Below are 72,089 nucleotides of genomic sequence, written 5' to 3'. Positions count from 1 at the left end.
TATGATTTTAAAGGGTCAAATGGTCTCCATTGTGTGTCCAGGTTTAAGGCTACTTTGCTGGGCATGTGATTTGGACCCATCGGGTACGGAAGCCTTTCCGTCACGTGCTCGTTTTCCACGCCTTCAGCGCAGGTAGCCTGCGAATTTAAAACCGACGTGCATTTTATTCTTTTCCCCTTTTATCCCTTCATATCTCTCCGCTACCTTGGAGAAGAGAGACGCACGCGGGTAAATAAAACATAAATATCTCTAAATATCTGTATAATATGTAAATAAAAGGAAGAAGTGGTTGTGTAGTGTAGTCGTTTCATTATAAATAATCTCATAATAATTTTATCCACAAATTCTTATACATTTATACATGTTTATCTCTGTGTGTGTGTGTGTGTGTGTGTGTGTGTGTGTGTGTGTGTGTGTGTGTGTGTGTGTGTGTGTGGTTCTGTGTCACTAGTGGGGCCTGTGGCCCGATTGGAGTGTTTGCGGTGTGAGAAGGAGGAGTTGGAGAACAGTTTGTTGGAGCAGCTGAAGGAGTTGAGGTTGCAGAAGCAGAAGGAGCTGCAGGTTCTTCAGGAGATGCTGAAACACAAGCAGCATGAGGAGACAGAGCTCCTGCAGAAACAGCAGGAGGAGGAGGAGCATAACAGGTCCATCAAGAGTAAGTACTATGGAAATGCAATAATACTAACATAACTAATAATGAATGCTAGCCTTTAGGCTCCAATAAAAGTGATACTAATATATGTATATTACTATATATATTATATTTTATATATTCAGTAGTAATTATGTAGTATATACAATCTATGTTATATCCAGCAGTAATGATACTTGCTCTGGCAGATATGAAAATGGCCTGTGAACAGGAGAAGAAATCTCTGGAGGAAGAACTTGAGAAGCTCAGACTGTCACTGCAGGTAGAGATCCCTTATAGTGTCAGTACACATCCACCAGTACCTCCACCTTTCACTTATAACGTCAGTACACATTCAGTACACATTCCCACCTTTCCATTGTACTGGCTGTAGTGATGATTCGTATGTGTGGGTTATACCAGCCCATAGAGGAGGACATTATGAGTCTGAAAGTGGCGCTGGAGATGAAAAACCAGGAGATCAAAGATCAGCACGATCTTTTGGTCAAACTATATACTCTGTATGTATACTATATACTCTGTATGTAGTACCTGGTTTAACACTATATCCTCTTTATATATACTATATACTGTTTATGTAGCTCCTGGTTTAACACTATACCCTCAGCTTACTCTAGTCTGCAGATGTGAAGAAATTAAACAGAATGTGTATCTGTGTATATGTGCGCACCTGTATGTGTCTGGTTGTAGTATTATTTAAAGGGTCAAACTCCGTAAAGTGTGCCCAGGCCCAGAGCTACTTTGATGGGCATGATTCTGTGACCTCTTGGGCCTTGAAATGTGGTGCTTTGAATGATTTAAAGAGTGAAACGGTCTGAAGTGTGCCCACGTTTAAAGCAACCTTGCTGGGCATGACTATGTGACCTCTTGGGCCAGGAAGTCTGTTTCTAGTTTTATTTAAACGGTCAAACTGCGTGAAGTGTGCCCAGGCCCAGAGCTACTTTGCTGGGCATGACTGTGTGACCTCTTGGGCCTGGAAGTCTGGTTGTAGTATGATTTTAAAGGGTCAAATGCTCTCCATTGTGTGTCCAGGTTTAAGGCTACTTTGCTGGGCATGTGATTTGGACCCATCGGGTACGGAAGCCTTTCCGTCACGTGCTCGTTTTCCACGCCTTCAGCGCAGGTAGCCTGCGAATTTAAAACCGACGTGCATTTTATTCTTTTCCCCTTTTATCCTTTCATATCTCTCCGCTACCTTGGAGAAGAGAGACGCACGCGGGTAAATAAAATGTAAATATCTCTAAATATCTGTATAATATGTAAATAAAAGGAAGATGTGGTTGTGTAGTGTAGTCGTTTGATTATAAATAACCTCATAATAATTTTATCCACAAATTCTTATACATTTATACATGTTTATCTCTCTCTGTGTGTGTGTGTGTGTGTGTGTGTCTGTGTGTGTGTGTGTGTGGTTCTGTGTCACTAGTGGGGCCTGTGGCCCGATTGGAGTGTTTGCGGTGTGAGAATGAGGAGTTGGAGAACAGTTTGTTTGAGCAGCTGAAGGAGTTGAGGTTGCAGAAGCAGAAGGAGCTGCAGGTTCTTCAGGAGATGCTGAAACACAAGCAGCAGGAGGAGACAGAGCTCCTGCAGAAATAGCAGGAGTAGGAGGAGCATAACAGGTCCATCAAGAGTAAGTACTATGGAAATGCAATAATACTAACATAACTAATAATGAATGTTAGCCTTTAGGCTCCAATAAAAGTGACACTAATATATGTATAGTACTATATATATTATATTTTATATATTCAGCAGTAATTATGTAGTATATACAATCTGTGTTATGTCCAGCAGTAATGATACTTGCTCTGGCAGATATGAAAATGGCCTGTGAACAGGAGAAGAAATCTCTGGAGGAAGAACTTGAGAAGCTCAAACTGTCACTGCAGGTAGAGATCCCTTATAGTGTCAGTACACATCCACCAGTACCACCACCTCTCACTTATAACGTCAGTACACATTCAGTACACATTCCCACCTTTCCATTGTACTGGCTGTAGTGATGATTCGTGTCTGTGTTATACCAGCCCATAGAGGAGGACATTATGAGTCTGAAAGTGGCGCTGGAGATGAAGAACCAGGAGATCAAAGATCAGCACGATCTTTTGGTCAAACTATATACTCTGTATGTATACTATATCGAACCCACGGTTTTCACGCTACGATTTTTTTAAATGTGGTGAGCTGCGGAGAAAAGACGCGGTCCGGACGTATTTGTGGCTTAATATCTCTTGTCTCCTTGGGAGTAGGAAGTCTGTTCATGGCTCTTTGGAAAGGGCTGCATCTCCCCTCTAATCGCCTTCGAGCTTCAAGCGGATTGGACCCACGGTTATCACGCTACGATTTTTTAAAGCCGCCAGGGACGGGCCGAAAGCGTGGCAGGTGGCGTTCGTTAGGGACAGTCATGGAGGTGATGCGCACCGAGTTGCACGCCATTTGGACTTGGCCAGACCTAGATGTGAGCGTTCAAAGTCAGCGCGTTTGTTTAAACTTTCTCCTCCAATTCGTTGCAACTGCTCAAGCGTTTCTCGCTCATCCGACTGGAGCGTAACGCTTTATATGTTAATATCTCTTGTCTCCTTGGGAGTAGGAAGTCTGTTCATGGATCTTTGGAAAGGGCTGCATCTCCCCTGTAATCGCCTTCGAGCGGCACGCGGATCGAACCCACGGTTTTCACGCTATGATTTTTTTTAAATGTGGTGCGCGGCGGAGAAAATGCGCGCGTCGGACGTCATTTCGGCTTAATATCTCTTGTCTCCTTGGGAGTAGAAAGTCTTTTCATGGCTCTTTGGAAAGGGCTGCATCTCCCCTGTAATCGCCTTTAAGCGGCACGCGGATCGGACCCACCGTTCTCACGCTAAGATTTTTTAAATGTGGTGCGCGGCGGAGAAAATGCGCGTGTCGGACATCATTGCTGCTTAATATCTCTTGTCTCCTTGGGAGTAGGAAGTCTGTTCATGGCTCTTTGGAAAGGGCTGCATCTCCCCTGTAATCGCCTTCGAGCGGCACGCGGATCGAACCCACGGTTTTCACGCTATGATTTTTTTAAATGTGGTGCGCGGCGGAGAAAATGCGCGCGTCGGACGTCATTGCGGCTTAATATCTCTTGTCTCCTTGGGAATAGAAAGTCTTTTCATGGCTCTTTGGAAAGGGTTGCATCTCCCCTGTAATCGCCTTTAAGCGGCATGCGGATCGGACCCACCGTTCTCACGCTACGATTTTTTAAATGTGGTGTGCGGCGGAGAAAATGCGCGCGTCGGATATCATTGCGGCTTAATATCTCTTGTCTCCTTGTGAGTAGAAAGTCTGTTCATGGCTCTTTGGAAAGGGCTGCATCTCCCCTGTAATCGCCTTCGCGCGGCACGCGCATCGGAACCATCGTTATCACGCTACGATTTTTTAATGCCGCCAGGGACGGGCCGAAAGCGTGGCAGGTGGCGTTCGTTAGGGACCGTCATGGAGGTGATGCGCACCGAGTTGCAGGCCATTTGGACCTGGCCCGGCCTAGATGTGAGCGTTCAAAGTCAGCGCGTTTGTTTAAACTTTCTCCTCCAATTCGTTGCAATTGTACAAGCGTTTCTCGCTCATCCGACTGGAGCGTAACGCTTTATCTGTTAATATCTCTGGTCTCCTTGGGAGTAGAAAGTCTGTTCATGGCTCTTTGGAAAGGGATGCATCTCCCCTGTAATCGCCTTCGAGCGGCACGCGGATCGAACCCACTTTTTTCACGCTACGATTTTTTTTAAATGTGTTGCGCGGCGGAGAAAAGACGCGCCGGACGTATTTGCGGCTTAATATCTTTGGGCTCCTTGGGAGTAGGAAGTCTGTTCATGCCTCTTTGGAAAGGGCTGCATCTCCCCTGTAATCGCCTTCGAGCGGCACGCGGATCGAACCCACTTTTTTCACGCTACGATTTTTTTTAAATGTGTTGCGCGGCGGAGAAAAGACGCGCGCCGGACGTATTTGCGGCTTAATATCTCTTGTCTCATTGGGTGTAGAAAGTCTGTTCATGGCTCTTTGGAAAGGGCTGCATCTCCCCTGTAATCGCCTTCGAGCGGCACGCGGATCGAACCCACGGTTTTCACGCTATGATTTTTTTAAATGTGGTGCGCGGCGGAGGAAATGCGCGCGTCGGACGTCATTTCGGCTTAATATCTCTTGTCTCCTTGGGAGTAGAAAGTCTTTTCATGGCTCTTTGGAAAGGGCTGCATCTCCGCTGTAATCGCCTTCGAGCGGCACGCGGATCGAACCCACGGTTTTCACGCTATGATTTTTTTAAATGTGGTGCGCGGCGGAGAAAATGCGCGCGTCGGACGTCATTTCGGCTTAATATCTATTGTCTCCTTGGGAGTAGAAAGTCTTTTCATGGCTCTTTGGAAAGGTTTGCATCTCCCTTGTAATCGCCTTTAAGCGGCACGCGGATTGGACCCACCATTCTTCCGATACGATTTTTTAAATGTGGTGCGCGGCGTAGAAAAGACGCGCGTAGGATGTATTTGCGGCTTAATATCTTTGGGCTCCTTGGGAGTAGGAAGTCTGTTCATGCCTCTTTGGAAAGGGCTGCATCTCCCCTGTAATCGCCTTCGAGCGGCACGCGGATCGAACCCACGGTTTTCACGCTATGATTTTTTTAAATGTGGTGCGCGGCGGAGGAAATGCGCGCGTCGGACGTCATTTCGGCTTAATATCTCTTGTCTCCTTGGGAGTAGAAAGTCTGTTCATGGCTCTTTGGAAAGGGCTGCATCTCCCCTGTAATCGCCTTCGAGCGGCACGCGGATCGAACCCACGGTTTTCACGCTATGATTTTTTAAAATGTGGTGCGCGGCGGAGAAAATGCGCGCGTCGGACGTCATTTCGGCTTAATATCTCTTGTCTCCTTGGGAGTAGAAAGTCTTTTCATGGCTCTTTGGAAAGGGCTGCATCTCCCCTGTAATCGCCTTTAAGCGGCACGCGGATCGGACCCACCGTTCTTACGATACGATTTTTTTAAATTTGGTGCGCGGCGTAGAAAAGACGCGCGTAGGACGTATTTGCGGCTTAATATCTTTGGGCTCCTTGGGAGTAGGAAGTCTGTTCATGCCTTTTTGGAAAGGGCTCCATCTCCCCAGTAATCGCCTTCGAGCGGCACGCGGATCGAACCCACGGTTTTCACGCTATGATTTTTTTAAATGTGCTGCGGCAGAGAAAATGCGCGCGTCGGACGTCATTGCGGCTTAATATCTCTTGTCTCCTTGGGAGTAGAAAGTGTTTTCATGGTTCTTTGGAAAGGGTTGCATCTCCCCTGTAATCGCCTTTAAGCGGCACGCGGATCGGACCCACCGTTCTTACGCTACGATTTTTTAAATGTGGTGCGAGGCGTAGAAAAGACGCGCGTAGGACTTATTTGCGGCTTAATATCTTTGGGCTCCTTGGGAGTAGAAAGTCTGTTCATGGCTCTTTGGAAAGCGCTGCATCTCCCCTGTAATTGCCTTTAAGCGGCACGCGGATCGGACCCACCGTTCTCACGATACGATTTTTTAAATGTGGTGCGCGGCGGAGAAAATGCGCGCGTCGGACGTCATTGCGGCTTAATATCTCTTGTCTCCTTGGGAGTAGAAAGTCTGTTCATGGCTCTTTGGAAAGCGCTGCATCTCCCCTGTAATCTCCTTCGAGCGGCACGCGGATCGGACCCACCGTTCTCACGCTACGATTTTTTAAACGTGGTGCGCGTCGGAGAAAATGCGCGTAATATCTCTTGTCTCCTTGGGAGTAGAAAGTCTGTTCATGGCTCTTTGGAAAGGGCTGTATCTCCCCTGTAATCGCCTTCGAGCGGCACGCGCATCGGAACCATCGTTATCACGCTACGATTTTTTAATGCCGCCAGGGACTGGCCGAAAGCGTGGCAGGTGGCGTTCGTTAGCGACAGTCATGGAGGTGATGCGCACCGAGTTGCACGCCATTTGGAGTTGGCCCGGCCTAGATGTGAGCGTTCAAAGTCAGCGCGTTTGTTTAAACTTTCTCCTCTAATTCGTTGCAATTGTACAAGCGTTTCTCGTTCATCCGACTGGAGCGTAACGCTTTATATGTTAATATTTCTGGTCTCCTTGGGAGTAGAAAGTCTGTTCATGGCTCTTTTGAAAGGGATGCATCTCCCCTGTAATCGCCTTCGAGCGGCACGCGGATCGAACCCACGTTTTTCACGCTACGATTTTTTTTAAATGTGTTGCGCGGCGGAGAAAAGACGCGCGCCGGACGTATTTGCTGCTTAATATCTCTTGTCTCATTGGGTGTAGAAAGTCTGTTCATGGCTCTTTGGAAAGGGCTGCATCTCCCCTGTAATCGCCTTCGAGCGGCACGCGAATCGAACCCACGGTTTTCACGCTATGATTTTTTAAAATGTGGTGCGCGGCGGAGAAAATGCGCGCGTCGGACGTCATTTCGGCTTAATATCTCTTGTCTCCTTGGGAGTAGAAAGTCTTTTCATGGCTCTTTGGAAAGGTTTGCATCTCCCTTGTAATCGCCTTTAAGCGGCACGCGGATTGGACCCACCGTTCTTCCGATACGATTTTTTAAATGTGGTGCGCGGCGTAGAAAAGACGCGCGTAGGACGTATTTGCGGCTTAATATCTTTGGGCTACTTGGGAGTAGGAAGTCTGTTCATGCCTCTTTGGAAAGGGCTGCATCTCCCCTGTAATCGCCTTCGAGCGGCACGCGGATCGAACCCACGGTTTTCACGCTATGATTTTTTAAATGTGGTGCGCGGCGGAGGAAATGCGCGCGTCGGACGTCATTTCGGCTTAATATCTCTTGTCTCCTTGGGAGTAGAAAGTCTTTTCATGGCTCTTTGGAAAGGGCTGCATCTCCCCTGTAATCGCCTTTAAGCGGCACGCGGATCGAACCCACGGTTTTCACGCTACGATTTTTTTTAAATGTGTTGCGCGGCGGAGAATAGACGCGCGCCGGACGTATTTGCGGCTTGATATCTCTTGTCTCATTGGGAGTAGAAAGTCTGTTCATGGCTCTTTGGAAAGGGCTGCATCTCCCCTGTTATCGCCTTCTCGCGGCACGCGGATCGAACCCACGGTTTTCACGCTATGATTTTTTTAAATGTGGTGCGCGGCGTAGAAAAGACGCGCGTAGGACGTATTTGCGGCTTAATATCTTTGGGCTCCTTGGGAGTAGGAAGTCTGTTCATGCCTTTTTGGAAAGGGCTCCATCTCCCCTGTAATCGCCTTCGAGCGGCACGCGGATCGAACCCACGGTTTTCACGCTATGATTTTTTTAAATGTGCTGCGGCGGAGAAAATGCGCGCGTCGGACGTCATTGCGGCTTAATATCTCTTGTCTCCTTGGGAGTAGAAAGTGTTTTCATGGTTCTTTGGAAAGGGTTGCATCTCCCCTGTAATCGCCTTTAAGCGGCACGCGGATCGGACCCACCGTTCTTACGCTACGATTTTTTAAATGTGGTGCGAGGCGTAGAAAAGACGCGCGTAGGACTTATTTGCGGCTTAATATCTTTGGGCTCCTGGGGAGTAGAAAGTCTGTTCATGGCTCTTTGGAAAGGGCTGCATCTCCCCTGTAATCGCCTTCGCGCGGCACGCGGATCGGAACCATCGTTATCACGCTACGATTTTTTAATGCCGACAGGGACGGGCCGAAAGCTTGGCAGGTGGCGTTCGTTAGGAAAAGTCATGGACGTGATGCGGACTGAGTTGTAGGCCATTTGGACCTGGCCCGGCCTAGATGTGAGCCTTCAAAGTCAGCGCGTTTGTTTAAACTTTCTCCTCCAATTCGTTGCAATTGTACAAGCGTTTCTCGCTCATCCGACTGGAGCGTAACGCTTTATCTGTTAATATCTCTGGTCTCCTTGGGAGTAGAAAGTCTGTTCATGGCTCTTTGGAAAGGGATGCATCTCCCCTGTAATCGCCTTTAAGCGGCACGCGGATCGGACCCACCGTTCTCACGCTACGATTTTTTAAACGTGGTGCGCGTCGGAGAAAATGCGCGTAATATCTCTTGTCTCCTTGGGAGTAGAAAGTCTGTTCATGGCTCTTTGGAAAGGGCTGTATCTCCCCTGTAATCGCCTTCGAGCGGCACGCGGATCGAACCCACGGTTTTCACGCTATGATTTTTTTAAATGTGGTGCGCGGCGGAGGAAATGCGCGCGTCGGACGTCATTTCGGCTTAATATCTCTTGTCTCCTTGGGAGTAGAAAGTCTTTTCATGGCTCTTTGGAAAGGGCTGCATCTCCCCTGTAATCGCCTTTAAGCGGCACGCGGATCGGACCCACCGTTCTTACGCTACGATTTTTTAAATGTGGTGCGCGGCGTAGAAAAGACGCGCGTAGGACGTATTTGCGACTTAATATCTTTGGGCTCCTTGGGAGTAGAAAGTCTGTTCATGGCTCTTTGGAAAGCGCTGCATCTCCCCTGTAATTGCCTTTAAGCGGTACGCGGATCGGACCCACCGTTCTCACGATACGATTTTTTAAATGTGGTGCGCGGCGGAGAAAATGCGCGCGTCGGACGTCATTGCGGCGTAATATCTCTTGTCTCCTTGGGAGTAGAAAGTCTGTTCATGGCTCTTTGGAAAGGGCTGCATCTCCCCTGTAATCGGCTTCGAGCGGCACGCGGATCGGACCCACCGTTCTCACGCTACGATTTTTTAAACGTGGTGCGCGTCGGAGAAAATGCGCGTAATATCTCTTGTCTCCTTGGGAGTAGAAAGTCTGTTCATGGCTCTTTGGAAAGGGCTGTATCTCCCCTGTAATCGCCTTCGAGCGGCACGCGCATCGGAACCATCGTTATCACGCTACGATTTTTTAATGCCGCCAGGGACGGGCCGAAAGCGTGGCAGGTGGCGTTCGTTAGCGACAGTCATGGAGGTGATGCGCACCGAGTTGCACGCCATTTGGAGTTGGCCCGGCCTAGATGTGAGCGTTCAAAGTCAGCGCGTTTGTTTAAACTTTCTCCTCCAATTCGTTGCAATTGTACAAGCGTTTCTCGTTCATCCGACTGGAGCGTAACGCTTTATATGTTAATATTTCTGGTCTCCTTGGGAGTAGAAAGTCTGTTCATGGCTCTTTTGAAAGGGATGCATCTCCCCTGTAATCGCCTTCGAGCGGCACGCGGATCGAACCCACGTTTTTCACGCTACGATTTTTTTTAAATGTGTTGCGCGGCGGAGAAAAGACGCGCGCCGGACGTATTTGCTGCTTAATATCTCTTGTCTCATTGGGTGTAGAAAGTCTGTTCATGGCTCTTTGGAAAGGGCTGCATCTCCCCTGTAATCGCCTTCGAGCGGCACGCGGATCGAACCCACGGTTTTCACGCTATGATTTTTTTAAATGTGCTGCGGCGGAGAAAATGCGCGCGTCGCACGTCATTGCGGCTTAATATCTCTTGTCTCCTTGGGAGTAGAAAGTGTTTTCATGGTTCTTTGGAAAGGGTTGCATCTCCCCTGTAATCGCCTTTAAGCGGCACGCGGATCGGACCCACGGTTTTCACGCTACGATTTTTTTTAAATGTGTTGCGCGGCGGAGAATAGACGCGCGCCGGACGTATTTGCGGCTTGATATCTCTTGTCTCATTGGGAGTAGAAAGTCTGTTCATGGCTCTTTGGAAAGGGCTGCATCTCCCCTGTTATCGCCTTCTCGCGGCACGCGGATCGAACCCACGGTTTTCACGCTATGATTTTTTTAAATGTGTTGCGCGTCGGAGAAAATGCGCGCGTCGGACGTCATTGCGGCTTAATATCTCTTGTCTCCTTGGGAGTAGAAAGTCTTTTCATGGCTCTTTGGAAAGGTTTGCATCTCCCCTGTAATCGCCTTTAAGCGGCACGCGGATCGGACCCACCGTTCTTACGCTACGATTTTTTAAATGTGGTGCGCGGCGTAGAAAAGACGCGCGTAGGACGTATTTGCGGCTTAATATCTTTGGGCTCCTTGGGAGTAGGAAGTCTGTTCATGCCTCTTTGGAAAGGGCTCCATCTCCCCTGTAATCGCCTTTGAGCGGCACGCGGATCGAACCCACGGTTTTCACGCTATGATTTTTTTAAATGTGGTGCGCGGCGGAGAAAATGCGCGCGTCGGACGTCATTGCGGCTTAATATCACTTGTCTCCTTGGGATTAGAAAGTCTTTTCATGGTTCTTTGGAAAGGGTTGCATCTCCCCTGTAATCGCCTTTAAGCGGCACGCGGATCGGACCCACCGTTCTCACGCTACGATTTTTTAAACGTGGTGCGCGTCGGAGGAAATGCGCGTAATATCTCTTGTCTCCTTGAGAGTAGAAAGTCTGTTCATGGCTCTTTGGAAAGGGCTGTATCTCCCCTGTAATCGCCTTCGAGCGGCACGCGCATCGGAACCATCGTTATCACGCTACGATTTTTTAATGCCGCCAGGGATAGGCCGAAAGCGTGGCAGGTGGCGTTCGTTAGGGACAGTCATGGAGGTGATGCGCACCGAGTTGCACGGCATTTGGACTTGGCCAGACCTAGATGTGAGCGTTCAAAGTCAGCGCGTTTGTTTAAACTTTCTCCTCCAATTCGTTGCAACTGCTCAAGCGTTTCTCGCTCATCCGACTGGAGCGTAACGCTTTATATGTTAATATCTCTTGTCTCCTTGGGAGTAGGAAGTCTGTTCATGGATCTTTGGAAAGGGCTGCATCTCCCCTGTAATCGCCTTCGAGCGGCACGCGGATCGAACCCACGGTTTTCACGCTATGATTTTTTTAAATGTGGTGCGCGGCGGAGAAAATGCGCGCGTCGGACGTCATTTCGGCTTAATATCTATTGTCTCCTTGGGAGTAGAAAGTCTTTTCATGGCTCTTTGGAAAGGTTTGCATCTCCCTTGTAATCGCCTTTAAGCGGCACGCGGATTGGACCCACCATTCTTCCGATACGATTTTTTAAATGTGGTGCGCGGCGTAGAAAAGACGCGCGTAGGATGTATTTGCGGCTTAATATCTTTGGGCTCCTTGGGAGTAGGAAGTCTGTTCATGCCTCTTTGGAAAGGGCTGCATCTCCCCTGTAATCGCCTTCGAGCGGCACGCGGATCGAACCCACGGTTTTCACGCTATGATTTTTTTAAATGTGGTGCGCGGCGGAGGAAATGCGCGCGTCGGACGTCATTTCGGCTTAATATCTCTTGTCTCCTTGGGAGTAGAAAGTCTTTTCATGGCTCTTTGGAAAGGGCTGCATCTCCCCTGTAATCGCCTTTAAGCGGCACGCGGATCGAACCCACGGTTTTCACGCTACGATTTTTTTTAAATGTGTTGCGCGGCGGAGAATAGACGCGCGCCGGACGTATTTGCGGCTTGATATCTCTTGTCTCATTGGGAGTAGAAAGTCTGTTCATGGCTCTTTGGAAAGGGCTGCATCTCCCCTGTTATCGCCTTCTCGCGGCACGCGGATCGAACCCACGGTTTTCACGCTATGATTTTTTTAAATGTGGTGCGCGGCGTAGAAAAGACGCGCGTAGGACGTATTTGCGGCTTAATATCTTTGGGCTCCTTGGGAGTAGGAAGTCTGTTCATGCCTTTTTGGAAAGGGCTCCATCTCCCCTGTAATCGCCTTCGAGCGGCACGCGGATCGAACCCACGGTTTTCACGCTATGATTTTTTTAAATGTGCTGCGGCGGAGAAAATGCGCGCGTCGGACGTCATTGCGGCTTAATATCTCTTGTCTCCTTGGGAGTAGAAAGTGTTTTCATGGTTCTTTGGAAAGGGTTGCATCTCCCCTGTAATCGCCTTTAAGCGGCACGCGGATCGGACCCACCGTTCTTATGCTACGATTTTTTAAATGTGGTGCGAGGCGTAGAAAAGACGCGCGTAGGACTTATTTGCGGCTTAATATCTTTGGGCTCCTGGGGAGTAGAAAGTCTGTTCATGGCTCTTTGGAAAGGGCTGCATCTCCCCTGTAATCGCCTTCGCGCGGCACGCGGATCGGAACCATCGTTATCACGCTACGATTTTTTAATGCCGACAGGGACGGGCCGAAAGCTTGGCAGGTGGCGTTCGTTAGGAAAAGTCATGGACGTGATGCGGACTGAGTTGTAGGCCATTTGGACCTGGCCCGGCCTAGATGTGAGCCTTCAAAGTCAGCGCGTTTGTTTAAACTTTCTCCTCCAATTCGTTGCAATTGTACAAGCGTTTCTCGCTCATCCGACTGGAGCGTAACGCTTTATCTGTTAATATCTCTGGTCTCCTTGGGAGTAGAAAGTCTGTTCATGGCTCTTTGGAAAGGGATGCATCTCCCCTGTAATCGCCTTTAAGCGGCACGCGGATCGGACCCACCGTTCTCACGCTACGATTTTTTAAACGTGGTGCGCGTCGGAGAAAATGCGCGTAATATCTCTTGTCTCCTTGGGAGTAGAAAGTCTGTTCATGGCTCTTTGGAAAGGGCTGTATCTCCCCTGTAATCGCCTTCGAGCGGCACGCGGATCGAACCCACGGTTTTCACGCTATGATTTTTTTAAATGTGGTGCGCGGCGGAGGAAATGCGCGCGTCGGACGTCATTTCGGCTTAATATCTCTTGTCTCCTTGGGAGTAGAAAGTCTTTTCATGGCTCTTTGGAAAGGGCTGCATCTCCCCTGTAATCGCCTTTAAGCGGCACGCGGATCGGACCCACCGTTCTTACGCTACGATTTTTTAAATGTGGTGCGCGGCGTAGAAAAGACGCGCGTAGGACGTATTTGCGGCTTAATATCTTTGGGCTCCTTGGGAGTAGAAAGTCTGTTCATGGCTCTTTGGAAAGCGCTGCATCTCCCCTGTAATTGCCTTTAAGCGGCACGCGGATCGGACCCACCGTTCTCACGATACGATTTTTTAAATGTGGTGCGCGGCGGAGAAAATGCGCGCGTCGGACGTCATTGCGGCGTAATATCTCTTGTCTCCTTGGGAGTAGAAAGTCTGTTCATGGCTCTTTGGAAAGGGCTGTATCTCCCCTGTAATCGCCTTCGAGCGGCACGCGCATCGGAACCATCGTTATCACGCTACGATTTTTTAATGCCGCCAGGGACGGGCCGAAAGCGTGGCAGGTGGCGTTCGTTAGCGACAGTCATGGAGGTGATGCGCACCGAGTTGCACGCCATTTGGAGTTGGCCCGGCCTAGATGTGAGCGTTCAAAGTCAGCGCGTTTGTTTAAACTTTCTCCTCCAATTCGTTGCAATTGTACAAGCGTTTCTCGTTCATTCGACTGGAGCGTAACGCTTTATATGTTAATATTTCTGGTCTCCTTGGGAGTAGAAAGTCTGTTCATGGCTCTTTTGAAAGGGATGCATCTCCCCTGTAATCGCCTTCGAGCGGCACGCGGATCGAACCCACGTTTTTCACGCTACGATTTTTTTTAAATGTGTTGCGCGGCGGAGAAAAGACGCGCGCCGGACGTATTTGCTGCTTAATATCTCTTGTCTCATTGGGTGTAGAAAGTCTGTTCATGGCTCTTTGGAAAGGGCTGCATCTCCCCTGTAATCGCCTTCGAGCGGCACGCGGATCGAACCCACGGTTTTCACGCTATGATTTTTTAAAATGTGGTGCGCGGCGGAGAAAATGCGCGCGTCGGACGTCATTTCGGCTTAATATCTCTTGTCTCCTTGGGAGTAGAAAGTCTTTTCATGGCTCTTTGGAAAGGTTTGCATCTCCCTTGTAATCGCCTTTAAGCGGCACGCGGATTGGACCCACCGTTCTTCCGATACGATTTTTTAAATGTGGTGCGCGGCGTAGAAAAGACGCGCGTAGGACGTATTTGCGGCTTAATATCTTTGGGCTACTTGGGAGTAGGAAGTCTGTTCATGCCTCTTTGGAAAGGGCTGCATCTCCCCTGTAATCGCCTTCGAGCGGCACGCGGATCGAACCCACGGTTTTCACGCTATGATTTTTTTAAATGTGGTGCGCGGCGGAGGAAATGCGCGCGTCGGACGTCATTTCGGCTTAATATCTCTTGTCTCCTTGGGAGTAGAAAGTCTTTTCATGGCTCTTTGGAAAGGGCTGCATCTCCCCTGTAATCGCCTTTAAGCGGCACGCGGATCGAACCCACGGTTTTCACGCTACGATTTTTTTTAAATGTGTTGCGCGGCGGAGAATAGACGCGCGCCGGACGTATTTGCGGCTTGATATCTCTTGTCTCATTGGGAGTAGAAAGTCTGTTCATGGCTCTTTGGAAAGGGCTGCATCTCCCCTGTTATCGCCTTCTCGCGGCACGCGGATCGAACCCACGGTTTTCACGCTATGATTTTTTTAAATGTGTTGCGCGTCGGAGAAAATGCGCGCGTCGGACGTCATTGCGGCTTAATATCTCTTGTCTCCTTGGGAGTAGAAAGTCTTTTCATGGCTCTTTGGAAAGGTTTGCATCTCCCCTGTAATCGCCTTTAAGCGGCACGCGGATCGGACCCACCGTTCTTACGCTACGATTTTTTAAATGTGGTGCGCGGCGTAGAAAAGACGCGCGTAGGACGTATTTGCGGCTTAATATCTTTGGGCTCCTTGGGAGTAGGAAGTCTGTTCATGCCTCTTTGGAAAGGGCTCCATCTCCCCTGTAATCGCCTTTGAGCGGCACGCGGATCGAACCCACGGTTTTCACGCTATGATTTTTTTAAATGTGGTGCGCGGCGGAGAAAATGCGCGCGTCGGACGTCATTGCGGCTTAATATCACTTGTCTCCTTGGGATTAGAAAGTCTTTTCATGGTTCTTTGGAAAGGGTTGCATCTCCCCTGTAATCGCCTTTAAGCGGCACGCGGATCGGACCCACCGTTCTCACGCTACGATTTTTTAAACGTGGTGCGCGTCGGAGGAAATGCGCGTAATATCTCTTGTCTCCTTGAGAGTAGAAAGTCTGTTCATGGCTCTTTGGAAAGGGCTGTATCTCCCCTGTAATCGCCTTCGAGCGGCACGCGCATCGGAACCATCGTTATCACGCTACGATTTTTTAATGCCGCCAGGGATAGGCCGAAAGCGTGGCAGGTGGCGTTCGTTAGGGACAGTCATGGAGGTGATGCGCACCGAGTTGCACGGCATTTGGACTTGGCCAGACCTAGATGTGAGCGTTCAAATCAGCGCGTTTGTTTAAACTTTCTCCTCCAATTCGTTGCAACTGCTCAAGCGTTTCTCGCTCATCCGACTGGAGCGTAACGCTTTATATGTTAATATCTCTTGTCTCCTTGGGAGTAGGAAGTCTGTTCATGGATCTTTGGAAAGGGCTGCATCTCCCCTGTAATCGCCTTCGAGCGGCACGCGGATCGAACCCACGGTTTTCACGCTATGATTTTTTTAAATGTGGTGCGCGGCGGAGAAAATGCGCGCGTCGGACGTCATTTCGGCTTAATATCTCTTGTCTCCTTGGGAGTAGAAAGTCTTTTCATGGCTCTTTGGAAAGGGCTGCATCTCCCCTGTAATCGCCTTTAAGCGGCACGCGGATCGGACCCACCGTTCTCACGCTAAGATTTTTTAAATGTGGTGCGCGGCGGAGAAAATGCGCGTGTCGGACATCATTGCTGCTTAATATCTCTTGTCTCCTTGGGAGTAGGAAGTCTGTTCATGGCTCTTTGGAAAGGGCTGCATCTCCCCTGTAATCGCCTTCGAGCGGCACGCGGATCGAACCCACGGTTTTCACGCTATGATTTTTTTAAATGTGGTGCGCGGCGGAGAAAATGCGCGCGTCGGACGTCATTGCGGCTTAATATCTCTTGTCTCCTTGGGAATAGAAAGTCTTTTTATGGCTCTTTGGAAAGGGCTGCATCTCCGCTGTAATCGCCTTCGAGCGGCACGCGGATCGAACCCACGGTTTTCACGCTATGATTTTTTTAAATGTGGTGCGCGGCGGAGAAAATGCGCGCGTCGGACGTCATTTCGGCTTAATATCTATTGTCTCCTTGGGAGTAGAAAGTCTTTTCATGGCTCTTTGGAAAGGTTTGCATCTCCCTTGTAATCGCCTTTAAGCGGCACGCGGATTGGACCCACCATTCTTCCGATACGATTTTTTAAATGTGGTGCGCGGCGTAGAAAAGACGCGCGTAGGATGTATTTGCGGCTTAATATCTTTGGGCTCCTTGGGAGTAGGAAGTCTGTTCATGCCTCTTTGGAAAGGGCTGCATCTCCCCTGTAATCGCCTTCGAGCGGCACGCGGATCGAACCCACGGTTTTCACGCTATGATTTTTTTAAATGTGGTGCGCGGCGGAGGAAATGCGCGCGTCGGACGTCATTTCGGCTTAATATCTCTTGTCTCCTTGGGAGTAGAAAGTCTGTTCATGGCTCTTTGGAAAGGGCTGCATCTCCCCTGTAATCGCCTTCGAGCGGCACGCGGATCGAACCCACGGTTTTCACGCTATGATTTTTTAAAATGTGGTGCGCGGCGGAGAAAATGCGCGCGTCGGACGTCATTTCGGCTTAATATCTCTTGTCTCCTTGGGAGTAGAAAGTCTTTTCATGGCTCTTTGGAAAGGGCTGCATCTCCCCTGTAATCGCCTTTAAGCGGCACGCGGATCGGACCCACCGTTCTTACGATACGATTTTTTAAATTTGGTGCGCGGCGTAGAAAAGACGCGCGTAGGACGTATTTGCGGCTTAATATCTTTGGGCTCCTTGGGAGTAGGAAGTCTGTTCATGCCTTTTTGGAAAGGGCTCCATCTCCCCTGTAATCGCCTTCGAGCGGCACGCGGATCGAACCCACGGTTTTCACGCTATGATTTTTTTAAATGTGCTGCGGCGGAGAAAATGCGCGCGTCGGACGTCATTGCGGCTTAATATCTCTTGTCTCCTTGGGAGTAGAAAGTGTTTTCATGGTTCTTTGGAAAGGGTTGCATCTCCCCTGTAATCGCCTTTAAGCGGCACGCGGATCGGACCCACCGTTCTTACGCTACGATTTTTTAAATGTGGTGCGAGGCGTAGAAAAGACGCGCGTAGGACTTATTTGCGGCTTAATATCTTTGGGCTCCTTGGGAGTAGAAAGTCTGTTCATGGCTCTTTGGAAAGGGCTGCATCTCCCCTGTAAGCGCCTTCGCGGGGCACGCGGATCGGAACCATCGTTATCACGCTACGATTTTTTAATGCCGACAGGGACGGGCCGAAAGCTTGGCAGGTGGCGTTCGTTAGGAAAAGTCATGGACGTGATGGGGACCGAGTTGTAGGCCATTTGGACCTGGCCCCGCCTAGATGTGAGCCTTCAAAGTCAGCGCGTTTGTTTAAACTTTCTCCTCCAATTCGTTGCAATTGTACAAGCGTTTCTCGCTCATCCGACTGGAGCGTAACGCTTTATCTGTTAATATCTCTGGTCTCCTTGGGAGTAGAAAGTCTGTTCATGGCTCTTTGGAAAGGGATGCATCTCCCCTGTAATCGCCTTTAAGCGGCACGCGGAACGGACCCACCGTTCTCACGCTACGATTTTTTAAACGTGGTGTGCGTCGGAGAAAATGCGCGTAATATCTCTTGTCTCCTTGGGAGTAGAAAGTCTGTTCATGGCTCTTTGGAAAGGGCTGTATCTCCCCTGTAATCGCCTTCGAGCGGCACGCGGATCGAACCCACGGTTTTCACGCTATGATTTTTTTAAATGTGGTGCGCGGCGGAGGAAATGCGCGCGTCGGACGTCATTTCGGCTTAATATCTCTTGTCTCCTTGGGAGTAGAAAGTCTTTTCATGGCTCTTTGGAAAGGGCTGCATCTCCCCTGTAATCGCCTTTAAGCGGCACGCGGATCGGACCCACCGTTCTTACGCTACGATTTTTTAAATGTGGTGCGCGGCGTAGAAAAGACGCGCGTAGGACGTATTTGCGGCTTAATATCTTTGGGCTCCTTGGGAGTAGAAAGTCTGTTCATGGCTCTTTGGAAAGCGCTGCATCTCCCCTGTAATTGCCTTTAAGCGGCACGCGGATCGGACCCACCGTTCTCACGATACGATTTTTTAAATGTGGTGCGCGGCGGAGAAAATGCGCGCGTCGGACGTCATTGCGGCTTAATATCTCTTGTCTCCTTGGGAGTAGAAAGTCTGTTCATGGCTCTTTGGAAAGCGCTGCATCTCCCCTGTAATCTCCTTCGAGCGGCACGCGGATCGGACCCACCGTTCTCACGCTACGATTTTTTAAACGTGGTGCGCGTCGGAGAAAATGCGCGTAATATCTCTTGTCTCCTTGGGAGTAGAAAGTCTGTTCATGGCTCTTTGGAAAGGGCTGTATCTCCCCTGTAATCGCCTTCGAGCGGCACGCGCATCGGAACCATCGTTATCACGCTACGATTTTTTAATGCCGCCAGGGACGGGCCGAAAGCGTGGCAGGTGGCGTTCGTTAGCGACAGTCATGGAGGTGATGCGCACCGAGTTGCACGCCATTTGGAGTTGGCCCGGCCTAGATGTGAGCGTTCAAAGTCAGCGCGTTTGTTTAAACTTTCTCCTCCAATTCGTTGCAATTGTACAAGCGTTTCTCGTTCATTCGACTGGAGCGTAACGCTTTATATGTTAATATTTCTGGTCTCCTTGGGAGTAGAAAGTCTGTTCATGGCTCTTTTGAAAGGGATGCATCTCCCCTGTAATCGCCTTCGAGCGGCACGCGGATCGAACCCACGTTTTTCACGCTACGATTTTTTTTAAATGTGTTGCGCGGCGGAGAAAAGACGCGCGCCGGACGTATTTGCTGCTTAATATCTCTTGTCTCATTGGGTGTAGAAAGTCTGTTCATGGCTCTTTGGAAAGGGCTGCATCTCCCCTGTAATCGCCTTCGAGCGGCACGCGGATCGAACCCACGGTTTTCACGCTATGATTTTTTAAAATGTGGTGCGCGGCGGAGAAAATGCGCGCGTCGGACGTCATTTCGGCTTAATATCTCTTGTCTCCTTGGGAGTAGAAAGTCTTTTCATGGCTCTTTGGAAAGGTTTGCATCTCCCTTGTAATCGCCTTTAAGCGGCACGCGGATTGGACCCACCGTTCTTCCGATACGATTTTTTAAATGTGGTGCGCGGCGTAGAAAAGACGCGCGTAGGACGTATTTGCGGCTTAATATCTTTGGGCTACTTGGGAGTAGGAAGTCTGTTCATGCCTCTTTGGAAAGGGCTGCATCTCCCCTGTAATCGCCTTCGAGCGGCACGCGGATCGAACCCACGGTTTTCACGCTATGATTTTTTTAAATGTGGTGCGCGGCGGAGGAAATGCGCGCGTCGGACGTCATTTCGGCTTAATATCTCTTGTCTCCTTGGGAGTAGAAAGTCTTTTCATGGCTCTTTGGAAAGGGCTGCATCTCCCCTGTAATCGCCTTTAAGCGGCACGCGGATCGAACCCACGGTTTTCACGCTACGATTTTTTTTAAATGTGTTGCGCGGCGGAGAATAGACGCGCGCCGGACGTATTTGCGGCTTGATATCTCTTGTCTCATTGGGAGTAGAAAGTCTGTTCATGGCTCTTTGGAAAGGGCTGCATCTCCCCTGTTATCGCCTTCTCGCGGCACGCGGATCGAACCCACGGTTTTCACGCTATGATTTTTTTAAATGTGTTGCGCGTCGGAGAAAATGCGCGCGTCGGACGTCATTGCGGCTTAATATCTCTTGTCTCCTTGGGAGTAGAAAGTCTTTTCATGGCTCTTTGGAAAGGTTTGCATCTCCCCTGTAATCGCCTTTAAGCGGCACGCGGATCGGACCCACCGTTCTTACGCTACGATTTTTTAAATGTGGTGCGCGGCGTAGAAAAGACGCGCGTAGGACGTATTTGCGGCTTAATATCTTTGGGCTCCTTGGGAGTAGGAAGTCTGTTCATGCCTCTTTGGAAAGGGCTCCATCTCCCCTGTAATCGCCTTTGAGCGGCACGCGGATCGAACCCACGGTTTTCACGCTATGATTTTTTTAAATGTGGTGCGCGGCGGAGAAAATGCGCGCGTCGGACGTCATTGCGGCTTAATATCACTTGTCTCCTTGGGATTAGAAAGTCTTTTCATGGTTCTTTGGAAAGGGTTGCATCTCCCCTGTAATCGCCTTTAAGCGGCACGCGGATCGGACCCACCGTTCTCACGCTACGATTTTTTAAACGTGGTGCGCGTCGGAGGAAATGCGCGTAATATCTCTTGTCTCCTTGAGAGTAGAAAGTCTGTTCATGGCTCTTTGGAAAGGGCTGTATCTCCCCTGTAATCGCCTTCGAGCGGCACGCGCATCGGAACCATCGTTATCACGCTACGATTTTTTAATGCCGCCAGGGATAGGCCGAAAGCGTGGCAGGTGGCGTTCGTTAGGGACAGTCATGGAGGTGATGCGCACCGAGTTGCACGGCATTTGGACTTGGCCAGACCTAGATGTGAGCGTTCAAATCAGCGCGTTTGTTTAAACTTTCTCCTCCAATTCGTTGCAACTGCTCAAGCGTTTCTCGCTCATCCGACTGGAGCGTAACGCTTTATATGTTAATATCTCTTGTCTCCTTGGGAGTAGGAAGTCTGTTCATGGATCTTTGGAAAGGGCTGCATCTCCCCTGTAATCGCCTTCGAGCGGCACGCGGATCGAACCCACGGTTTTCACGCTATGATTTTTTTAAATGTGGTGCGCGGCGGAGAAAATGCGCGCGTCGGACGTCATTTCGGCTTAATATCTCTTGTCTCCTTGGGAGTAGAAAGTCTTTTCATGGCTCTTTGGAAAGGGCTGCATCTCCCCTGTAATCGCCTTTAAGCGGCACGCGGATCGGACCCACCGTTCTCACGCTAAGATTTTTTAAATGTGGTGCGCGGCGGAGAAAATGCGCGTGTCGGACATCATTGCTGCTTAATATCTCTTGTCTCCTTGGGAGTAGGAAGTCTGTTCATGGCTCTTTGGAAAGGGCTGCATCTCCCCTGTAATCGCCTTCGAGCGGCACGCGGATCGAACCCACGGTTTTCACGCTATGATTTTTTTAAATGTGGTGCGCGGCGGAGAAAATGCGCGCGTCGGACGTCATTGCGGCTTAATATCTCTTGTCTCCTTGGGAATAGAAAGTCTTTTTATGGCTCTTTGGAAAGGGCTGCATCTCCGCTGTAATCGCCTTCGAGCGGCACGCGGATCGAACCCACGGTTTTCACGCTATGATTTTTTTAAATGTGGTGCGCGGCGGAGAAAATGCGCGCGTCGGACGTCATTTCGGCTTAATATCTATTGTCTCCTTGGGAGTAGAAAGTCTTTTCATGGCTCTTTGGAAAGGTTTGCATCTCCCTTGTAATCGCCTTTAAGCGGCACGCGGATTGGACCCACCATTCTTCCGATACGATTTTTTAAATGTGGTGCGCGGCGTAGAAAAGACGCGCGTAGGATGTATTTGCGGCTTAATATCTTTGGGCTCCTTGGGAGTAGGAAGTCTGTTCATGCCTCTTTGGAAAGGGCTGCATCTCCCCTGTAATCGCCTTCGAGCGGCACGCGGATCGAACCCACGGTTTTCACGCTATGATTTTTTTAAATGTGGTGCGCGGCGGAGGAAATGCGCGCGTCGGACGTCATTTCGGCTTAATATCTCTTGTCTCCTTGGGAGTAGAAAGTCTGTTCATGGCTCTTTGGAAAGGGCTGCATCTCCCCTGTAATCGCCTTCGAGCGGCACGCGGATCGAACCCACGGTTTTCACGCTATGATTTTTTAAAATGTGGTGCGCGGCGGAGAAAATGCGCGCGTCGGACGTCATTTCGGCTTAATATCTCTTGTCTCCTTGGGAGTAGAAAGTCTTTTCATGGCTCTTTGGAAAGGGCTGCATCTCCCCTGTAATCGCCTTTAAGCGGCACGCGGATCGGACCCACCGTTCTTACGATACGATTTTTTAAATTTGGTGCGCGGCGTAGAAAAGACGCGCGTAGGACGTATTTGCGGCTTAATATCTTTGGGCTCCTTGGGAGTAGGAAGTCTGTTCATGCCTTTTTGGAAAGGGCTCCATCTCCCCTGTAATCGCCTTCGAGCGGCACGCGGATCGAACCCACGGTTTTCACGCTATGATTTTTTTAAATGTGCTGCGGCGGAGAAAATGCGCGCGTCGGACGTCATTGCGGCTTAATATCTCTTGTCTCCTTGGGAGTAGAAAGTGTTTTCATGGTTCTTTGGAAAGGGTTGCATCTCCCCTGTAATCGCCTTTAAGCGGCACGCGGATCGGACCCACCGTTCTTACGCTACGATTTTTTAAATGTGGTGCGAGGCGTAGAAAAGACGCGCGTAGGACTTATTTGCGGCTTAATATCTTTGGGCTCCTTGGGAGTAGAAAGTCTGTTCATGGCTCTTTGGAAAGGGCTGCATCTCCCCTGTAAGCGCCTTCGCGGGGCACGCGGATCGGAACCATCGTTATCACGCTACGATTTTTTAATGCCGACAGGGACGGGCCGAAAGCTTGGCAGGTGGCGTTCGTTAGGAAAAGTCATGGACGTGATGGGGACCGAGTTGTAGGCCATTTGGACCTGGCCCCGCCTAGATGTGAGCCTTCAAAGTCAGCGCGTTTGTTTAAACTTTCTCCTCCAATTCGTTGCAATTGTACAAGCGTTTCTCGCTCATCCGACTGGAGCGTAACGCTTTATCTGTTAATATCTCTGGTCTCCTTGGGAGTAGAAAGTCTGTTCATGGCTCTTTGGAAAGGGATGCATCTCCCCTGTAATCGCCTTTAAGCGGCACGCGGAACGGACCCACCGTTCTCACGCTACGATTTTTTAAACGTGGTGTGCGTCGGAGAAAATGCGCGTAATATCTCTTGTCTCCTTGGGAGTAGAAAGTCTGTTCATGGCTCTTTGGAAAGGGCTGTATCTCCCCTGTAATCGCCTTCGAGCGGCACGCGGATCGAACCCACGGTTTTCACGCTATGATTTTTTTAAATGTGGTGCGCGGCGGAGGAAATGCGCGCGTCGGACGTCATTTCGGCTTAATATCTCTTGTCTCCTTGGGAGTAGAAAGTCTTTTCATGGCTCTTTGGAAAGGGCTGCATCTCCCCTGTAATCGCCTTTAAGCGGCACGCGGATCGGACCCACCGTTCTTACGCTACGATTTTTTAAATGTGGTGCGCGGCGTAGAAAAGACGCGCGTAGGACGTATTTGCGGCTTAATATCTTTGGGCTCCTTGGGAGTAGAAAGTCTGTTCATGGCTCTTTGGAAAGCGCTGCATCTCCCCTGTAATTGCCTTTAAGCGGCACGCGGATCGGACCCACCGTTCTCACGATACGATTTTTTAAATGTGGTGCGCGGCGGAGAAAATGCGCGCGTCGGACGTCATTGCGGCTTAATATCTCTTGTCTCCTTGGGAGTAGAAAGTCTGTTCATGGCTCTTTGGAAAGCGCTGCATCTCCCCTGTAATCTCCTTCGAGCGGCACGCGGATCGGACCCACCGTTCTCACGCTACGATTTTTTAAACGTGGTGCGCGTCGGAGAAAATGCGCGTAATATCTCTTGTCTCCTTGGGAGTAGAAAGTCTGTTCATGGCTCTTTGGAAAGGGCTGTATCTCCCCTGTAATCGCCTTCGAGCGGCACGCGCATCGGAACCATCGTTATCACGCTACGATTTTTTAATGCCGCCAGGGACTGGCCGAAAGCGTGGCAGGTGGCGTTCGTTAGCGACAGTCATGGAGGTGATGCGCACCGAGTTGCACGCCATTTGGAGTTGGCCCGGCCTAGATGTGAGCGTTCAAAGTCAGCGCGTTTGTTTAAACTTTCTCCTCTAATTCGTTGCAATTGTAGAAGCGTTTCTCGTTCATCCGACTGGAGCGTAACGCTTTATATGTTAATATTTCTGGTCTCCTTGGGAGTAGAAAGTCTGTTCATGGCTCTTTTGAAAGGGATGCATCTCCCCTGTAATCGCCTTCGAGCGGCACGCGGATCGAACCCACGTTTTTCACGCTACGATTTTTTTTAAATGTGTTGCGCGGCGGAGAAAAGACGCGCGCCGGACGTATTTGCTGCTTAATATCTCTTGTCTCATTGGGTGTAGAAAGTCTGTTCATGGCTCTTTGGAAAGGGCTGCATCTCCCCTGTAATCGCCTTCGAGCGGCACGCGAATCGAACCCACGGTTTTCACGCTATGATTTTTTAAAATGTGGTGCGCGGCGGAGAAAATGCGTGCGTCGGACGTCATTTCGGCTTAATATCTCTTGTCTCCTTGGGAGTAGAAAGTCTTTTCATGGCTCTTTGGAAAGGTTTGCATCTCCCTTGTAATCGCCTTTAAGCGGCACGCGGATTGGACCCACCGTTCTTCCGATACGATTTTTTAAATGTGGTGCGCGGCGTAGAAAAGACGCGCGTAGGACGTATTTGCGGCTTAATATCTTTGGGCTACTTGGGAGTAGGAAGTCTGTTCATGCCTCTTTGGAAAGGGCTGCATCTCCCCTGTAATCGCCTTCGAGCGGCACGCGGATCGAACCCACGGTTTTCACGCTATGATTTTTTAAATGTGGTGCGCGGCGGAGGAAATGCGCGCGTCGGACGTCATTTCGGCTTAATATCTCTTGTCTCCTTGGGAGTAGAAAGTCTTTTCATGGCTCTTTGGAAAGGGCTGCATCTCCCCTGTAATCGCCTTTAAGCGGCACGCGGATCGAACCCACGGTTTTCACGCTACGATTTTTTTTAAATGTGTTGCGCGGCGGAGAATAGACGCGCGCCGGACGTATTTGCGGCTTGATATCTCTTGTCTCATTGGGAGTAGAAAGTCTGTTCATGGCTCTTTGGAAAGGGCTGCATCTCCCCTGTTATCGCCTTCTCGCGGCACGCGGATCGAACCCACGGTTTTCACGCTATGATTTTTTTAAATGTGGTGCGCGGCGTAGAAAAGACGCGCGTAGGACGTATTTGCGGCTTAATATCTTTGGGCTCCTTGGGAGTAGGAAGTCTGTTCATGCCTTTTTGGAAAGGGCTCCATCTCCCCTGTAATCGCCTTCGAGCGGCACGCGGATCGAACCCACGGTTTTCACGCTATGATTTTTTTAAATGTGCTGCGGCGGAGAAAATGCGCGCGTCGGACGTCATTGCGGCTTAATATCTCTTGTCTCCTTGGGAGTAGAAAGTGTTTTCATGGTTCTTTGGAAAGGGTTGCATCTCCCCTGTAATCGCCTTTAAGCGGCACGCGGATCGGACCCACCGTTCTTACGCTACGATTTTTTAAATGTGGTGCGAGGCGTAGAAAAGACGCGCGTAGGACTTATTTGCGGCTTAATATCTTTGGGCTCCTGGGGAGTAGAAAGTCTGTTCATGGCTCTTTGGAAAGGGCTGCATCTCCCCTGTAATCGCCTTCGCGCGGCACGCGGATCGGAACCATCGTTATCACGCTACGATTTTTTAATGCCGACAGGGACGGGCCGAAAGCTTGGCAGGTGGCGTTCGTTAGGAAAAGTCATGGACGTGATGCGGACTGAGTTGTAGGCCATTTGGACCTGGCCCGGCCTAGATGTGAGCCTTCAAAGTCAGCGCGTTTGTTTAAACTTTCTCCTCCAATTCGTTGCAATTGTACAGGCGTTTCTCGCTCATCCGACTGGAGCGTAACGCTTTATCTGTTAATATCTCTGGTCTCCTTGGGAGTAGAAAGTCTGTTCATGGCTCTTTGGAAAGGGATGCATCTCCCCTGTAATCGCCTTTAAGCGGCACGCGGATCGGACCCACCGTTCTCACGCTACGATTTTTTAAACGTGGTGCGCGTCGGAGAAAATGCGCGTAATATCTCTTGTCTCCTTGGGAGTAGAAAGTCTGTTCATGGCTCTTTGGAAAGGGCTGTATCTCCCCTGTAATCGCCTTCGAGCGGCACGCGGATCGAACCCACGGTTTTCACGCTATGATTTTTTTAAATGTGGTGCGCGGCGGAGGAAATGCGCGCGTCGGACGTCATTTCGGCTTAATATCTCTTGTCTCCTTGGGAGTAGAAAGTCTTTTCATGGCTCTTTGGAAAGGGCTGCATCTCCCCTGTAATCGCCTTTAAGCGGCACGCGGATCGGACCCACCGTTCTTACGCTACGATTTTTTAAATGTGGTGCGCGGCGTAGAAAAGACGCGCGTAGGACGTATTTGCGACTTAATATCTTTGGGCTCCTTGGGAGTAGAAAGTCTGTTCATGGCTCTTTGGAAAGCGCTGCATCTCCCCTGTAATTGCCTTTAAGCGGCACGCGGATCGGACCCACCGATCTCACGATACGATTTTTTAAATGTGGTGCGCGGCGGAGAAAATGCGCGCGTCGGACGTCATTGCGGCGTAATATCTCTTGTCTCCTTGGGAGTAGAAAGTCTGTTCATGGCTCTTTGGAAAGGGCTGCATCTCCCCTGTAATCGGCTTCGAGCGGCACGCGGATCGGACCCACCGTTCTCACGCTACGATTTTTTAAACGTGGTGCGCGTCGGAGAAAATGCGCGTAATATCTCTTGTCTCCTTGGGAGTAGAAAGTCTGTTCATGGCTCTTTGGAAAGGGCTGTATCTCCCCTGTAATCGCCTTCGAGCGGCACGCGCATCGGAACCATCGTTATCACGCTACGATTTTTTAATGCCGCCAGGGACGTGCCGAAAGCGTGGCAGGTGGCGTTCGTTAGCGACAGTCATGGAGGTGATGCGCACCGAGTTGCACGCCATTTGGAGTTGGCCCGGCCTAGATGTGAGCGTTCAAAGTCAGCGCGTTTGTTTAAACTTTCTCCTCCAATTCGTTGCAATTGTACAAGCGTTTCTCGTTCATCCGACTGGAGCGTAACGCTTTATATGTTAATATTTCTGGTCTCCTTGGGAGTAGAAAGTCTGTTCATGGCTCTTTTGAAAGGGATGCATCTCCCCTATAATCGCCTTCGAGCGGCACGCGGATCGAACCCACGGTTTTCACGCTATGATTTTTTAAAATGTGGTGCGCGGCGGAGAAAATGCGCGCGTCGGACGTCATTTCGGCTTAATATCTCTTGTCTCCTTGGGAGTAGAAAGTCTTTTCATGGCTCTTTGGAAAGGTTTGCATCTCCCTTGTAATCGCCTTTAAGCGGCACGCGGATTGGACCCACCGTTCTTCCGATACGATTTTTTAAATGTGGTGCGCGGCGTAGAAAAGACGCGCGTAGGACGTATTTGCGGCTTAATATCTTTGGGCTCCTTGGGAGTAGGAAGTCTGTTCATGCCTTTTTGGAAAGGGCTCCATCTCCCCTGTAATCGCCTTCGAGCGGCACGCGGATCGAACCCACGGTTTTCACGCTATGATTTTTTTAAATGTGCTGCGGCGGAGAAAATGCGCGCGTCGGACGTCATTGCGGCTTAATATCTCTTGTCTCCTTGGGAGTAGAAAGTGTTTTCATGGTTCTTTGGAAAGGGTTGCATCTCCCCTGTAATCGCCTTTAAGCGGCACGCGGATCGGACCCACCGTTCTTACGCTACGATTTTTTAAATGTGGTGCGAGGCGTAGAAAAGACGCGCGTAGGACTTATTTGCGGCTTAATATCTTTGGGCTCCTGGGGAGTAGAAAGTCTGTTCATGGCTCTTTGGAAAGGGCTGCATCTCCCCTGTAATCGCCTTCGCGCGGCACGCGGATCGGAACCATCGTTATCACGCTACGATTTTTTAATGCCGACAGGGACGGGCCGAAAGCTTGGCAGGTGGCGTTCGTTAGGAAAAGTCATGGACGTGATGCGGACTGAGTTGTAGGCCATTTGGACCTGGCCCGGCCTAGATGTGAGCCTTCAAAGTCAGCGCGTTTGTTTAAACTTTCTCCTCCAATTCGTTGCAATTGTACAAGCGTTTCTCGCTCATCCGACTGGAGCGTAACGCTTTATCTGTTAATATCTCTGGTCTCCTTGGGAGTAGAAAGTCTGTTCATGGCTCTTTGGAAAGGGATGCATCTCCCCTGTAATCGCCTTTAAGCGGCACGCGGATCGGACCCACCGTTCTCACGCTACGATTTTTTAAACGTGGTGCGCGTCGGAGAAAATGCGCGTAATATCTCTTGTCTCCTTGGGAGTAGAAAGTCTGTTCATGGCTCTTTGGAAAGGGCTGTATCTCCCCTGTAATCGCCTTCGAGCGGCACGCGGATCGAACCCACGGTTTTCACGCTATGATTTTTTTAAATGTGGTGCGCGGCGGAGGAAATGCGCGCGTCGGACGTCATTTCGGCTTAATATCTCTTGTCTCCTTGGGAGTAGAAAGTCTTTTCATGGCTCTTTGGAAAGGGCTGCATCTCCCCTGTAATCGCCTTTAAGCGGCACGCGGATCGGACCCACCGTTCTTACGCTACGATTTTTTAAATGTGGTGCACGGCGTAGAAAAGACGCGCGTAGGACGTATTTGCGGCTTAATATCTTTGGGCTCCTTGGGAGTAGAAAGTCTGTTCATGGCTCTTTGGAAAGCGCTGCATCTCCCCTGTAATTGCCTTTAAGCGGCACGCGGATCGGACCCACCGTTCTCACGATACGATTTTTTAAATGTGGTGCGCGGCGGAGAAAATGCGCGCGTCGGACGTCATTGCGGCGTAATATCTCTTGTCTCCTTGGGAGTAGAAAGTCTGTTCATGGCTCTTTGGAAAGGGCTGCATCTCCCCTGTAATCGGCTTCGAGCGGCACGCGGATCGGACCCACCGTTCTCACGCTACGATTTTTTAAACGTGGTGCGCGTCGGAGAAAATGCGCGTAATATCTCTTGTCTCCTTGGGAGTAGAAAGTCTGTTCATGGCTCTTTGGAAAGGGCTGCATCTCCCCTGTAATCGCCTTCGAGCGGCACGCGCATCGGAACCATCGTTATCACGCTACGATTTTTTAATGCCGCCAGGGACGGGCCGAAAGCGTGGCAGGTGGCGTTCGTTAGCGACAGTCATGGAGGTGATGCGCACCGAGTTGCACGCCATTTGGAGTTGGCCCGGCCTAGATGTGAGCGTTCAAAGTCAGCGCGTTTGTTTAAACTTTCTCCTCCAATTCGTTGCAATTGTACAAGCGTTTCTCGTTCATCCGACTGGAGCGTAACGCTTTATATGTTAATATTTCTGGTCTCCTTGGGAGTAGAAAGTCTGTTCATGGCTCTTTTGAAAGGGATGCATCTCCCCTGTAATCGCCTTCGAGCGGCACGCGGATCGAACCCACGTTTTTCACGCTACGATTTTTTTTAAATGTGTTGCGCGGCGGAGAAAAGACGCGCGCCGGACGTATTTGCTGCTTAATATCTCTTGTCTCATTGGGTGTAGAAAGTCTGTTCATGGCTCTTTGGAAAGGGCTGCATCTCCCCTGTAATCGCCTTCGAGCGACACGCGGATCGAACCCACGATTTTCACGCTATGATTTTTTAAAATGTGGTGCGCGGCGGAGAAAATGCGCGCGTCGGACGTCATTTCGGCTTAATATCTCTTGTCTCCTTGGGAGTAGAAAGTCTTTTCATGGCTCTTTGGAAAGGTTTGCATCTCCCTTGTAATCGCCTTTAAGCGGCACGCGGATTGGACCCACCGTTCTTCCGATACGATTTTTTAAATGTGGTGCGCGGCGTAGAAAAGACGCGCGTAGGACGTATTTGCGGCTTAATATCTTTGGGCTCCTTGGGAGTAGGAAGTCTGTTCATGCCTTTTTGGAAAGGGCTCCATCTCCCCTGTAATCGCCTTCGAGCGGCACGCGGATCGAACCCACGGTTTTCACGCTATGATTTTTTTAAATGTGCTGCGGCGGAGAAAATGCGCGCGTCGGACGTCATTGCGGCTTAATATCTCTTGTCTCCTTGGGAGTAGAAAGTGTTTTCATGGTTCTTTGGAAAGGGTTGCATCTCCCCTGTAATCGCCTTTAAGCGGCACGCGGATCGGACCCACCGTTCTTACGCTACGATTTTTTAAATGTGGTGCGAGGCGTAGAAAAGACGCGCGTAGGACTTATTTGCGGCTTAATATCTTTGGGCTCCTGGGGAGTAGAAAGTCTGTTCATGGCTCTTTGGAAAGGGCTGCATCTCCCCTGTAATCGCCTTCGCGCGGCACGCGGATCGGAACCATCGTTATCACGCTACGATTTTTTAATGCCGACAGGGACGGGCCGAAAGCTTGGCAGGTGGCGTTCGTTAGGAAAAGTCATGGACGTGATGCGGACTGAGTTGTAGGCCATTTGGACCTGGCCCGGCCTAGATGTGAGCCTTCAAAGTCAGCGCGTTTGTTTAAACTTTCTCCTCCAATTCGTTGCAATTGTACAAGCGTTTCTCGCTCATCCGACTGGAGCGTAACGCTTTATCTGTTAATATCTCTGGTCTCCTTGGGAGTAGAAAGTCTGTTCATGGCTCTTTGGAAAGGGATGCATCTCCCCTGTAATCGCCTTTAAGCGGCACGCGGATCGGACCCACCGTTCTCACGCTACGATTTTTTAAACGTGGTGCGCGTCGGAGAAAATGCGCGTAATATCTCTTGTCTCCTTGGGAGTAGAAAGTCTGTTCATGGCTCTTTGGAAAGGGCTGTATCTCCCCTGTAATCGCCTTCGAGCGGCACGCGGATCGAACCCACGGTTTTCACGCTATGATTTTTTTAAATGTGGTGCGCGGCGGAGGAAATGCGCGCGTCGGACGTCATTTCGGCTTAATATCTCTTGTCTCCTTGGGAGTAGAAAGTCTTTTCATGGCTCTTTGGAAAGGGCTGCATCTCCCCTGTAATCGCCTTTAAGCGGCACGCGGATCGGACCCACCGTTCTTACGCTACGATTTTTTAAATGTGGTGCGCGGCGTAGAAAAGACGCGCGTAGGACGTATTTGCGGCTTAATATCTTTGGGCTCCTTGGGAGTAGAAAGTCTGTTCATGGCTCTTTGGAAAGCGCTGCATCTCCCCTGTAATTGCCTTTAAGCGGCACGCGGATCGGACCCACCGTTCTCACGATACGATTTTTTAAATGTGGTGCGCGGCGGAGAAAATGCGCGCGTCGGACGTCATTGCGGCGTAATATCTCTTGTCTCCTTGGGAGTAGAAAGTCTGTTCATGGCTCTTTGGAAAGGGCTGCATCTCCCCTGTAATCGGCTTCGAGCGGCACGCGGATCGGACCCACCGTTCTCACGCTACGATTTTTTAAACGTGGTGCGCGTCGGAGAAAATGCGCGTAATATCTCTTGTCTCCTTGGGAGTAGAAAGTCTGTTCATGGCTCTTTGGAAAGGGCTGTATCTCCCCTGTAATCGCCTTCGAGCGGCACGCGCATCGGAACCATCGTTATCACGCTACGATTTTTTAATGCCGCCAGGGACGGGCCGAAAGCGTGGCAGGTGGCGTTCGTTAGCGACAGTCATGGAGGTGATGCGCACCGAGTTGCACGCCATTTGGAGTTGGCCCGGCCTAGATGTGAGCGTTCAAAGTCAGCGCGTTTGTTTAAACTTTCTCCTCCAATTCGTTGCAATTGTACAAGCGTTTCTCGTTCATCCGACTGGAGCGTAACGCTTTATATGTTAATATTTCTGGTCTCCTTGGGAGTAGAAAGTCTGTTCATGGCTCTTTTGAAAGGGATGCATCTCCCCTGTAATCGCCTTCGAGCGGCACGCGGATCGAACCCACGTTTTTCACGCTACGATTTTTTTTAAATGTGTTGCGCGGCAGAGAAAAGACGCGCGCCGGACGTATTTGCGGCTTAATATCTCTTGTCTCATTGGGTGTAGAAAGTCTGTTCATGGCTCTTTGGAAAGGGCTGCATCTCCCCTGTAATCGCCTTCGAGCGGCACGCGGATCGAACCCACGGTTTTCAAGCTATGATTTTTTTAAATGTGGTGCGCGGCGGAGGAAATGCGCGCGTCGGACGTCATTTCGGCTTAATATCTCTTGTCTCCTTGGGAGTAGAAAGTCTTTTTATGGCTCTTTGGAAAGGGCTGCATCTCCGCTGTAATCGCGTTCGAGCGGCACGCGGATCGAACCCACGGTTTTCACGCTATGATTTTTTTAAATGTGGTGAGCGGCGGAGAAAATGCGCGCGTCGGACGTCATTTCGGCTTAATATCTATTGTCTCCTTGGGAGTAGAAAGTCTTTTCATGGCTCTTTGGAAAGGTTTGCATCTCCCTTGTAATCGCCTTTAAGCGGCACGCGGATTGGACCCACCGTTCTTCCGATACGATTTTTTAAATGTGGTGCGCGGCGTAGAAAAGACGCGCGTAGGACGTATTTGCGGCTTAATATCTTTGGGCTCCTTGGGAGTAGGAAGTCTGTTCATGCCTCTTTGGAAAGGGCTGCATCTCCCCTGTAATCGCCTTCGAGCGGCACGCGGATCGAACCCACGGTTTTCACGCTCTGATTTTTTTAAATGTGGTGCGCGGCGGAGGAAATGCGCGCGTCGGACGTCATTTCGGCTTAATATCTCTTGTCTCCTTGGGAGTAGAAAGTCTTTTCATGGCTCTTTGGAAAGGGCTGCATCTCCCCTGTAATCGCCTTTAAGCGGCACGCGGATCGAACCCACGGTTTTCACGCTACGATTTTTTTTAAATGTGTTGCGCGGCGGAGAATAGACGCGCGCCGGACGTATTTGCGGCTTGATATCTCTTGTCTCATTGGGAGTAGAAAGTCTGTTCATGGCTCTTTGGAAAGGGCTGCATCTCCCCTGTAATCGCCTTCGAGCGGCACGCGGATCGAACCCACGGTTTTCACGCTATGATTTTTTTAAATGTGGTGCGCGGCGGAGGAAATGCGCGCGTCGGACGTCATTTCGGCTTAATATCTCTTGTCTCCTTGGGAGTATAAAGTCTTTTCATGGCTCTTTGGAAAGGGCTGCATCTCCGCTGTAATCGCCTTCGAGCGGCACGCGGATCGAACTCACGGTTTTCACGCTATGATTTTTTTAAATGTGGTGCGCGGCGGAGAAAATGCGCGCGTCGGACGTCATTTCGGCTTAATATCTATTGTCTCCTTGGGAGTAGAAAGTCTTTTCATGGCTCTTTGGAAAGGTTTGCATCTCCCTTGTAATCGCCTTTAAGCGGCACGGGGATGGGACCCACCGTTCTTCCGATACGATTTTTTAAATGTGGTGCGCGGCATAGAAAAGACGCGCGTAGGACGTATTTGCGGCTTAATATCTTTGGGCTCCTTGGGAGTAGGAAGTCTGTTCATGCCTCTTTGGAAAGGGCTGCATCTCCTCTGTAATCGCGTTCGAGCGGCACGCGGATCGAACCCACGGTTTTCACGCTATGATTTTTTTAAATGTGGTGCGCGGCGGAGGAAATGCGCGCGTCGGACGTCATTTCGGCTTAATATCTCTTGTCTCCTTGGGAGTAGAAAGTCTTTTCATGGCTCTTTGGAAAGGGCTGCATCTCCCCTGTAATCGCCTTTAAGCGGCACGCGGATCGGACCCACCGTTCTTACGCTACGATTTTTTAAATGTGGTGCGCGGCGTAGAAAAGACGCGCGTAGGACGTATTTGCGGCTTAATATCTTTGGGCTCCTTGGGAGTAGGAAGTCTGTTCATGCCTCTTTGGAAAGGGCTCCATCTCCCCTGTAATCGCCTTCAAGCGGCACGCGGATCGGAACCATCGTTATCACGCTACGATTTTTTAATGCCGACAGGGACGGGCCGAAAGCTTGGCAGGTGGCGTTCGTTAGGAAAAGTCATGGACGTGATGCGGACCGAGTTGCAGGCCATTTGGACCTGGCCCGGCCTAGATGTGAGCCTTCAAAGTCAGCGCGTTTGTTTAAACTTTCTCCTCCAATTCGTTGCAATTGTACAAGCGTTTCTCGTTCATCCGACTGGAGCGTAACGATTTATATGTTAATATTTCTAGTCTCCTTGGGAGTAGAAAGTCTGTTCATGGCTCTTTGGAAAGGGATGCATCTCCCCTGTAATCGCCTTTAAGCGGCACGCGGATCGGACCCACCGTTCTCACGTTACGATCTTTTAAACGTGGTGCGCGTCGGAGAAAATGCGCGTAATATCTCTTGTCTCCTTGGGAGTAGAAAGTCTGTTCATGGCTCTTTGGAAAGGGATGCATCTCCCCTGTAATCGCCTTTAAGCGGCACGCGGATCGAACCCACGGTTTTCACGCTATGATTTTTTTAAATGTGCTGCGCGGCGGAGAAAATGCGCGCGTCGGACGTCATTGCGGCTTAATATCTCTTGTCTCCTTGGGAGTAGAAAGTCTTTTCATGGTTCTTTGGAAAGGGTTGCATCTCCCCTGTAATCGCCTTTAAGCGGCACGCGGATCGGACCCACCGTTCTCACGCTACGATTTTTTAAACGTGGTGCGCGTCGGAGAAAATGCGCGTAATATCTCTTGTCTCCTTGGGAGTAGAAAGTCTGTTCATGGCTCTTTGGAAAGGGCTGTATCTCCCCTGTAATCGCCTTCGAGCGGCACGCGCATCGGAACCATCGTTATCACGCTACGATTTTTTAATGCCGCCAGGGATAGGCCGAAAGCGTGGCAGGTGGCGTTCGTTAGCGACAGTCATGGAGGTGATACACACCGAGTTGCACGCCATTTGGAGTTGGCCCGGCCTAGATGTGAGCGTTCAAAGTCAGCGCGTTTGTTTAAACTTTCTCCTCCAATTCGTTGCAATTGTACAAGCGTTTCTCGTTCATCCGACTGGAGCGTAACGCTTTATATGTTAATATTTCTGGTCTCCTTGGGAGTAGAAAGTCTTTTCATGGCTCTTTGGAAAGGGCTGCATCTCCCCTGTAATCGCCTTTAAGCGGCACGCGGATCGAACCCACGGTTTTCACGCTACGATTTTTTTTAAATGTGTTGCGCGGCGGAGAATAGACGCGCGCCGGACGTATTTGCGGCTTGATATCTCTTGTCTCATTGGGAGTAGAAGGTCTGTTCATGGCTCTTTGGAAAGGGCTGCATCTCCCCTGTAATCGCCTTCGAGCGGCACGCGGATCGAACCCACGGTTTTCACGCTATGATTTTTTTAAATGTGTTGCGCGTCGGAGAAAATGCGCGCGTCGGACGTCATTGCGGCTTAATATCTCTTGTCTCCTTGGGAGTAGAAAGTCTTTTCATGGCTCTTTGGAAAGGGCTGCATCTCCGCTGTAATCGCCTTCGAGCGGCACGCGGATCGAACCCACGGTTTTCACGCTATGATTTTTTTAAATGTGGTGCGCGTCGGAGAAAATGCGCGCGTCGGACGTCATTTCGGCTTAATATCTATTGTCTCCTTGGGAGTAGAAAGTCTTTTCATGGCTCTTTGGAAAGGTTTGCATCTCCCTTGTAATCGCCTTTAAGCGGCACGCGGATTGGACCCACCGTTCTTCCGATACGATTTTTTAAATGTGGTGCGCGGCGTAGAAAAGACGCGCGTAGGACGTATTTGCAGCTTAATATCTTTGGGCTCCTTGGGAGTAGGAAGTCTGTTCATGCCTATTTGGAAAGGGATGCATCTCCCCTGTAATCGCCTTCGAGCGGCACGTGGATCGAACCCACGGTTTTCACGCTATGATTTTTTTAAATGTGGTGCGCGGCGGAGGAAATGCGCGCGTCGGACGTCATTTCGGCTTAATATCTCTTGTCTCCTTGGGAGTAGAAAGTCTTTTCATGGCTCTTTGGAAAGGGCTGCATCTCCCCTGTAATCGCCTTTAAGCGGCACGCGGATCGGACCCACCGTTCTTACGCTACGATTTTTTAAATGTGGTGCGCGGCGTAGAAAAGACGCGCGTAGGACGTATTTGCGGCTTAATATCTTTGGGCTCCTTGGGAGTAGGAAGTCTGTTCATGCCTCTTTGGAAAGGGCTCCATCTCCCCTGTAATCGCCTTCAAGCGGCACGCGGATCGGAACCATCGTTATCACGCTACGATTTTTTAATGCCGACAGGGACGGGCCGAAAGCTTGGCAGGTGGCGTTCGTTAGGAAAAGTCATGGACGTGATGCGGACCGAGTTGCAGGCCATTTGGACCTGGCCCGGCCTAGATGTGAGCCTTCAAAGTCAGCGCGTTTGTTTAAACTTTCTCCTCCAATTCGTTGCAATTGTACAAGCGTTTCTCGTTCATCCGACTGGAGCGTAACGATTTATATGTTAATATTTCTAGTCTCCTTGGGAGTAGAAAGTCTGTTCATGGCTCTTTGGAAAGGGATGCATCTCCCCTGTAATCGCCTTTAAGCGGCACGCGGATCGGACCCACCGTTCTCACGTTACGATCTTTTAAACGTGGTGCGCGTCGGAGAAAATGCGCGTAATATCTCTTGTCTCCTTGGGAGTAGAAAGTCTGTTCATGGCTCTTTGGAAAGGGATGCATCTCCCCTGTAATCGCCTTTAAGCGGCACGCGGATCGAACCCACGGTTTTCACGCTATGATTTTTTTAAATGTGCTGCGCGGCGGAGAAAATGCGCGCGTCGGACGTCATTGCGGCTTAATATCTCTTGTCTCCTTGGGAGTAGAAAGTCTTTTCATGGTTCTTTGGAAAGGGTTGCATCTCCCCTGTAATCGCCTTTAAGCGGCACGCGGATCGGACCCACCGTTCTCACGCTACGATTTTTTAAACGTGGTGCGCGTCGGAGAAAATGCGCGTAATATCTCTTGTCTCCTTGGGAGTAGAAAGTCTGTTCATGGCTCTTTGGAAAGGGCTGTATCTCCCCTGTAATCGCCTTCGAGCGGCACGCGCATCGGAACCATCGTTATCACGCTACGATTTTTTAATGCCGCCAGGGATAGGCCGAAAGCGTGGCAGGTGGCGTTCGTTAGCGACAGTCATGGAGGTGATACACACCGAGTTGCACGCCATTTGGAGTTGGCCCGGCCTAGATGTGAGCGTTCAAAGTCAGCGCGTTTGTTTAAACTTTCTCCTCCAATTCGTTGCAATTGTACAAGCGTTTCTCGTTCATCCGACTGGAGCGTAACGCTTTATATGTTAATATTTCTGGTCTCCTTGGGAGTAGAAAGTCTTTTCATGGCTCTTTGGAAAGGGCTGCATCTCCCCTGTAATCGCCTTTAAGCGGCACGCGGATCGAACCCACGGTTTTCACGCTACGATTTTTTTTAAATGTGTTGCGCGGCGGAGAATAGACGCGCGCCGGACGTATTTGCGGCTTGATATCTCTTGTCTCATTGGGAGTAGAAGGTCTGTTCATGGCTCTTTGGAAAGGGCTGCATCTCCCCTGTAATCGCCTTCGAGCGGCACGCGGATCGAACCCACGGTTTTCACGCTATGATTTTTTTAAATGTGTTGCGCGTCGGAGAAAATGCGCGCGTCGGACGTCATTGCGGCTTAATATCTCTTGTCTCCTTGGGAGTAGAAAGTCTTTTCATGGCTCTTTGGAAAGGGCTGCATCTCCGCTGTAATCGCCTTCGAGCGGCACGCGGATCGAACCCACGGTTTTCACGCTATGATTTTTTTAAATGTGGTGCGCGTCGGAGAAAATGCGCGCGTCGGACGTCATTTCGGCTTAATATCTATTGTCTCCTTGGGAGTAGAAAGTCTTTTCATGGCTCTTTGGAAAGGTTTGCATCTCCCTTGTAATCGCCTTTAAGCGGCACGCGGATTGGACCCACCGTTCTTCCGATACGATTTTTTAAATGTGGTGCGCGGCGTAGAAAAGACGCGCGTAGGACGTATTTGCAGCTTAATATCTTTGGGCTCCTTGGGAGTAGGAAGTCTGTTCATGCCTATTTGGAAAGGGATGCATCTCCCCTGTAATCGCCTTCGAGCGGCACGTGGATCGAACCCACGGTTTTCACGCTATGATTTTTTTAAATGTGCTGCGCGGCGGAGAAAATGCGCGCGTCGGACGTCATTGCGGCTTAATATCTCTTGTCTCCTTGGGAGTAGAAAGTCTCTTCATGGTTCTTTGGAAAGGGCTGCATCTCCCCTGTAATCGCCTTCGCGCGGCACGCGGATCGGAACCATCCTTATCACGCTACGATTTTTTAATGCCGACAGGGACGGGCCGAAAGCTTGGCAGGTGGCGTTCGTTAGGAAAAGTCATGGACGTGATGCGGACCGAGTTGCAGGCCATTTGGAGTTGGCCCGGCCTAGATGTGAGCCTTCAAAGTCAGCGCGTTTGTTTAAACTTTCTCCTCCAATTCGTTGCAATTGTACAAGCGTTTCTCGCTCATCCGACTGGAGCGTAACGCTTTATCTGTTAATATCTCTGGTCTCCTTGGGAGTAGAAAGTCTGTTCATGGCTCTTTGGAAAGGGATGCATCTCCCCTGTAATCGCCTTTAAGCGGCACGCGGATCGGACCCACCGTTCTCACGCTACGATTTTTTAAACGTGGTGCGCGTCGGAGAAAATGCGCGTAATATCTCTTGTCTCCTTGGGAGTAGAAAGTCTGTTCATGGCTCTTTGGAAAGGGCTGTATCTCCCCTATAATCGCCTTCGAGCGGCACGCGCATCGGAACCATCGTTATCACGCTACGATTTTTTAATGCCGCCAGGGATGGGCCGAAAGCGTGGCAGGTGGCGTTCGTTAGGGACAGTCATGGAGGTGATGCGCACCGAGTTGCACGCCATTTGGAGTTGGCCCGGCCTAGATGTGAGCGTTCAAAGTCAGCGCGTTTGTTTAAACTTTCTCCTCCAATTCGTTGCAATTGTACAAGCGTTTCTCGTTCATCCGACTGGAGCGTAACGCTTTATATGTTAATATTTCTGGTCTCCTTGGGAGTAGAAAGTCTGTTCATGGCTCTTTTGAAAGGGATGCATCTCCCCTGTAATCGCCTTCGAGCGGCACGCGGATCGAACCCACGTTTTTCACGCTACGATTTTTTTTAAATGTGTTGCGCGGCAGAGAAAAGACGCGCGCCGGACGTATTTGCGGCTTAATATCTCTTGTCTCATTGGGTGTAGAAAGTCTGTTCATGGCTCTTTGGAAAGGGCTGCATCTCCCCTGTAATCGCCTTCGAGCGGCACGCGGATCGAACCCACGGTTTTCAAGCTATGATTTTTTTAAATGTGGTGCGCGGCGGAGGAAATGCGCGCGTCGTACGTCATTTCGGCTTAATATCTCTTGTCTCCTTGGGAGTAGAAAGTCTTTTCATGGCTCTTTGGAAAGGGCTGCATCTCCGCTGTAATCGCCTTCGAGCGGCACGCGGATCGAACCCACGGTTTTCACGCTATGATTTTTTTAAATGTGCTGCGCGGCGGAGAAAATGCGCGCGTCGGACGTCATTGCGGCTTAATATCTCTTGTCTCCTTGGGAGTAGAAAGTCTTTTCATGGTTCTTTGGAAAGGGTTGCATCTCCCCTGTAATCGCCTTTAAGCGGCACGCGGATCGGACCCACCGTTCTCACGCTACGATTTTTTAAACGTGGTGCGCGTCGGAGAAAATGCGCGTAATATCTCTTGTCTCCTTGGGAGTAGAAAGTCTGTTCATGGCTCTTTGGAAAGGGCTGTATCTCCCCTGTAATCGCCTTCGAGCGGCACGCGCATCGGAACCATCGTTATCACGCTACGATTTTTTAATGCCGCCAGGGATAGGCCGAAAGCGTGGCAGGTGGCGTTCGTTAGCGACAGTCATGGAGGTGATACACACCGAGTTGCACGCCATTTGGAGTTGGCCCGGCCTAGATGTGAGCGTTCAAAGTCAGCGCGTTTGTTTAAACTTTCTCCTCCAATTCGTTGCAATTGTACAAGCGTTTCTCGTTCATCCGACTGGAGCGTAACGCTTTATATGTTAATATTTCTGGTCTCCTTGGGAGTAGAAAGTCTTTTCATGGCTCTTTGGAAAGGGCTGCATCTCCCCTGTAATCGCCTTTAAGCGGCACGCGGATCGAACCCACGGTTTTCACGCTACGATTTTTTTTAAATGTGTTGCGCGGCGGAGAATAGACGCGCGCCGGACGTATTTGCGGCTTGATATCTCTTGTCTCATTGGGAGTAGAAGGTCTGTTCATGGCTCTTTGGAAAGGGCTGCATCTCCCCTGTAATCGCCTTCGAGCGGCACGCGGATCGAACCCACGGTTTTCACGCTATGATTTTTTTAAATGTGTTGCGCGTCGGAGAAAATGCGCGCGTCGGACGTCATTGCGGCTTAATATCTCTTGTCTCCTTGGGAGTAGAAAGTCTTTTCATGGCTCTTTGGAAAGGGCTGCATCTCCGCTGTAATCGCCTTCGAGCGGCACGCGGATCGAACCCACGGTTTTCACGCTATGATTTTTTTAAATGTGGTGCGCGTCGGAGAAAATGCGCGCGTCGGACGTCATTTCGGCTTAATATCTATTGTCTCCTTGGGAGTAGAAAGTCTTTTCATGGCTCTTTGGAAAGGTTTGCATCTCCCTTGTAATCGCCTTTAAGCTGCACGCGGATTGGACCCACCGTTCTTCCGATACGATTTTTTAAATGTGGTGCGCGGCGTAGAAAAGACGCGCGTAGGACGTATTTGCAGCTTAATATCTTTGGGCTCCTTGGGAGTAGGAAGTCTGTTCATGCCTATTTGGAAAGGGATGCATCTCCCCTGTAATCGCCTTCGAGCGGCACGTGGATCGAACCCACGGTTTTCACACTATGATTTTTTTAAATGTGCTGCGCGGCGGAGAAAATGCGCGCGTCGGACGTCATTGCGGCTTAATATCTCTTGTCTCCTTGGGAGTAGAAAGTCTTTTCATGGTTCTTTGGAAAGGGCTGCATCTCCCCTGTAATCGCCTTCGCGCGGCACGCGGATCGGAACCATCCTTATCACGCTACGATTTTTTAATGCCGACAGGGACGGGCCGAAAGCTTGGCAGGTGGCGTTCGTTAGGAAAAGTCATGGACGTGATGCGGACCGAGTTGCAGGCCATTTGGAGTTGGCCCGGCCTAGATGTGAGCCTTCAAAGTCAGCGCGTTTGTTTAAACTTTCTCCTCCAATTCGTTGCAATTGTACAAGCGTTTCTCGCTCATCCGACTGGAGCATAACGCTTTATCTGTTAATATCTCTGGTCTCCTTGGGAGTAGAAAGTCTGTTCATGGCTCTTTGGAAAGGGATGCATCTCCCCTGTAATCGCCTTTAAGCGGCACGCGGATCGGACCCACCGTTCTCACGCTACGATTTTTTAAACGTGGTGCGCGTCGGAGAAAATGCGCGTAATATCTCTTGTCTCCTTGGGAGTAGAAAGTCTGTTCATGGCTCTTTGGAAAGGGCTGTATCTCCCCTGTAATCGCCTTCGAGCGGCACGCGCATCGGAACCATCGTTATCACGCTACGATTTTTTAATGCCGCCAGGGACGGGCCGAAAGCGTGGCAGGTGGCGTTCGTTAGGGACAGTCATGGAGGTGATGCGCACCGAGTTGCACGCCATTTGGAGTTGGCCCGGCCTAGATGTGAGCGTTCAAAGTCAGCGCGTTTGTTTAAACTTTCTCCTCCAATTCGTTGCAATTGTACAAGCGTTTCTCGTTCATCCGACTGGAGCGTAACGCTTTATATGTTAATATTTCTGGTCTCCTTGGGAGTAGAAAGTCTGTTCATGGCTCTTTTGAAAGGGATGCATCTCCCCTGTAATCGCCTTCGAGCGGCACGCGGATCGAACCCACGTTTTTCACGCTACGATTTTTTTTAAATGTGTTGCGCGGCAGAGAAAAGACGCGCGCCGGACGTATTTGCGGCTTAATATCTCTTGTCTCATTGGGAGTAGAAAGTCTGTTCATGGCTCTTTGGAAAGGGCTGCATCTCCGCTGTAATCGCCTTCGAGCGGCACGCGGATCGAACCCACGGTTTTCACGCTATGATTTTTTAAAATGTGTTGCGCGTCGGAGAAAATGCGCGCGTCGGACGTCATTGCGGCTTAATATCTCTTGTCTCCTTGGGAGTAGAAAGTCTTTTCATGGCTCTTTGGAAAGGGCTGCATCTCCGCTGTAATCGCCTTCGAGCGGCACGCGGATCGAACCCACGGTTTTCACGCTATGATTTTTTTAAATGTGGTGCGCGTCGGAGAAAATGCGCGCGTCGGACGTCATTTCGGCTTAATATCTATTGTCTCCTTGGGAGTAGAAAGTCTTTTCATGGCTCTTTGGAAAGGTTTGCATCTCCCTTGTAATCGCCTTTAAGCTGCACGCGGATTGGACCCACCGTTCTTCCGATACGATTTTTTAAATGTGGTGCGCGGCGTAGAAAAGACGCGCGTAGGACGTATTTGCAGCTTAATATCTTTGGGCTCCTTGGGAGTAGGAAGTCTGTTCATGCCTATTTGGAAAGGGATGCATCTCCCCTGTAATCGCCTTCGAGCGGCACGTGGATCGAACCCACGGTTTTCACACTATGATTTTTTTAAATGTGCTGCGCGGCGGAGAAAATGCGCGCGTCGGACGTCATTGCGGCTTAATATCTCTTGTCTCCTTGGGAGTAGAAAGTCTTTTCATGGCTCTGTGGAAAGGGCTGCATCTCCCCTGTAATCGCCTTTAAGCGGCACGCGGATCGAACCCACGGTTTTCACGCTACGATTTTTTTTAAATGTGTTGCGCGGCGGAGAATAGACGCGCGCCGGACGTATTTGCGGCTTGATATCTCTTGTCTCATTGGGAGTAGAAAGTCTGTTCATGGCTCTTTGGAAAGGGCTGCATCTCCCCTGTAATCGCCTTCGAGCGGCACGCGGATCGAACCCACGGTTTTCACGCTATGATTTTTTTAAATGTGTTGCGCGTCGGAGAAAATACGCGCGTCGGACGTCATTGCGGCTTAATATCTCTTGTCTCCTTGGGAGTAGAAAGTCTTTTCATGGCTCTTTGGAAAGGGCTGCATCTCCGCTGTAATCGCCTTCGAGCGGCACGCGGATCGAACCCACGGTTTTCACGCTATGATTTTTTTGAATGTGGTGCGCGTCGGAGAAAATGCGCGCGTCGGACGTCATTTCGGCTTAATATCTATTGTCTCCTTGGGAGTAGAAAGTCTTTTCATGGCTCTTTGGAAAGGTTTGCATCTCCCTTGTAATCGCCTTTAAGCGGCACGCGGATTGGACCCACCGTTCTTCCGATACGATTTTTTAAATGTGGTGCGCGGCGTAGGAAATGCGCGCGTCGGACGTCATTTCGGCTTAATATCTCTTGTCTCCTTGGGAGTAGAAAGTCTTTTCATGGCTCTTTGGAAAGGGCTGCATCTCCGCTGTAATCGCCTTCGAGCGGCACGCGGATCGAACCCACGGTTTTCACGCTATGATTTTTTTGAATGTGGTGCGCGTCGGAGAAAATGCGCGCGTCGGACGTCATTTCGGCTTAATATCTCTTGTCTCCTTGGGAGTAGAAAGTCTTTTCATGGTTCTTTGGAAAGGGCTGCATCTCCCCTGTAATCGCCTTCGCGCGGCACGCGGATCGGAACCGTCCTTATCACGCTACGATTTTTTAATGCCGACAGGGACGGGCCGAAAGCTTGGCAGGTGGCGTTCGTTAGGAAAAGTCATGGACGTGATGCGGACCGAGTTGCAGGCCATTTGGACCTGGCCCGGCCTAGATGTGAGCCTTCAAAGTCAGCGCGTTTGTTTAAACTTTCTCCTCCAATTCGTTGCAATTGTACAAGCGTTTCTCGCTCATCCGACTGGAGCGTAACGCTTTATCTGTTAATATCTCTGGTCTCCTTGGGAGTAGAAAGTCTGTTCATGGCTCTTTGGAAAGGGATGCATCTCCCCTGTAATCGCCTTCGAGCGGCACGCGGATCGAACCCACGTTTTTCACGCTACGATTTTTTTTAAATGTGTTGCGCGGCGGAGAAAAGACGCGCGCCGGACGTATTTGCGGCTTAATATCTCTTGTCTCATTGGGTGTAGAAAGTCTGTTCATGGCTCTTTGGAAAGGGCTGCATCTCCCCTGTAATCGCCTTCGAGCGGCACGCGGATCGAACCCACGGTTTTCACGCTATGATTTTTTTAAATGTGTTGCGCGTCGGAGAAAATACGCGCGTCGGACGTCATTGCGGCTTAATATCTCTTGTCTCCTTGGGAGTAGAAAGTCTTTTCATGGCTCTTTGGAAAGGGCTGCATCTCCGCTGTAATCGCCTTCGAGCGGCACGCGGATCGAACCCACGGTTTTCACGCTATGATTTTTTTGAATGTGGTGCGCGTCGGAGAAAATGCGCGCGTCGGACGTCATTTCGGCTTAATATCTATTGTCTCCTTGGGAGTAGAAAGTCTTTTCATGGTTCTTTGGAAAGGGCTGCATCTCCCCTGTAATCGCCTTCGCGCGGCACGCGGATCGGAACCGTCCTTATCACGCTACGATTTTTTAATGCCGACAGGGACGGGCCGAAAGCTTGGCAGGTGGCGTTCGTTAGGAAAAGTCATGGACGTGATGCGGACCGAGTTGCAGGCCATTTGGACCTGGCCCGGCCTAGATGTGAGCCTTCAAAGTCAGCGCGTTTGTTTAAACTTTCTCCTCCAATTCGTTGCAATTGTACAAGCGTTTCTCGCTCATCCGACTGGAGCGTAACGCTTTATCTGTTAATATCTCTGGTCTCCTTGGGAGTAGAAAGTCTGTTCATGGCTCTTTGGAAAGGGATGCATCTCCCCTGTAATCGCCTTCGAGCGGCACGCGGATCGAACCCACGTTTTTCACGCTACGATTTTTTTTAAATGTGTTGCGCGGCGGAGAAAAGACGCGCGCCGGACGTATTTGCGGCTTAATATCTCTTGTCTCATTGGGTGTAGAAAGTCTGTTCATGGCTCTTTGGAAAGGGCTGCATCTCCCCTGTAATCGCCTTCGAGCGGCACGCGGATCGAACCCACGGTTTTCACGCTATGATTTTTTTAAATGTGGTGCGCGGCGGAGGAAATGCGCGCGTCGGACGTCATTTCGGCTTAATATCTCTTGTCTCCTTGGGAGTAGAAAGTCTTTTCATGGCTCTTTGGAAAGGGCTGCATCTCCGCTGTAATCGCCTTCGAGCGGCACGCGGATCGAACCCACGGTTTTCACGCTATGATTTTTTTAAATGTGGTGCGCGGCGGAGAAAATGCGCGCGTCGGACGTCATTTCGGCTTAATATCTCTTGTCTCCTTGGGAGTAGAAAGTCTTTTCATGGCTCTTTGGAAAGGTTTGCATCTCCCTTGTAATCGCCTTTAAGCGGCACGCGGATTGGACCCACCGTTCTTCCGATACGATTTTTTAAATGTGGTGCGCGGCGTAGAAAAGACGCGCGTAGGACGTATTTGCGGCTTAATATCTTTGGGCTCCTTGGGAGTAGGAAGTCTGTTCATGCCTCTTTGGAAAGGGCTGCATCTCCCCTGTAATCGCCTTCGAGCGGCACGCGGATCGAACCCACGGTTTTCACGCTATGATTTTTTTAAATGTGCTGCGCGGCGGAGAAAATGCGCGCGTCGGATGTCATTGCGGCTTAATATCTCGTTTCCTTGGGAGTAGAAAGTCTTTTCATGGTTCTTTGGAAAGGGTTGCATCTCCCCTGTAATCGCCTTTAAGCGGCACGCGGATCGGACCCATCGTTCTCACGCTACGATTTTTTAAAATCCGCCAGGGACGGAACGAACGCTCGGCAGGTGGCGTTCGTGACGGACAGTCAAGCAGTTAATGCGCACCGAGCTGCAGGCCATTTGGACCTGGCCCAGCCTAGATGTGAGTATTCAAAGTCAGCACGTTTGTTTCAAAGTTCTCCACCAATTCGTTGTAATTGCGTGTGTGCGCGTGAACACCAGGTTTGTGGAGGAGTTCGTCCTTGGACTGTACAAGGGGAGACAGTGTGTGGCCTGGCTGCGTGAGGTTGCAGTTTGCTGGGCATGAGAGATTGGCATGTGGTGCCCTGGAGGTGTGGTTGTTCCAGGACGGGCAAGGTGGGGTAGTGTGGCTGGGTGACGGTGCGCTTCACTGGGGATGTGGTTGTGAGTTGCAGGCCCATTCCTTTGAATGACAGAAAGGATCTGATTTGTTTCCAGGTTTAAACGTACTTTGCTGGGTATGACTGTTACCTCTTGGGCCAGGAAGTCTGTTTCTAGTTTTATTTAAACGGTCAAACTGCGTGAAGTGTGCCCAGGCCCAGAGCTACTTTGCTGGGCATGGCTGTGTGACCTCTTGGGCCTGGAAGTCTGGTTGTAGTATGATTTTAAAGGGTCAAATGCTCTCCATTGTGTGTCCAGGTTTAAGGCTACTTTGCTGGGCATGTGATTTGGACCCATCGGGTACGGAAGCCTTTCCGTCACGTGCTCGTTTTCCACGCCTTCAGCGCAGGTAGCCTGCGAATTTAAAACCGACGTGCATTTTATTCTTTTCCCCTTTTATCCTTTCATATCTCTCCGCTACCTTGGAGAAGAGAGACGCACGCGGGTAAATAAAATGTAAATATCTCTAAATATCTGTATAATATGTAAATAAAAGGAAGATGTGGTTGTGTAGTGTAGTCGTTTGATTATAAATAATCTCATAATAATTTTATCCACAAATTCTTATACATTTATACATGTTTATCTCTCTCTTTGTGTGTGTGTGTGTGTGTGTGTGGTTCTGTGTCACTAGTGGGGCCTGTGGCCCAATTGGAGTGTTTGCGGTGTGAGAAGGAGGAGTTGGAGAACAGTTTGTTGGAGCAGCTGAAGGAGTTGAGGTTGCAGAAGCAGAAGGAGCTGTAGGTTCTTCAGGAGATGCTGAAACACAAGCAGCAGGAGGAGACAGAGCTCCTGCAGAAACAGCAGGAGGAGGAGGAGCATAACAGGTCCATCAAGAGTAAGTACTATGGAAATGCAATAATACTAACATAACTAATAATGAATGATAGCCTTTAGGCTCCAATAAAAGTGATACTAATATATGTATAGTACTATATATATTATATTTTATATATTCAGTAGTAATTATGTAGTATATACAATCTATGTTATATCCAGCAGTAATGATACTTGCTCTGGCAGATATGAAAATGGCCTGTGAACAGGAGAAGAAATCTCTGGAGGAAGAACTTGAGAAGCTCAGACTGTCACTGCAGGTAGAGATCCCTTATAGTGTCAGTACACATCCACCAGTAGCTCCACCTTTCACTTATAACGTCAGTACACATTCAGTACACATTCCCACCTTTCCATTGTACTGGCTGTAGTGATGATTCGTGTGTGTGTTATACCAGCCCATAGAGGAGGACATTATGAGTCTGAAAGTGGCGCTGGAGATGAAGAACCAGGAGATCAAAGATCAGCACGATCTTTTGGTCAAACTATATACTCTGTATGTATACTATATACTCTGTATGTAGTACCTGGTTTAACACTATATCCTCTGTATATATACTATATACTGTTTATGTAGTACCTGGTTTAACACTATACCCTCAGCTTACTCTAGTCTGCAGATGTGAAGAAATTAAACAGAATGTGTATCTGTGTATATGTGCGCACCTGTATGTGTCTGGTTGTAGTATTATTTAAAGGGTCAAACTGCGTGAAGTGTGCCCAGGCCCAGAGCTACTTTGATGGGCATGATTCTGTGACCTCTTGGGCCTTGAAATGTGGTGCTTTGAATGATTTAAAGAGTGAAACGGTCTGAAGTGTGCCCACGTTTAAAGCAACCTTGCTGGGCATGACTGTGTGACCTCTTGGGCCAGGAAGTCTGTTTCTAGTTTTATTTAAACGGTCAAACTGCGTGAAGTGTGCCCAGGCCCAGAGCTACTTTGCTGGGCATGACTGTGTGACCTCTTGGGCCTGGAAGTCTGGTTGTAGTATGATTTTAAAGGGTCAAATGGTCTCCATTGTGTGTCCAGGTTTAAGGCTACTTTGCTGGGCATGTGATTTGGACCCATCGGGTACGGAAGCCTTTCCGTCACGTGCTCGTTTTCCACGCCTTCAGCGCAGGTAGCCTGCGAATTTAAAACCGACGTGCATTTTATTCTTTTCCCCTTTTATCCCTTCATATCTCTCCGCTACCTTGGAGAAGAGAGACGCACGCGGGTAAATAAAATGTAAATATCTCTAAATATCTGTATAATATGTAAATAAAAGGAAGAAGTGGTTGTGTAGTGTAGTCGTTTCATTATAAATAATCTCATAATAATTTTATCCACAAATTCTTATACATTTATACATGTTTATCTCTCTTTGTGTGTGTGTGTGTGTGTGTGTGTGTGTGTCTGTGTGTGCGTGTGTGTGGTTCTGTGTCACTAGTGGGGCCTGTGGCCCGATTGGAGTGTTTGCGGTGTGAGAAGGAGGAGTTGGAGAACAGTTTGTTGGAGCAGCTGAAGGAGTTGAGGTTGCAGAAGCAGAAGGAGCTGCAGGTTCTTCAGGAGATGCTGAAACACAAGCAGCAGGAGGAGACAGAGCTCCTGCAGAAACAGCAGGAGGAGGAGGAGCATAACAGGTCCATCAAGAGTAAGTACTATGGAAATGCAATAATACTAACATAACTAATAATGAATGCTAGCCTTTAGGCTCCAATAAAAGTGATACTAATATATGTATAGTACTATATATATTATATTTTATATATTCAGTAGTAATTATGTAGTATATACAATCTATGTTATATCCAGCAGTAATGATACTTGCTCTGGCAGATATGAAAATGGCCTGTGAACAGGAGAAGAAATCTCTGGAGGAAGAACTTGAGAAGCTCAGACTGTCACTGCAGGTAGAGATCCCTTATAGTGTCAGTACACATCCACCAGTACCTCCACCTTTCACTTATAACGTCAGTACACATTCAGTACACATTCCCACCTTTCCATTGTACTGGCTGTAGTGATGATTCGTATGTGTGGGTTATACCAGCCCATAGAGGAGGACATTATGAGTCTGAAAGTGGTGCTGGAGATGAAGAACCAGGAGATCAAAGATCAGCACGATCTTTTGGTCAAACTATATACTCTGTATGTATACTATATACTCTGTATGTAGTACCTGGTTTAACACTATATCCTCTTTATATATACTATATACTGTTTATGTAGCTCCTGGTTTAACACTATACCCTCAGCTTACTCTAGTCTGCAGATGTGAAGAAATTAAACAGAATGTGTATCTGTGTATATGTGCGCACCTGTATGTGTCTGGTTGTAGTATTATTTAAAGGGTCAAACTGCGTGAAGTGTGCCCAGGCCCAGAGCTACTTTGATGGGCATGATTCTGTGACCTCTTGGGCCTTGAAATGTGGTGCTTTGAATGATTTAAAGAGTGAAACGGTCTGAAGTGTGCCCACGTTTAAAGCAACCTTGCTGGGCATGACTGTGTGACCTCTTGGGCCAGGAAGTCTGTTTCTAGTTTTATTTAAACGGTCAAACTGCGTGAAGTGTGCCCAGGCCCAGAGCTACTTTGCTGGGCATGACTGTGTGACCTCTTGGGCCTGGAAGTCTGGTTGTAGTATGATTTTAAAGGGTCAAATGGTCTCCATTGTGTGTCCAGGTTTAAGGCTACTTTGCTGGGCATGTGATTTGGACCCATCGGGTACGGAAGCCTTTCCGTCACGTGCTCGTTTTCCACGCCTTCAGCGCAGGTAGCCTGCGAATTTAAAACCGACGTGCATTTTATTCTTTTCCCCTTTTATCCCTTCATATCTCTCCGCTACCTTGGAGAAGAGAGACGCACGCGGGTAAATAAAATGTAAATATCTCTAAATATCTGTATAAGATGTAAATAAAAGGAAGAAGTGGTTGTGTAGTGTAGTCGTTTGATTATAAATAATCTCATAATAATTTTATCCACAAATTCTTATACATTTATACATGTTTATCTCTCTCTGTGTGTGTGTGTGTGTGTGTGTGTGTGTGTGTGGTTCTGTGTCACTAGTGGGGCCTGTGGCCCGATTGGAGTGTTTGCGGTGTGAGAAGGAGGAGTTGGAGAACAGTTTGTTGGAGCAGCTGAAGGAGTTGAGGTTGCAGAAGCAGAAGGAGCTGCAGGTTCTTCAGGAGATGCTGAAACACAAGCAGCAGGAGGAGACAGAGCTCCTGCAGAAACAGCAGGAGGAGGAGGAGCATAACAGGTCCATCAAGAGTAAGTACTATGGAAATGCAATAATACTAACATAACTAATAATGAATGTTAGCCTTTAGGCTCCAATAAAAGTGATACTAATATATGTATAGTACTATATATATTATATTTTATATATTCAGTAGTAATTATGTAGTATATACAATCTATGTTATATCCAGCAGTAATGATACTTGCTCTGGCAGATATGAAAATGGCCTGTGAACAGGAGAAGAAATCTCTGGAGGAAGAACTTGAGAAGCTCAGACTGTCACTGCAGGTAGAGATCCCTTATAGTGTCAGTACACATCCACCAGTAGCTCCACCTTTCACTTATAACGTCAGTACACATTCAGTACACATTCCCACCTTTCCATTGTACTGGCTGTAGTGATGATTCTTGTGTGTGTTATACCAGCCCATAGAGGAGGACATTATGAGTCTGAAAGTGGCGCTGGAGATGAAGAACCAGGAGATCAAAGATCAGCACGATCTTTTGGTCAAACTATATACTCTGTATGTATACTATATACTCTGTATGTAGTACCTGGTTTAACACTATATCCTCTGTATATATACTATATACTGTTTATGTAGTACCTGGTTTAACACTATACCCTCAGCTTACTCTAGTCTGCAGATGTGAAGAAATTAAACAGAATGTGTATCTGTGTATATGTGCGCACCTGTATGTGTCTGGTTGTAGTATTATTTAAAGGGTCAAACTGCGTGAAGTGTGCCCAGGCCCAGAGCTACTTTGATGGGCATGATTCTGTGACCTCTTGGGCCTTGAAATGTGGTGCTTTGAATGATTTAAAGAGTGAAACGGTCTGAAGTGTGCCCACGTTTAAAGCAACCTTGCTGGGCATGACTGTGTGACCTCTTGGGCCAGGAAGTCTGTTTCTAGTTTTATTTAAACGGTCAAACTGCGTGAAGTGTGCCCAGGCCCAGAGCTACTTTGCTGGGCATGACTGTGTGACCTCTTGGGCCTGGAAGTCTGGTTGTAGTATGATTTTAAAGGGTCAAATGGTCTCCATTGTGTGTCCAGGTTTAAGGCTACTTTGCTGGGCATGTGATTTGGACCCATCGGGTACGGAAGCCTTTCCGTCACGTGCTCGTTTTCCACGCCTTCAGCGCAGATAGCCTGCGAATTTAAAACCGACGTGCATTTTATTCTTTTCCCCTTTTATCCCTTCATATCTCTCCGCTACCTTGGAGAAGAGAGACGCACGCGGGTAAATAAAATGTAAATATCTCTAAATATCTGTATAATATGTAAATAAAAGGAAGAAGTGGTTGTGTAGTGTAGTCGTTTCATTATAAATAATCTCATAATAATTTTATCCACAAATTCTTATACATTTATACATGTTTATCTCTCTTTGTGTGTGTGTGTGTGTGTGTGTGTCTGTGTGTGCGTGTGTGTGGTTCTGTGTCACTAGTGGGGCCTGTGGCCCGATTGGAGTGTTTGCGGTGTGAGAAGGAGGAGTTGGAGAACAGTTTGTTGGAGCAGCTGAAGGAGTTGAGGTTGCAGAAGCAGAAGGAGCTGCAGGTTCTTCAGGAGATGCTGAAACACAAGCAGCAGGAGGAGACAGAGCTCCTGCAGAAACAGCAGGAGGAGGAGGAGCATAACAGGTCCATCAAGAGTAAGTACTATGGAAATGCAATAATACTAACATAACTAATAATGAATGTTAGCCTTTAGGCTCCAATAAAAGTGATACTAATATATGTATAGTACTATATATATTATATTTTATATATTCAGTAGTAATTATGTAGTATATACAATCTATGTTATATCCAGCAGTAATGATACTTGCTCTGGCAGATATGAAAATGGCCTGTGAACAGGAGAAGAAATCTCTGGAGGAAGAACTTGAGAAGCTCAGACTGTCACTGCAGGTAGAGATCCCTTATAGTGTCAGTACACATCCACCAGTAGCAACACCTTTCACTTATAACGTCAGTACACATTCAGTACACATTCCCACCTTTCCATTGTACTGGCTGTAGTGATGATTCGTGTGTGTGTTATACCAGCCCATAGAGGAGGACATTATGAGTCTGAAAGTGGCGCTGGAGATGAAGAACCAGGAGATCAAAGATCAGCACGATCTTTTGGTCAAACTATATACTCTGTATGTATACTATATACTCTGTATGTAGTACCTGGTTTAACACTATATCCTCTGTATATATACTATATACTGTTTATGTAGTACCTGGTTTAACACTATACCCTCAGCTTACTCTAGTCTGCAGATGTGAAGAAATTAAACAGAATGTGTATCTGTGTATATGTGCGCACCTGTATGTGTCTGGTTGTAGTATTATTTAAAGGGTCAAACTGCGTGAAGTGTGCCCAGGCCCAGAGCTACTTTGATGGGCATGATTCTGTGACCTCTTGGGCCTTGAAATGTGGTGCTTTGAATGATTTAAAGAGTGAAACGGTCTGAAGTGTCCCCACGTTTAAAGCAACCTTGCTGGGCATGACTGTGTGACCTCTTGGGCCAGGAAGTCTGTTTCTAGTTTTATTTAAACGGTCAAACTGCGTGAAGTGTGCCCAGGCCCAGAGCTACTTTGCTGGGCATGACTGTGTGACCTCTTGGGCCTGGAAGTCTGGTTGTAGTATGATTTTAAAGGGTCAAATGGTCTCCATTGTGTGTCAAGGTTTAAGGCTACTTTGCTGGGCATGTGATTTGGACCCATCGGGTACGGAAGCCTTTCCGTCACGTGCTCGTTTTCCACGCCTTCAGCGCAGGTAGCCTGCGAATTTAAAACCGACGTGCATTTTATTCTTTTCCCCTTTTATCCCTTCATATCTCTCCGCTACCTTGGAGAAGAGAGACGCACGCGGGTAAATAAAATGTAAATATCTCTAAATATCTGTATAATATGTAAATAAAAGGAAGAAGTGGTTGTGTAGTGTAGTCGTTTCATTATAAATAATCTCATAATAATTTTATCCACAAATTCTTATACATTTATACATGTTTATCTCTCTTTGTGTGTGTGTGTGTGTGTGTGTGTGTCTGTGTGTGCGTGTGTGTGGTTCTGTGTCACTAGTGGGGCCTGTGGCCCGATTGGAGTGTTTGCGGTGTGAGAAGGAGGAGTTGGAGAACAGTTTGTTGGAGCAGCTGAAGGAGTTGAGGTTGCAGAAGCAGAAGGAGCTGAAGGTTCTTCAGGAGATGCTGAAACACAAGCAGCAGGAGGAGACAGAGCTCCTGCAGAAACAGCAGGAGGAGGAGGAGCATAACAGGTCCATCAAGAGTAAGTACTATGGAAATGCAATAATACTAACATAACTAATAATGAATGTTAGCCTTTAGGCTCCAATAAAAGTGATACTAATATATGTATAGTACTATATATATTATATTTTATATATTCAGTAGTAATTATGTAGTATATACAATCTATGTTATATCCAGCAGTAATGATACTTGCTCTGGCAGATATGAAAATGGCCTGTGAACAGGAGAAGAAATCTCTGGAGGAAGAACTTGAGAAGCTCAGATTGTCACTGCAGGTAGAGATCCCTTATAGTGTCAGTACACATCCACCAGTACCTCCACCTTTCACTTATAACGTCAGTACACATTCAGTACACATTCCCACCTTTCCATTGTACTGGCTGTAGTGATGATTCGTGTGCGTGGGTTATACCAGCCCATAGAGGAGGACATTATGAGTCTGAAAGTGGCGCTGGAGATGAAGAACCAGGAGATCAAAGATCAGCACGATCTTTTGGTCAAACTATATACTCTGTATGTATACTATATACTCTGTATGTAGTACCTGGTTTAACACTATATCCTCTGTATATATACTATATACTGTTTATGTAGTACCTGGTTTAACACTATACCCTCAGCTTATTCTAGTCTGCAGATGTGAAGAAATTAAACAGAATGTGTATCTGTGTATATGTGCGCACCTGTATGTGTCTGGTTGTAGTATTATTTAAAGGGTCAAACTGCGTGAAGTGTGCCCAGGCCCAGAGCTACTTTGATGGGCATGATTCTGTGACCTCTTGGGCCTTGAAATGTGGTGCTTTGAATGATTTAAAGAGTGAAACGGTCTGAAGTGTGCCCACGTTTAAAGCAACCTTGCTGGGCATGACTGTGTGACCTCTTGGGCCAGGAAGTCTGTTTCTAGTTTTATTTAAACGGTCAAACTGCGTAAAGTGTGCCCAGACCCAGAGCTACTTTGCTGGGCATGGCTGTGTGACCTCTTGGGCCTGGAAGTCTGCTTGTAGTATGATTTTAAAGGGTCAAATGGTCTCCACTGTGTATCCAGGTTTAAGTCTACTTTGCTGGGCATGTGATTTGGACCCATCGGGTACGGAAGCCTTTCCATCACGTGCTCGTTTTCCACGCCTTCAGCGCAGGTAGCCTGCGAATTTAAAACCGACGTGCATTTTATTCTTTTCCCCTTTTATCCTTTCATATCTCTCCGCTACCTTGGAGAAGAGAGACGCACGCGGGTAAATAAAATGTAAATATCTCTAAATATCTGTATAATATGTAAATAAAAGGAAGATGTGGTTGTGTAGTGTAGTCGTTTGATTATAAATAATCTCATAATAATTTTATCGACAAATTCTTATACATTTATACATGTTTATCTCTCTGTGTGTGTGTGTGTGTGTGTGTGTGTGTGTGTGTGTGTGTGTGTGTGTGTGTGTGTTGTGTGTGTGTGTGTGTGTGTGTGTCTGTGTGTGTGTGTGGTTCTGTGTCACTAGTGGGGCCTGTGGCCCGATTGGAGTGTTTGCGGTGTGAGAAGGAGGAGTTGGAGAACAGTTTGTTGGAGCAGCTGAAGGAGTTGAGGTTGCAGAAGCAGAAGGAGCTGCAGGTTCTTCAGGAGATGCTGAAACACAAGCAGCAGGAGGAGACAGAGCTCCTGCAGAAACAGCAGGAGGAGGAGGAGCATAACAGGTCCATCAAGAGTAAGTACTATGGAAATGCAATAATACTAACATAACTAATAATGAATGTTAGCCTTTAGGCTCCAATAAAAGTGATACTAATAAATGTATAGTACTATATATATTATATTTTATATATTCAGTAGTAATTATGTAGTATATACAATCTGTGTTATATCCAGCAGTAATGATACTTGCTCTGGCAGATATGAAAATGGCCTGTGAACAGGAGAAGAAATCTCTGGAGGAAGAACTTGAGAAGCTCAGACTGTCACTGCAGGTAGAGATCCCTTATAGTGTCAGTACACATCCACCAGTACCTCCACCTTTCACTTATAACGTCAGTACATATTCAGTACACATTCCCACCTTTCCATTGTACTGGCTGTAGTGATGATTCGTGTGTGTGTTATACCAGCCCATAGAGGAGGACTTTATGAGTCTGAAAGTGGCGCTGGAGATGAAGAACCAGGAGATCAAAGATCAGCACGATCTTTTGGTCAAACTATATACTCTGTATATATACTATATACTGTTTATGTAGTACCTGGTTTAACACTATACCCTCAGCTTACTCTAGTCTGCAGATGTGAAGAAATTTAAACAGAATGTGTATCTGTGTATATGTGCGCACCTGTATGTGTCTGGTTGTAGTATTATTTAAAGGGTCAAATGGTCTCCATTGTGTGTCCAGGTTTAAGGCTACTTTGCTGGGCATGTGATTTGGACCCTTCGGGTACGGAAGCCTTTCCGTCACGTGCTCGTTTTCCACGCCTTCAGCGCAGGTAGCCTGCGAATTTAAAACCGACGTGCATTTTATTCTTTTCCCCTTTTATCCTTTCATATCTCTCCGCTACCTTGGAGAAGAGAGACGCACGCGGGTAAATAAAATGTAAATATCTCTAAATATCTGTATAATTTGTAAATAAAAGGAAGATGTGGTTGTGTAGTGTAGTCGTTTGATTATAAATAATCTCATAATAATTTTATCCACAAATTCTTATACATTTATACATGTTTATCTCTCTCTTTGTGTGTGTGTGTGTGTGTGTGTGTGTGTGTGTGTGTGGTTCTGTGTCACTAGTGGGGCCTGTGGCCCGATTGGAGTGTTTGCGGTGTGAGAATGAGGAATGAGGAGTTGGAGAACAGTTTGTTGGAGCAGCTGAAGGAGTTGAGGTTGCAGAAGCAGAAGGAGCTGCAGGTTCTTCAGGAGATGCTGAAACACAAGCAGCAGGAGGAGACAGAGCTCCTGCAGAAACAGCAGGAGGAGGAGGAGCATAACAGGTCCATCAAGAGTAAGTACTATGGAAATGCAATAATACTAACATAACTAATAATGAATGTTAGCCTTTAGGCTCCAATAAAAGTGATACTAATATATGTATAGTACTATATATATTATATTTTATATATTCAGTAGTAATTATGTAGTATATACAATCTGTGTTATATCCAGCAGTAATGATACTTGCTCTGGCAGATATGAAAATGGCCTGTGAACAGGAGAAGAAATCTCTGGAGGAAGAACTTGAGAAGCTCAGACTGTCACTGCAGGTAGAGATCCCTTATAGTGTCAGTACACATCCACCAGTACCTCCACCTCTCACTTATAACGTCAGTACACATTCAGTACACATTCCCACCTTTCCATTGTACTGGCTGTAGTGATGATTCGTGTGTGTGTTATACCAGCCCATAGAGGAGGACTTTATGAGTCTGAAAGTGGCGCTGGAGATGAAGAACCAGGAGATCAAAGATCAGCACGATCTTTTGGTCAAACTATATACTCTGTATGTATACTATATACTCTGTATGTAGTACCTGGTTTAACACTATATCCTCTGTATATATACTATATACTGTTTATGTAGTACCTGGTTTAACACTATACCCTCAGCTTACTCTAGTCTTCAGATGTGAAGAAATTTAAACAGAATGTGTATCTGTGTATATGTGCGCACCTGTATGTGTCTGGTTGTAGTATTATTTAAAGGGTCAAACTGCGTGAAGTGTGCCCAGGCCCAGAGCTACTTTGATGGGCATGATTCTGTGACCTCTTGGGCCTTGAAATGTGGTGCTTTGAATGATTTAAAGAGTGAAACGGTCTGAAGTGTGCCCACGTTTAAAGCAACCTTGCTGGGCATGACTGTGTGACCTCTTGGGCCAGGAAGTCTGTTTCTAGTTTTATTTAAACGGTCAAACTGCGTGAAGTGTGCCCAGGCCCAGAGGTACTTTGCTGGGCATGACTGTGTGACCTCTTGGGCCTGGAAGTCTGCTTGTAGTATGATTTTAAAGGGTCAAATGGTCTCCATTGTGTGTCCAGGTTTAAGGCTACTTTGCTGGGCATGTGATTTGGACCCATCGGGTACGGAAGCCATTCCGTCACGTGCTCGTTTTCCACGCCTTCAGCGCAGGTAGCCTGCGAATTTAAAACCGACGTGCATTTTATTCTTTTCCCCTTTTATCCTTTCATATCTCTCCGCTACCTTGGAGAAGAGAGACGCACGCGGGTAAATAAAATGTAAATATCTGTATAATATGTAAATAAAAGGAAGAAGTGGTTGTGTAGTGTAGTCGTTTGATTATAAATAATCTCATAATAATTTTATCCACAAATACTTATACATTTATACATGTTTATCTCTCTGTGTGTGTGTGTGTGTGTGTGTGTGTGTGTGGTTCTGTGTCACTAGTGGGGCCTGTGGCCCGATTGGATTGTTTGCGGTGTGAGAAGGAGGAGTTGGAGAACAATTTGTTGGAGCAGCTGAAGGAGTTGAGGTTGCAGAAGCAGAAGGAGCTGCAGGTTCTTCAGGAGATGCTGAAACACAAGCAGCAGGAGGAGACAGAGCTCCTGCAGAAACAGCAGGAGGAGGAGGAGCATAACAGGTCCATCAAGAGTAAGTACTATGGAAATGCAATAATACTAACATAATAATGAATGTTAGCCTTTAGGCTCCAATAAAAGTGATACTAATATATGTATAGTACTCTATTTATATTATATTTTATATATTCAGTAGTAATTATGTAGTATATACAATCTGTGTTATATCCAGCAGTAATGATACTTGTTCTGGCAGATATGAAAATGGCCTGTGAACAGGAGAAGAAATCTCTGGAGGAAGAACTTGAGAAGCTCAGACTGTCACTGCAGGTAGAGATCCCTTATAGTGTCAGTACACATCCACCAGTACCTCCACCTTTCACTTATAACGTCAGTACACATTCAGTACACATTCCCACCTTTCCATTGTACTGGCTGTAGTGATGATTCGTGTGCGTGGGTTATACCAGCCCATAGAGGAGGACATTATGAGTCTGAAAGTGGCGCTGGAGATGAAGAACCAGGAGATCAAAGATCAGCACGATCTTTTGGTCAAACTATATACTCTGTATGTATACTATATACTCTGTATGTAGTACCTGGTTTAACACTATATCCTCTGTATATATACTATATACTGTTTATGTAGTACCTGGTTTAACACTATACCCTCAGCTTACTCTAGTCTGCAGATGTGAAGAAATTAAACAGAATGTGTATCTGTGTATATGTGCGCACCTGTATGTGTCTGGTTGTAGTATTATTTAAAGGGTCAAACTGCGTGAAGTGTGCCCAGGCCCAGAGCTACTTTGATGGGCATGATTCTGTGACCTCTTGGGCCTTGAAATGTGGTGCTTTGAATGATTTAAAGAGTGAAACGGTCTGAAGTGTGCCCACGTTTAAAGCAACCTTGCTGGGCATGACTGTGTGACCTCTTGGGCCAGGAAGTCTGTTTCTAGTTTTATTTAAACGGTCAAACTGCGTAAAGTGTGCCCAGGCCCAGAGCTACTTTGCTGGGCATGGCTGTGTGACCTCTTGGGCCTGGAAGTCTGCTTGTAGTATGATTTTAAAGGGTCAAATGGTCTCCATTGTGTATCCAGGTTTAAGTCTACTTTGCTGGGCATGTGATTTGGACCCATCGGGTACGGAAGCCTTTCCGTCACGTGCTCGTTTTCCACGCCTTCAGCGCAGGTAGCCTGCGAATTTAAAACCGACGTGCATTTTATTCTTTTCCCCTTTTATCCTTTCATATCTCTCCGCTACCTTGGAGAAGAGAGACGCACGCGGGTAAATAAAATGTAAATATCTCTAAATATCTGTATAATATGTAAATAAAAGGAAGATGTGGTTGTGTAGTGTAGTCGTTTGATTATAAATAATCTCATAATAATTTTATCCACAAATTCTTATACATTTATACATGTTTATCTCTCTGTGTGTGTGTGTGTGTGTGTGTGTGTGTGTGTGTGTGTGTGTGTGTGTGTCTGTGTCTGTGTGTGTGTGTGTGGTTCTGTGTCACTAGTGGGGCCTGTGGCCCGATTGGAGTGTTTGCGGTGTGAGAAGGAGGAGTTGGAGAACAGTTTGTTGGAGCAGCTGAAGGAGTTGAGGTTGCAGAAGCAGAAGGAGCTGCAGGTTCTTCAGGAGATGCTGAAACACAAGCAGCAGGAGGAGACAGAGCTCCTGCAGAAACAGCAGGAGGAGGAGGAGCATAACAGGTCCCTCAAGGGTAAGTACTATGGAAATGCAATAATACTAACATAACTAATAATGAATGTTAGCCTTTAGGCTCCAATAAAAGTGATACTAATATATGTATAGTACTATATATATATTATATTTTATATATTCAGTAGTAATTATGTAGTATATACAATCTGTGTTATATCCAGCAGTAATGATACTTGCTCTGGCAGATATGAAAATGGCCTGTGAACAGGAGAAGAAATCTCTGGAGGAAGAACTTGAGAAGCTGAGACTGTCACTGCAGGTAGAGATCCCTTATAGTGTCAGTACACATCCACCAGTAGCTCCACCTTTCACTTATAACGTCAGTACACATTCAGTACACATTCCCACCTTTCCATTGTACTCGCTGTAGTGATGATTCGTGTGTGTGTTATACCAGCCCATAGAGGAGGACATTATGAGTCTGAAAGTGGCGCTGGAGATGAAGAACCAGGAGATCAAAGATCAGCACGATCTTTTGGTCAAACTATATACTCTGTATGTATACTATATACTCTGTATGTAGTACCTGGTTTAACACTATATCCTCTGTATATATACTATATACTGTTTATGTAGCACCTGGTTTAACACTATACCCTCAGCTTACTCTAGTCTGCAGATGTGAAGAAATTAAACATAATGTGTATCTGTGTATATGTGCGCACTTGTATGTGTCTGGTTGTAGTATTATTTAAAGGGTCAAACTCCGTAAAGTGTGCCCAGGCCCAGAGCTACTTTGATGGGCATGATTCTGTGACCTCTTGGGCCTTGAAATGTGGTGCATTGAATGATTTAAAGAGTGAAACGGTCTGAAGTGTGCCCACGTTTAAAGCAACCTTGCTGGGCATGACTGTGTGACCTCTTGGGCCAGGAAGTCTGTTTCTAGTTTTATTTAAACGGTCAAACTGCGTGAAGTGTGCCCAGGCCCAGAGCTACTTTGCTGGGCATGACTGTGTGACCTCTTGGGCCTGGAAGTCTGGTTGTAGTATGATTTTAAAGGGTCAAATGGTCTCCATTGTGTGTCCAGGTTTAAGGCTACTTTGCTGGGCATGTGATTTGGACCCATCGGGTACGGAAGCCTTTCCGTCACGTGCTCGTTTTCCACGCCTTCAGCGCAGGTAGCCTGCGAATTTAAAACCGACGTGCATTTTATTCTTTTCCCCTTTTATCCTTTCATATCTCTCCGCTACCTTGGAGAAGAGAGACGCACGCGGGTAAATAAAATGTAAATATCTGTACATATCCGTATAATATCTAAATAAAAGGAAGAAGTGGTTGTATAGTGTAGTCGTTTGATTATAAATAATCTCATAATAATTTTATCCTCAAATTCTTATACATTTATACATGTTTATCTCTCTCTCTGTGTGTGTGTGTGTGTGTGTGTGTGTGTGTGTGTGTGTGTGTGTGGTTCTGTGTCACTAGTGGGGCCTGTGGCCCGATTGGAGTGTTTGCGGTGTGAGAAGGAGGAGTTGGAGAACAGTTTGTTGGAGCAGCTGAAGGAGTTGAGGTTGCAGGAGCAGAAGGAGCTGCAGGTTCTTCAGGAGATGCTGAAACACAAGCAGCAGGAGGAGACAGAGCTCCTGCAGAAACAGCAGGAGGAGGAGGAGCATAACAGGTCCCTCAAGGGTAAGTACTATGGAAATGCAATAATACTAACATAACTAATAATGAATGTTAGCCTTTAGGCTCCAATAAAAGTGATACTAATATATGTATAGTACTATATATATTATATTTTATATATTCAGTAGTAATTATGTAGTATATACAATCTGTGTTATATCCAGCAGTAATGATACTTGCTCTGGCAGATATGAAAATGGCCTGTGAACAGGAGAAGAAATCTCTGGAGGAAGAACTTGAGAAGCTGAGACTGTCACTGCAGGTAGAGATCCCTTATAGTGTCAGTACACATCCACCAGTAGCTCCACCTTTCACTTATAACGTCAGTACACATTCAGTACACATTCCCACCTTTCCATTGTACTCGCTGTAGTGATGATTCGTGTGTGTGTTATACCAGCCCATAGAGGAGGACATTATGAGTCTGAAAGTGGCGCTGGAGATGAAGAACCAGGAGATCAAAGATCAGCACGATCTTTTGGTCAAACTATATACTCTGTATGTATACTATATACTCTGTATGTAGTACCTGGTTTAACACTATATCCTCTGTATATATACTATATACTGTTTATGTAGCACCTGGTTTAACACTATACCCTCAGCTTACTCTAGTCTGCAGATGTGAAGAAATTAAACATAATGTGTATCTGTGTATATGTGCGCACTTGTATGTGTCTGGTTGTAGTATTATTTAAAGGGTCAAACTCCGTAAAGTGTGCCCAGGCCCAGAGCTACTTTGATGGGCATGATTCTGTGACCTCTTGGGCCTTGAAATGTGGTGCTTTGAATGATTTAAAGAGTGAAACGGTCTGAAGTGTGCCCACGTTTAAAGCAACCTTGCTGGGCATGACTGTGTGACCTCTTGGGCCAGGAAGTCTGTTTCTAGTTTTATTTAAACGGTCAAACTGCGTGAAGTGTGCCCAGGCCCAGAGCTACTTTGCTGGGCATGACTGTGTGACCTCTTGGGCCTGGAAGTCTGGTTGTAGTATGATTTTAAAGGGTCAAATGGTCTCCATTGTGTGTCCAGGTTTAAGGCTACTTTGCTGGGCATGTGATTTGGACCCATCGGGTACGGAAGCCTTTCCGTCACGTGCTCGTTTTCCACGCCTTCAGCGCAGGTAGCCTGCGAATTTAAAACCGACGTGCATTTTATTCTTTTCCCCTTTTATCCTTTCATATCTCTCCGCTACCTTGGAGAAGAGAGACGCACGCGGGTAAATAAAATGTAAATATCTCTAAATATCTGTATAATATGTAAATAAAAGGAAGATGTGGTTGTGTAGTGTAGTCGTTTGATTATAAATAATCTCATAATAATTTTATCCACAAATTCTTATACATTTATACATGTTTATCTCTCTGTGTGTGTGTGTGTGTGTGTGTGTGTGTGTCTGTGTGTGTGTGTGTGTGGTTCTGTGTCACTAGTGGGGCCTGTGGCCCGATTGGAGTGTTTGCGGTGTGAGAAGGAGGAGTTGGAGAACAGTTTGTTTGAGCAGCTGAAGGAGTTGAGGTTGCAGAAGCAGAAGGAGCTGCAGGTTCTTCAGGAGATGCTGAAACACAAGCAGCAGGAGGAGACAGAGCTCCTGCAGAAACAGCAGGAGGAGGAGGAGCATAACAGGTCCATCAAGAGTAAATACTATGGAAATGCAATAATACTAACATAACTAATAATGAATGTTAGCCTTTAGGCTCCAATAAAAGTGACACTAATATATGTATAGTACTATATATATTATATTTTATATATTCAGCAGTAATTATGTAGTATATACAATCTTTGTTATATCCAGCAGTAATGATACTTGCTCTGGCAGATATGAAAATGGCCTGTGAACAGGAGAAGAAATCTCTGGAGGAAGAACTTGAGAAGCTCAAACTGTCACTGCAGGTAGAGATCCCTTATAGTGTCAGTACACATCCACCAGTACCACCACCTCTCACTTATAACGTCAGTACACATTCAGTACACATTCCCACCTTTCCATTGTACTGGCTGTAGTGATGATTCGTGTCTGTGTTATACCAGCCCATAGAGGAGGACATTATGAGTCTGAAAGTGGCGCTGGAGATGAAGAACCAGGAGATCAAAGATCAGCACGATCTTTTGGTCAAACTATATACTCTGTATGTATACTATATCGAACCCACGGTTTTCACGCTACGATTTTTTTAAATGTGGTGAGCTGCGGAGAAAAGACGCGGTCCGGACGTATTTGTGGCTTAATATCTCTTGTCTCCTTGGGAGTAGGAAGTCTGTTCATGGCTCTTTGGAAAGGGCTGCATCTCCCCTCTAATCGCCTTCGAGCTTCAAGCGGATTGGACCCACGGTTATCACGCTACGATTTTTTAAAGCCGCCAGGGACGGGCCGAAAGCGTGGCAGGTGGCGTTCGTTAGGGACAGTCATGGAGGTGATGCGCACCGAGTTGCACGCCATTTGGACTTGGCCAGACCTAGATGTGAGCGTTCAAAGTTAGCGCGTTTGTTTAAACTTTCTCCTACAATTCGTTGCAATTGTACAAGCGTTTCTCGCTCATCCGACTGGAGCGTAACGCTTTATCTGTTAATATCTCTGGTCTCCTTGGGAGTAGAAAGTCTGTTCATGGCTCTTTGGAAAGGGCTGCATCTCCCCTGTAATCGCCTTCGAGCGGCACGCGGATCGAACCCACGGTTTTCACGCTATGATTTTTTTAAATGTGTTGCGCGTCGGAGAAAATGCGCGCGTCGGACGTCATTGCGGCTTAATATCTCTTGTCTCCTTGGGAGTAGAAAGTCTTTTCATGGTTCTTTGGAAAGGGTTGCATCTCCCCTGTAATCGCCTTTAAGCGGCACGCGGATCGGACCCACCGTTCTTACGCTACGATTTTTTAAATGTGGTGCGCGGCGTAGAAAATGCGCGCGTAGGACTTATTTGCGGCTTAATATCTTTGGGCTCCTTGGGAGTAGAAAGTCTGTTCATGGCTCTTTGGAAAGGGCTGCATCTCCCCTGTAATCGCCTTCGCGCGGCACGCGGATCGGAACCATCGTTATCACGCTACGATTTTTTAATGCCGACAGGGACGGGCCGAAAGCTTGGCAGGTGGCGTTCGTTAGGAAAAGTCATGGACGTGATGCGGACCGAGTTGCAGGCCATTTGGACCTGGCCCGGCCTAGATGTGAGCCTTCAAAGTCAGCGCGTTTGTTTAAACTTTCTCCTCCAATTCGTTGCAATTGTACAAGCGTTTCTCGCTCATCCGACTGGAGCGTAACGCTTTATCTGTTAATATCTCTGGTCTCCTTGGGAGTAGAAAGTCTGTTCATGGCTCTTTGGAAAGGGATGCATCTCCCCTGTAATCGCCTTCGAGCGGCACGCGGCTCGAACCCACGGTTTTCACGCTACGATTTTTTTAAATGTGGTGCGCGGCGGAGGAAATGCGCGCGTCGGACGTCATTTCGGCTTGATATCTCTTGTCTCATTGGGAGTAGAAAGTCTGTTCATGGCTCTTTGGAAAGGGCTGCATCTCCCCTGTAATCGCCTTCGAGCGGCACGCGGATCGAACCCACGGTTTTCACGCTATGATTTTTTTAAATGTGTTGCGCGTCGGACGTCATTGCGGCTTAATATCTCTTGTCTCCTTGGGAGTAGAAAGTCTTTTCATGGCTCTTTGGAAAGGTTTGCATCTCCCCTGTAATCGCCTTTAAGCGGCACGCGGATCGGACCCACCGTTCTTACGCTACGATTTTTTAAATGTGGTGCGCGGCGTAGAAAAGACGCGCGTAGGACGTATTTGCGGCTTAATATCTTTGGGCTCCTTGGGAGTAGGAAGTCTGTTCATGCCTCTTTGGAAAGGGCTCCATCTCCCCTGTAATCGCCTTCGAGCGGCACGCGGATCGAACCCACGGTTTTCACGTTATGATTTTTTTAAATGTGCTGCGCGGCGGAGAAAATGCGCGCGTCGGACGTCATTGCGGCTTAATATCTCTTGTCTCCTTGGGAGTAGGAAGTCTGTTCATGCCTCTTTGGAAAGGGTTGCATCTCCCCTGTAATCGCCTTTAAGCGGCACGCGGATCGGACCCACCGTTCTCACGCTACGATTTTTTAAACGTGGTGCGCGTCGGAGAAAATGCGCGTAATATCTCTTGTCTCCTTGGGAGTAGAAAGTCTGTTCATGGCTCTTTGGAAAGGGCTGCATCTCCCCTGTAATCGCCTTCGCGCGGCACGCGGATCGGAACCATCGTTATCACGCTACGATTTTTTAATGCCGACAGGGACGGGCCGAAAGCTTGGCAGGTGGCTTTCGTTAGGAAAAGTCATGGACGTGATGCGGACCGAGTTGCAGGCCATTTGGACCTGGCCCGGCCTAGATGTGAGCCTTCAAAGTCAGCGCGTTTGTTTAAACTTTCTCCTCCAATTCGTTGCAATTGTACAAGCGTTTCTCGCTCATCCGACTGGAGCGTAACGCTTTATCTGTTAATATCTCTGGTCTCCTTGGGAGTAGAAAGTCTGTTCATGGCTCTTTGGAAAGGGATGCATCTCCCCTGTAATCGCCTTTAAGCGGCACGCGGATCGGACCCACCGTTCTCACGCTACGATTTTTTAAACGTGGTGCGCGTCGGAGAAAATGCGCGTAATATACCTTGTCTCCTTGGGAGTAGAAAGTCTTTTCATGGCTCTTTGGAAAGGTTTGCATCTCCCTTGTAATCGCCTTTAAGCGGCACGCGGATTGGACCCACCGTTCTTCCGATACGATTTTTTAAATGTGGTGCGCGGCGTAGAAAAGACGCGCGTAGGACGTATTTGCGGCTTAATATCTTTGGGCTCCTTGGGAGTAGGAAGTCTGTTCATGCCTCTTTGGAAATGGCTGCATCTCCCCTGTAATCGCCTTCGAGCGGCACGCGGATCGAACCCACGGTTTTCACGCTACGATTTTTTTAAATGTGGTGCGCGGCGGAGGAAATGCGCGCGTCGGACGTCATTTCGGCTTAATATCTCTTGTCTCCTTGGGAGTAGAAAGTCTTTTCATGGCTCTTTGGAAAGGGCTGCATCTCCCCTGTAATCGCCTTTAAGCGGCACGCGGATCGAACCCACGGTTTTCACGCTACGATTTTTTTTAAATGTGTTGCGCGGCGGAGAATAGACGCGCGCCGGACGTATTTGCGGCTTGATATCTCTTGTCTCCTTGGGAGTAGAAAGTCTGTTCATGGCTCTTTGGAAAGGGCTGTATCTCCCCTGTAATCGCCTTCGAGCGGCACGCGCATCGGAACCATCGTTATCACGCTACGAATTTTTAATGCCTCTAGGGACGGGCCGAAAGCGTGGCAGGTGGCGTTCGTTAGGGACAGTCATGGAGGTGATGCACACCGAGTTGCACGCCATTTGGAGTTGGCCCGGCCTAGATGTGAGCGTTCAAAGTCAGCGCGTTTGTTTAAACTTTCTCCTCCAATTCGTTGCAATTGTACAAGCGTTTCTCGTTCATCCGACTGGAGCGTAACGATTTATATGTTAATATTTCTGGTCTCCTTGGGAGTAGAAAGTCTGTTCATGGCTCTTTGGAAAGGGTTGCATCTCCCCTGTAATCGCCTTCGAGCGGCACGCGGATCGAACCCACGGTTTTCACACTATGATTTTTTTAAATGTGCGCGGCGGAGGAAATGCGCGCGTCGGACGTCATTTCGGCTTAATATCTCTTGTCTCCTTGGGAGTAGAAAGTCTTTTCATGGCTCTTTGGAAAGGGCTGCATCTCCGCTGTAATCGCCTTCGAGCGGCACGCGGATCGAACCCACGGTTTTCACGCTATGATTTTTTTAAATGTGGTGCGCGGCGGAGAAAATGCGCGCGTCGGACGTCATTTCGGCTTAATATCTATTGTCTCCTTGGGAGTAGAAAGTCTTTTCATGGCTCTTTGGAAAGGTTTGCATCTCCCTTGTAATCGCGTTTAAGCTGCACGCGGATTGGACCCACCGTTCTTCCGATACGATTTTTTAAATGTGGTGCGCGGCGTAGAAAAGACGCGCGTAGGACGTATTTGCGGCTTAATATCTTTGGGCTCCTTGGGAGTAGGAAGTCTGTTCATGCCTCTTTGGAAAGGGCTGCATCTCCCCTGTAATCCCCTTCGAGCGGCACGCGGATCGAACCCACGGTTTTCACGCTATGATTTTTTTAAATGTGCTGCGCGGCGGAGAAAATGCGCGCGTCGGATGTCATTGCGGCTTAATATCTCGTTTCCTTGGGAGTAGAAAGTATTTTCATGGTTCTTTGGAAAGGGTTGCATCTCCCCTGTAATCGCCTTTAAGCGGCACGCGGATCGGACCCATCGTTCTCACGCTACGATTTTTTAAAATCCGCCAGGGACGGAACGAACGCTTGGCAGGTGGCGTTCGTGACGGACAGTCAAGCAGTTAATGCGCACCGAGCTGCAGGCCATTTGGACCTGGCCCAGCCTAGATGTGAGTATTCAAAGTCAGCACGTTTGTTTCAAAGTTCTCCACCAATTCGTTGTAATTGCGTGTGTGCGCGTGAACACCAGGTTTGTGGAGGAGTTCGTCCTTGGACTGTACAAGGGGAGACAGTGTGTGGCCTGGCTGCGTGAGGTTGCAGTTTGCTGGGCATGAGAGATTGGCATGTGGTGCCCTGGAGGTGTGGTTGTTCCAGGACGGGCAAGGTGGGGTAGTGTGGCTGGGTGACGGTGCGCTTCACTGGGGATGTGGTTGTGAGTTGCAGGCCCATTCCTTTGAATGACAGAAAGGATCTGATTTGTTTCCAGGTTTAAACGTACTTTGCTGGGTATGACTGTGACCTCTTGGGCCAGGAAGTCTGTTTCTAGTTTTATTTAAACGGTCAAACTGCGTGAAGTGTGCCCAGGCCCAGAGCTACTTTGCTGGGCATGGCTGTGTGACCTCTTGGGCCTGGAAGTCTGGTTGTAGTATGATTTTAAAGGGTCAAATGCTCTCCATTGTGTGTCCAGGTTGAAGGCTACTTTGCTGGGCATGTGATTTGGACCCATCGGGTACGGAAGCCTTTCCGTCACGTGCTCGTTTTCCACGCCTTCAGCGCAGGTAGCCTGCGAATTTAAAACCGACGTGCATTTTATTCTTTTCCCCTTTTATCCTTTCATATCTCTCCGCTACCTTGGAGAAGAGAGACGCACGCGGGTAAATAAAATGTAAATATCTCTAAATATCTGTATAATATGTAAATAAAAGGAAGATGTGGTTGTGTAGTGTAGTCGTTTGATTATAAATAATCTCATAATAATTTTATCCACAAATTCTTATACATTTATACATGTTTATCTCTCTCTTTGTGTGTGTGTGTGTGTGTGGTTCTGTGTCACTAGTGGGGCCTGTGGCCCGATTGGAGTGTTTGCGGAGTGAGAAGGAGGAGTTGGAGAACAGTTTGTTGGAGCAACTGAAGGAGTTGAGGTTGCAGAAGCAGAAGGAGCTGCAGGTTCTTCAGGAGATGCTGAAACACAAGCAGCAGAAGGAGACAGAGCTCCTGCAGAAACAGCAGGAGGAGGAGGAGCATAACAGGTCCATCAAGAGTAAGTACTATGGAAATGCAATAATACTAACATAACTAATAATGAATGTTAGCCTTTAGGCTCCAATAAAAGTGATACTAATATATGTATAGTACTATATATATTATATTTTATATATTCAGTAGTAATTATGTAGTATATACAATCTATGTTATATCCAGCAGTAATGATACTTGCTCTGGCAGATATGAAAATGGCCTGTGAACAGGAGAAGAAATCTCTGGAGGAAGAACTTGAGAAGCTCAGACTGTCACTGCAGGTAGAGATCCCTTATAGTGTCAGTACACATCCACCAGTAGCTCCACCTTTCACTTATAACGTCAGTACACATTCAGTACACATTCCCACCTTTCCATTGTACTGGCTGTAGTGATGATTCGTGTGTGTGTTATACCAGCCCATAGAGGAGGACATTATGAGTCTGAAAGTGGCGCTGGAGATGAAGAACCAGGAGATCAAAGATCAGCACGATCTTTTGGTCAAACTATATACTCTGTATGTATACTATATACTCTGTATGTAGTACCTGGTTTAACACTATATCCTCTGTATCTATACTATATACTGTTTATGTAGTACCTGGTTGAATACTATACCCTCAGCTTACTCTAGTCTGCAGATGTGAAGAAATTAAACAGAATGTGTATCTGTGTATATGTGCGCACCTGTATGTGTCTGGTTGTAGTATTATTTAAAGGGTTAAACTGCGTGAAGTGTGCCCAGGCCCAGAGCTACTTTGATGTGCATGATTCTCTGACCTCTTGGGCCTTGAAATGTGGTGCTTTGAATGATTTAAAGAGTGAAACGGTCTGAAGTGTGCCCACGTTTAAAGCAACCTTGCTGGGCATGACTGTGTGACCTCTTGGGCCAGGAAGTCTGTTTCTAGTTTTATTTAAACGGTCAAACTGCGTGAAGTGTGCCCAGGCCCAGAGCTACTTTGCTGGGCATGACTGTGTGACCTCTTGGGCCTGGAAGTCTGGTTGTAGTATGATTTTAAAGGGTCAAATGGTCTCCATTGTGTGTCCAGGTTTAAGGCTACTTTGCTGGGCATGTGATTTGGACCCATCGGGTACGGAAGCCTTTCCGTCACGTGCTCGTTTTCCACGCCTTCAGCGCAGGTAGCCTGCGAATTTAAAACCGACGTGCATTTTATTCTTTTCCCCTTTTATCCTTTCATATCTCTCCGCTACCTTGGAGAAGAGAGACGCACGCGGGTAAATAAAATGTAAATATCTCTAAATATCTGTATAATATGTAAATAAAAGGAAGATGTGGTTGTGTAGTGTAGTCGTTTGATTATAAATAATCTCATAATAATTTTATCCACAAATTCTTATACATTTATACATGTTTATCTCTCTCTTTGTGTGTGTGTGTGTGTGTGTGTGTGGTTCTGTGTCACTAGTGGGGCCTGTGGCCCGATTGGAGTGTTTGCGGTGTGAGAAGGAGGAGTTGGAGAACAGTTTGTTGGAGCAGCTGAAGGAGTTGAGGTTGCAGAAGCAGAAGGAGCTGCAGGTTCTTCAGGAGATGCTGAAACACAAGCAGCAGGAGGAGACAGAGCTCCTGCAGAAACAGCAGGAGGAGGAGGAGCATAACAGGTCCATCAAGAGTAAGTACTATGGAAATGCAATAATACTAACATAACTAATAATGAATGTTAGCCTTTAGGCTCCAATAAAAGTGATACTAATATATGTATAGTACTATATATATTATATTTTATATATTCAGTAGTAATTATGTAGTATATACAATCTATGTTATATCCAGCAGTAATGATACTTGCTCTGGCAGATATGAAAATGGCCTGTGAACAGGAGAAGAAATCTCTGGAGGAAGAACTTGAGAAGCTCAGACTGTCACTGCAGGTAGAGATCCCTTATAGTGTCAGTACACATCCACCAGTAGCTCCACCTTTCACTTATAACGTCAGTACACATTCAGTACACATTCCCACCTTTCCATTGTACTGGCTGTAGTGATGATTCGTATGTGTGGGTTATACCAGCCCATAGAGGAGGACATTATGAGTCTGAAAGTGGCGCTGGAGATGAAGAACCAGGAGATCAAAGATCAAGACGATCTTTTGGTCAAACTATATACTCTGTATGTATACTATATACTCTGTATGTAGTACCTGGTTTAACACTATATCCTCTTTATATATACTATATACTGTTTATGTAGCTCCTGGTTTAACACTATACCCTCAGCTTACTCTAGTCTGCAGATGTGAAGAAATTAAACAGAATGTGTATCTGTGTATATGTGCGCACCTGTATGTGTCTGGTTGTAGTATTATTTAAAGGGTCAAACTCCGTAAAGTGTGCCCAGGCCCAGAGCTACTTTGATGGGCATGATTCTGTGACCTCTTGGGCCTTGAAATGTGGTGCTTTGAATGATTTAAAGAGTGAAACGGTCTGAAGTGTGCCCACGTTTAAAGCAACCTTGCTGGGCATGACTGTGTGACCTCTTGGGCCAGGAAGTCTGTTTCTAGTTTTATTTAAACGGTCAAACTGCGTGAAGTGTGCCCAGGCCCAGAGCTACTTTGCTGGGCATGACTGTGTGACCTCTTGGGCCTGGAAGTCTGGTTGTAGTATGATTTTAAAGGGTCAAATGGTCTCCATTGTGTGTCCAGGTTTAAGGCTACTTTGCTGGGCATGTGATTTGGACCCATCGGGTACGGAAGCCTTTCCGTCACGTGCTCGTTTTCCACGCCTTCAGCGCAGGTAGCCTGCGGATTTAAAACCGACGTGCATTTTATTCTTTTCCCCTTTTATCCTTTCATATCTCTCCGCTACCTTGGAGAAGAGAGACGCACGCGGGTAAATAAAATGTAAATATTTTTAAATATCTGTATAATATGTAAATAAAAGGAAGATGTGGTTGTGTAGTGTAGTCGTTTGATTATAAATAATCTCATAATAATTTTATCCACAAATTCTTATACATTTATACATGTTTATCTCTCTGTGTGTGTGTGTGTGTGTGTGTGTGGTTCTGTGTCACTAGTGGGGCCTGTGGCCCGATTGGAGTGTTTGCGGTGTGAGAAGGAGGAGTTGGAGAACAGTTTGTTGGAGCAGCTGAAGGAGTTGAGGTTGCAGAAGCAGAAGGAGCTGCAGGTTCTTCAGGAGATGCTGAAACACAAGCAGCAGGAGGAGACAGAGCTCCTGCAGAAACAGCAGGAGGAGGAGGAGCATAACAGGTCCATCAAGAGTAAGTACTATGGAAATGCAATAATACTAACATAACTAATAA

The sequence above is a fragment of the Electrophorus electricus genome, chromosome 9 (genome assembly GCF_041902795.1).
Source record: "Electrophorus electricus isolate QZ-2024a chromosome 9, ASM4190279v1, whole genome shotgun sequence".
NCBI classification, from domain to species: domain Eukaryota; kingdom Metazoa; phylum Chordata; class Actinopteri; order Gymnotiformes; family Gymnotidae; genus Electrophorus; species Electrophorus electricus.
This window is presented reverse-complemented; position numbering follows the sequence as displayed.